Source organism: Xyrauchen texanus, chromosome 50 (genome assembly GCF_025860055.1).
Source record: "Xyrauchen texanus isolate HMW12.3.18 chromosome 50, RBS_HiC_50CHRs, whole genome shotgun sequence".
Lineage (NCBI taxonomy): Eukaryota > Metazoa > Chordata > Actinopteri > Cypriniformes > Catostomidae > Xyrauchen > Xyrauchen texanus.
Genome location: NC_068325.1, coordinates 8,381,470 through 8,445,652, shown reverse-complemented (window position 1 = coordinate 8,445,652; position 64,183 = coordinate 8,381,470). Strand labels below are relative to the sequence as shown.

At 38.7% G+C, this 64,183-nt stretch overlaps 2 protein-coding genes across 4 annotated transcripts; both read left to right on the top strand.

Annotated features, from left to right (window-relative positions):
• The first annotated feature begins 3,547 nt into the window (after positions 1–3,547).
• Positions 3,548–34,404, top strand: LOC127641167 (leucine-rich repeat protein SHOC-2-like). Of its 3 annotated transcripts, none has more exons than XM_052123973.1 (9): positions 3,548–3,633; positions 21,048–22,021; positions 23,166–23,303; positions 23,590–23,720; positions 23,871–24,059; positions 24,465–24,587; positions 24,681–24,818; positions 27,128–27,245; positions 30,203–34,404. In XM_052123973.1, the coding sequence occupies exons 2-9, from the start codon at positions 21,382–21,384 to the stop codon at positions 30,409–30,411; spliced, it is 1,686 nt and encodes a 561-aa protein (XP_051979933.1). In that variant the 5' UTR covers positions 3,548–3,633; positions 21,048–21,381; the 3' UTR covers positions 30,412–34,404. The 3 variants fall into 3 exon arrangements, with proteins under 3 accessions (XP_051979933.1, XP_051979934.1, XP_051979932.1); XM_052123974.1 differs by lacking the exon at positions 3,548–3,633 and adding an exon at positions 4,356–4,501; XM_052123972.1 differs by lacking the exon at positions 3,548–3,633 and adding an exon at positions 4,356–4,526.
• A 6,553-nt stretch (positions 34,405–40,957) lies between these two features.
• On the top strand, positions 40,958–44,913 carry LOC127641348 (alpha-2A adrenergic receptor-like). The gene is made up of 2 exons (XM_052124308.1): positions 40,958–41,095; positions 42,267–44,913. The coding sequence occupies exon 2, from the start codon at positions 42,372–42,374 to the stop codon at positions 43,557–43,559; it is 1,188 nt and encodes a 395-aa protein (XP_051980268.1). The 5' UTR covers positions 40,958–41,095; positions 42,267–42,371; the 3' UTR covers positions 43,560–44,913.
• The last annotated feature ends 19,270 nt before the right edge of the window (positions 44,914–64,183 follow it).

Genomic DNA, 64,183 nt, shown 5'->3' with positions numbered 1-64,183 from the left:
CTGGCCGGGGCAGGCGCGGGCTCTGGCTCGCTGGCCGGGGCAGGCGTGGGCTCTGGCTCGCTGGCCGGGGCAGGCGGAGACTGGGGAGCAGAAGCCTTTCCTCTTCTCCTCCTCCGCCGGGCAGACGAAGTGGACCGTGCAGGCTCACTGACCAAGGCAGGCGTGAAGGTACGAACCACGGGCGAGTGGAGGGTTATTACTGTGGGAGGAGTGGCAGAGTTCTCCTCGATGGCGCCCACAGTTAACGGCGAACCGCAGGCCAGCAGAGTCTCCTCCAAGAACGCGTGGAGCGTCCAGCCGCGCGTTGCCTGTGGCAACCGCTCCTTAAGTGCGGGGTGCAGATTGCGCCTGAAGAAGACCACCAGAGAGGAGTCCGGGAAATCCGAGATACCCGCCAGCTTAAGGAAGTCGCGGATGTGGTCCTCTATAGGGCGGTCCTCTTGCTTCAAGCAGAGCAGGTGGAAGTTTGCTCGTTGAACCGCTGGATCCATAGTGTGGTTCGTTCGTTGTGTTATGAACGAGTAGCGAAGGCAGACGAGGAGATGCGGACCCAGTTGCAGTTCAACTTTATTTCATAAACAAACAGGCAAAACACAAAGGAAAACCCTCAATGTGGAAATAAACATAAAACTAGAAAACACGGGCAGGGAACACACACACCAGGCTAACAACATTCAACGAACGACAAGGAGTGAACAAAAAGCAGGGCTTAAATACACAGTGAGTGATGACAGAATGAGACACAGGTGAAAACAATGAACAAAATGGCAGTGATGATGGCAGGTGGATTCTGGGAAGTGTAGTTCTAAACAATGACAAGTAAGACAGTGGAGCTAAACAAGGGACAAAAGTGAAAACTATGGAATGCAAAGGTGACAAAAATGGCAGACAGAGGGCAACAGTGAAACAAGACAAGTAATTCCTAACAGTAAGCTAATGTGTGATGGTAAAATGTGTTAAATGTGTAAACGATTCTTCTGGACATTAAAAGAAGACATTAAAAGAAGTTATTTATATAAACATAAGATACAAAGATGATACACTGACATCAGTGTATTATTAACATCAACTTTGAGCATTATATTTTATTAGTTTATCTTATGTAGACAAAATAAATTAAACTGTAAACTAAAAACTGAAGTCTACGTTTTTAAATATCCTGTAAGAAATTCTTCAGTTAATTTCCAGGGTGGCGTCGACGAGTTAACAAAGCATGCCTCAAAGTTGTTGCTCTTTGTGTAATATGCCTTTTTCTTCTCCTCAGGAAAATAAGATTCACCAGAACCAAAACCAACAAGACGGAGTACATTTTTGCATCAAGTTTGCCATAGTGAAGTGAAGCGCTTTTACAAAGATTAGCCAATGGTGTCATATATTCCAACTACTGATGTTTGATCCCGGAACATCTCCTGGTGGTGGGGCAGCAGTCAGAGATGTCTCCCTACCACCCCCCAAAGCTGGACACCGGATCCCCTCAAACGCCTTTCATCCTTGCCTTCCCATCCAGACATCCTTCATTCATGAATTACTTGCATCCAGGATTCTATGTCTCGGCCACTTGATTAGCCTCCTTTTTCCTGCTTTCTTCTTATTGTCTTCCCTGTCTTGTCTATGGGTTGAAGGTCATCTCTTCTTGCAGCTCTTGCTGATGGTACTGGTCTTCTTTATGCCCCTCCACAACAGTGGATTCAGTAGCGCTGTGGTGCACAACCGGGCTCTGTATCCTTCTTGTCTGACCGGCATCTGCAGTGCAAGGTTGTGTCTGGCCACTCCCGCCACACTTCATCCTTTCTTGATGAATCCACAGGCCTTTGTAAGTTGTTACCCTCATCCACCCGCAACTGCATCTTCTAAGGATCCTTTGCTTATTATCCATGGCTGTTCCAGTCGTGTCCATATTGTCTGTCCTAATTGATCCATCTTCCATCCCGCCTCTCGGAGGACCACTGGGCTGTTTTCCTTTAATTGTGCTCGTAGTTGGTAAGGGTGTCCCCTGTGTATGGACCTGTGGGTAAGCTAACTAGCCTTCCCACCCCTGTGAAGCCCTTCCTGCTGTCAGACAGTCTTTCCTGAATGTCCTCCAGTCTTCCCTGGACTCCAACTGCCCTATTCACAGTAGTCACTGGTTCCCCAGAGAACTAAACAGATGCACAGGTAGTTGTAATAACCTCTCAGGCATTATTGCCTGCCACACCTCCACCAGTGCCTTCAGCCCAGCTGCTGGGTCATCAATGCTTCACCCCTTAATCCTCCATTAATCCCAGAACATCTCCTGGTAGTGGGGCAGCAGTCAGGGACGTCTCCTGCACCCCCTGCAACTGGACACCAGATCCCCTCCAATGCCTTTCATCCTTGCCTTCCCATCCAGACATCCTTCATTCACTAATTACTTGCAATTGGATTCTCTAAACATATATGTCTCGGCCACTTGATTAGCCTCCTTCTCCCTGGTTTATTCTCATTGTCATGTCTTCCCTGTGGGTTAAAGGTCATCATTTCTTGCAGCTCACCTTGCAGGCTTGACCTGTCCTTCTGGCGATAAAGTATATACTGTATATGTGTGTATATATTTATATATAATATTATATTGAAATAATTTATATATATATAATATATACATACAGGTTTGAAGAGTAACGGAATACATGTAACGAGATCACGTATTTAAAGTACAAAATATAAGTAACTGTATTCCACTAGTTACAATTTAAATAATTGGTAATTTGAATACATTCAAAATGTATTTTGATTTCTGAAGAGATTACTTTGCATTTTATTGTTTTGTTTCATTTCATATTTAGTCCTTTTAGATGGACAACATTTATACATATTGTTCGCTATCCTTTTCTGCATATCGCGGCGCCGTTTTGTGGTCCATTCTGCATAATGCGGCAGTTCATTTTTGCTTATCGTTGCTAAGCAACGTTTGGCGGCGGACCACTGATCTATATATATATATATATATATATATATATATATATATATATATATATATATATATATATATATATATATATATAGATCAGTGCGGCGGACCCATCGGCCCGCTCGGTTCTCCCAATGGCCAGTCCATATATATATTGTATATATGTAATATAATAAAATTATATATATATAATTTGAATATAGCCTAAGAAGGAATTCGATTTTATGTTTTGTATAATTTGTATTTTATATTAAAATAATTTACCACAGAGCAAATAAGATATATCTACAGCCATAAAATTGTGAAGGATTTATTCAGGTCATATTTCATCACAAAATATAAGGAAAAATTACATTAGCATAAAGAAAATGAAGGTCCTATAATTTGAACCATTAATTTGTTTGCAGTGTAGGCTAATGTCGTTTTTAATCCAACTAAACGTTCCTCCTTAATTCTCATTGATTCACTCTGTTTAGATAATTATTACTGAATAATTGCACATTAATTAAAGCAATTGCTTTCTTGCAACCTTCTTTATTGCGATTTTTCCAAAACAATAATAACAGGGAGCTCCAGAAGTCTCGTGACTCGTCTGAAATGCGTGCGTGTGACGCGGTCTGGCGGGCGGCAGGGGAGGGGAGCGCGAGCTGCAGCAGCACTGCTGGAAAGGAGGAGGAAACAGTGATGGCGGTGTCACACCTCTCAAGGTAAAGCACTTTTACGGCTCTGCGCTGCTCGGGATCGCACCTCCCGCGGCGGAGTTGGTATTCGGTCCAACAAAGGTCCGCGTTTGGCGGTCAAGCGTGATCGACGCTGCGCTCTCCGCTATCGGGGGTTTAGAGTGCACTCTTTTGTTCAGTCCCGGAATGGCCGCTGCTCGCTCTCTCTTTCTCTCTGTGTATATGTGTGTGTGCTGTTTTTTTCACATATGTCGTAGGCTTGCAAGAGAGAGGGAGAGAGGTAGAGAAGGAGGTAGAGAGAGAGAGAATGGGGGGGGAGGTAGAGAGATGGGAGGTAGAGAGAGATAGAGGGGGGTAGAGAGAGAGAGAGAGAGAGAGAGAGAAATAGGAGGTAGAGAGAGAGAATTGCGGGATTGAAAATTGAGAGAAAGAGAAAGCGAGGTGCCGCGGCCCGCGGAAGCCAACTATGCTTGCGGAATGCGTCTGAGCCACCCGACAGTAAACAAAAGAGTGATTTGTCCCAAAATGGTCATATAGATTCAGAGTCAACAAAGCTTTGTCGGCATGGTTGCCAAAGCGTTTAAAGTATTTAAAAATATGTATTATGTAAATAAATAAGGCGTAGTTAGCAAAGAAACGAAAAGCATTATACAAAATAAGAAAGGGAAAAGAATATGTGGCAGGCGCGCACACATACACATGCGCGCTCACGCACTCCCTCGCACTCACGCGCTGCGGATTGTGCTCTTCCCGCTTTGAGCTCTAGCAGCAACGATCGACGTTCGGCGGATGACAGTTTGTTTTCAAAGAGGGGCCTGTATGACAACAACGTTTACCCTCCTAAATACGTCAATATAGTGTCTTCTCGAGAAGATGAGGCCGCCTATCCCTAAATGTACGCGTTTGGTGAGAAATACGAGGTGACGTTTGTGTTGTTTTTTTTTATGTGTGTGTGTGTGATCTCCCGCAAGGCTAATGCTGTTAGCCGCAGCTGAAGGGTGGCTAATGTTAGTTTGGAGATTTACTTGGCAAGCTTTCAGACTTGCTCTTTGTGCTGTCGTAAATCGCGACAAAACAAGTTGACTCCTGATATTGATTTTTCTTCATTTTAATGCTTGACATATTGACTGATATTAATGGCCGTTTTGGGGGTTGTGTGGTTTACTCGCGAGGAATTGTTAGCAGGCTAGCCTTATCAAATCAGACGCTTTGCACTCTCACATCAAGTAAGGCTGCTTTACACTTGTGGACGCAGAAGTGATGTTGGTAAATAATCTGGTTTGCTTTGTGATGTTGCAGAATTCCAGCATGCAAACCCCGACCACTCCAGTTCTTTTTGGTCTGTGTAGGGTTACACATGTAGGCCATGCATACATATCTAAATACGTTCACTTGTAATTTATGTAATTTGTTTCGTCTCATACGAAACTGGTTGCTTTGGCCGATTTGTTGTCAGTGTGATTGTGCAGAAAGTTTCTAAAACACTGCTGTATGTCATGAACACTTAAACTAAGGCTTATAAATGTGTGTCAGATGTTACGAATTAAGAATGAGAGATGCTTTTTTTTTCTTTCAGGGACATTTTTTTTATTATAACAATTCATTTGCAGGTTTACCAGTTCAGAATGGCAGAATTCATATGCTTCTAATTAAAAGTGTCAGATACATAATCTCTGAGAGCTGATGTATGGATGTGAAGGAGATTTTTCCTGCAGTCAGATTCAATATTTGGAGAAAGTTGTGCAGGATGACCCCTGCCATTCAATGCTATCGCCCACCACTCACATGCATCTCGCACAGATCCAGATTCACTGCAGTTTTCTGCATATTAACTATTCTGTTTTATTTCCTGTACTTTTTGTGTTTCAATTGATGTAGAAATACAGATAGGATGATTCTCAAGAAATCTGTTAAGAACATGTCGTGGTCATATTAAATCTAGGGCTGGGTGTCGATACCTATTTCCCGATTTGATTATGATATAAGATTTGATTTATTTGGTTATTTAGTTATAGACCAAATACATAGCTAAAATGTTTGCACCAAACACTGTAAAGCTTATTAGATTCACGTTGCTTGGGTGCATAGGCTCAAAAAAATCAAATGCAACAAGAGACAAAATGTTAGCCTATATTTTACTTGTGAAATATTCCAGGTTCAATGCAAGTTAAGCTCAATCGACAGCATTTGTGGCATAGTGTTGACTACCTTTGTGGTAGTCTGTTCGGACTCGTCAGTCCTTTTCTTTAAAAATGGCAAAAATTAAGGTTACAGTTAGGCACTTACAATGGAAGTGAAAGGGGCCAATTTTTGGAGGGTTTAAATTCTATAAAAACACTTGCATAAATTCGTCTGTAAAAAATCATGTATTTGTTGAGCTGCAAAGTTGTTTAAATTGTAATTTTTACAGTAGTTTTAGGATTTAGGGTGTACGCCGTTACATCGTCATGGCAACAAAGTTGTAAAATTGGATATAACTTTATACAGAAAAGGTTAGTAAAATCATGTTATCACACAAATTGTTTACGTCTTGTGACTGTACTTTTGAAACGTGAGTATTTTAACGTTTACGTATTGGCCCCATTCATTTCCATTGTAAGTACCTCACTGAGCTTGTTTACATGCACACAAGAGTGCCGTTTATTGCAAGATAACTGCTTAAGACTCGAAAGCAGGGCCTGGGTAGCAAGTTCGAATCCAGGGCGTGCAGAGTGACTCCAGCCAGGTCTCCTAAGCAACCAAATCGGTCTTTTTGCTAGGGAGTGTAGAGTCACATGGGGTAACCTCCTCGTGGTTACTGTAATGTGTTGTACTCGCTCTCGGTGGGGCATGTGGTGAGTTGTGCATGGATGCTGCAGAGAATAGTGTGAAGCCTCCACACAACTAGGACAGCCTAGTCCTTCAAGAGGAAGGATCGTTCAAGACTTGTCAATTTACCAACAGATGCTTAAGCAAATAATCTAGCAAAAAATCTATTTTATTTTTTCAATTTGTTGACTCAAAGACTAATCTCCTGAGCCTTCTCCTCATGGTAGGGTTGGCAGAGGCTATAACATTAAAGTGAAGAGGAAAAAAAAAAAAAAGAAAGCTAAACTGTTAATTCAGCCAACCCTAAGGATAAGTACGGTAGGTTTAACAAGATTACTAGTTTAATGTATGTTAAACTTGATCAGTTACTGTCAACTTTAAAGCATTTTTAGCATCGATTTAGCTAGCTATCTATAGCCATACATCCAAACAATATCTAACGTTACGTAGGTCCCAGTTTATAGGACTATGTCACCACGCACAGAAACGTTAATTTAACAAGTACACAAGCATGTACCACTACAAGTTAGACGATTTTGTTTGTTAGTTTGTTTGCTAAACGTTAACCTTACCTGTTGGTGTCCCAGTCATAGTGGCATTCATGGAGCATCAGTAGTTTCGAAGGAAGCTCTGTGTCAGGACGCTGAGAGGATGACTGCACCGGCTCGGTCTTCTTGCAGTCAAAGACGGAGCAACTTTCTGCTCTTTAAATTTATTCTGTGCACTGTCAAGTGCTTCATCAGATTTGTCATGTTGCAGTTCTTGGCAGCAATTATCTTGTCGCAAATATTGCATCACGTGCTGTTGTCATCGAGCCTGGTGAAATGCATTCACACCTTTGATCTTTTCCATATATGGGGGTTGGGATGCACACACACTACTGCCTCACATAAGCAACATGTTTTTCCTTGATGCCTTAACACAGCCAATCACCGGGACTTTTAGATTTGGGCACATCTAGCATTCTACATTCTTATCACTGACATGGACTAGATTAACCCCTTAGGTATCGAAATTTGGTTGAACGACAAGACATTTTTCGATACTCGATTTTTTTAGAGGCAATTCGGTCGGTGCCTCAAATGTATCGAATTCGATACCCAGCCCTATTCAACACCATTCACCGCTGCATCCACAGATGCAAGTTAAGATTTTACTATGCAAAGCTGAAGCCATACATCGACACTGTCCCGAAGTGCTGCCGACTTCTCTGGGCTCAGTCTCATCTTAGATGGAAAGTAGAACAGTGGAACCGTGATTTTTGGTCAGATGAGTCAACATTTCAAGTAGTTTTTGAAAAACCCAGACGTCGTGTTCTCTGGGCCAAAGAGGAAAAGGACCATCCAAGCTGTTATTAGCATCGGGTCCAAAAGCCAGAGTCTGTATGGGCCAGGGGTGTGTCAGTGCCCATGGCATTGGTAACTCACAAAATCTGTGAGGGCACCATTAATGCAGACATATGTAAACATTTTGGAGCAGCATATACTGCCATCCAGCACAGTATTTTCAGCAGGACAATTTTAAAGCACATACTGGCCGAGTAAGTAAAGAGTGCGGGCGCTAAATTGGCCTGCCTGCAGTCCTGACCATCTGCAATTGAGAACAAGTGGCACATTATGAAGTGCACAATACGGCAACAAAGACCCTGTACAATTGTGCAGCTGAAGACCTGCATAATGGATGAATAGGGAAAATTCCACTTTTTAAACTTAAACTTGTGTCTTCAGTGCCCAAATGCTGAAGTGTTATTAGAAGAAATGGTGATGTTTCACAGTGTGGATTGTGTTGCAATCATCTGATTTTAAATTACTGTACATTTTCAAAAAACAACAACAATGAAATTCACAAGGTAAAACATCATATAATGTTTAGATGTTGTGCTTTCAATATAGCAAAGGGTGAATATAATTTACAAGTAAACTTTTTCAGAATTGGGGTTGTGCATGTGGCTCGGCCAGTAAGCAGCTTTTCCGTAGTGTTTAATTTACTAATTTAAAGTTTAGTTTTTGACTACAGTGGAATTGCACAGCAATAATGGGGTTATGCTGTAGGGATGTGCCAAGGTGGTCAACTAATTGACATTTTCCAACAACTGACTGGTCGATTAGTGTGTTCAACTACTAGCATTAATATTTTAAGTTGAGGTGGTTTTATTAGGAGACAGTTGTCAAATGAATAGAGAGAAGCAAGTTCTTAGAGAGCATTTTTGCGTGACGACAGCTTGCTGTGCTTAACAGTGAATAGTCAGAACACTAAAATCCTTTGCAAGACGTTTCGTCTGTTTAATGCTTAAAGGGGTCATGACATGAGAAACCAAATTTGCCTTGATCTTTTGGTATATAAGAGGTCTTTGTATCATTAAAACGTCCTGCAAGTTTAATATTTTAAGACGTCCTCCCCATTCTAAACGAATCATTTATTTAATCAAGCTCAAAATACAGCTCGTTCTGGATTCATGGTTAGAAGTGACGTGACGGTTAGAAGTGACGTACCAGCGTTTGCATATGACCGCCTCCAGCACAAGATAACTACGCTTTAAGCGCAAAGACAACTACGCTCATTTCAGATCGCCGCGTGCCTCACAAGTGTTCAGTCGATGGACAGCGTAGCTCTGACAGAGACTACTTGTGCACAGGAAAATTACGATGCCACACAGATGTGCTGTTCCTGGCTGTGGTCAAACAAAACCTCTGAATAAGCTGCCGAAAGATCCAGACGCCAGGGAAAAATGGATGCAGTTTATTTTTTGCGGACGCCCCAGTCACGGCAGTGTTAACTTAAGCGCTTGTTCTGTACATTTTAAGGATGACTGTTTTGAGAACAAATCTCAATATGATGCTGGCTTTGCCAGAAAACTGTTGCTCAAAGATAAGTCCGTGCCGACTATTCTGGGAACAACGACGACGCAAACTGTAAGTAATCTATTTTAAACTTTAAACTACTTTTTAAAGCGCAATTTCATTCATTATGAATAATCACAGTGTTTTTACTTAGTTTACTTGCATATTGTTCTGGCTGGGGCGCCAATAATTGATACATAGGCACTGACGCTAGCCAATCATAACAGTGGGCGTTAACACTGAAGTCTTAAATGGAAAACGCCCCCAAAACAGACTGTTTGAATCAGAGGATGAGAAACAGGGTGGGAAAAGGTCATAAATCACTAGATTTTAAAAGTTTTTCTTAAAAAAAAATATATTAATACTATAATTGCACCTAAGGGAACATAATAATACAATAAAAAAACCCATGTCATGACCCCTTTAAGGTTTAGTCTTTTTATGTGCTGTTGTTACTGCAAAGCGCTGCATCAACAATACATTTCAAGATGGTCACTGTCAGACATTAAATCATCTCTAATGTGGAGATTAAAGTCTTTAGCTGATTCTGTCTGTCAATGTTTAAATAAATAGTTGCAGTAAAAAAGGTTTAAACTGCTGGATGTTGTGAACTAGATGTTTACCCGCAATCTTACAGTTCTGCACTTATTAATGGGTAGCAAAGATTGTCCTGAAACATTTCTGTTACATTAAGGCACGTCATTCTGAATGCACATAGGCTTTTTTTCATACTTTTTACTTTGATAGTTAAAATTGGAAGTCTTGCACATCCCTATTATCCAGTCGGATATGCACTCTTCAGAACAACGCTGATGCATTTACATGGCCATAAAAGCTGCATTCTCTAGGTGTTTTAAATGGCTTTTGCATTTACATGACGTTTTAGAATGCCGCTTAGCACAAAAACCCTGTGGAATGAACTAGGGATGGGCATTTGCAAAAAAAAACATTTGTAATCGAGTACTCTGACCCACAAAAAATTAGTAATCGATTACTCATAAATTAAAATGTAAGTAAAAATAAATATGTCACGTACTTGAAATTTATATTTTGTTTTATTCACAAACGTTACCAAGAATCGTTTCAACTTCAACAAACTGCTTTGCTTTTGGGGAAAAAGTAAATGAACGATATGCAAAAGGCTAATAAAACAACAACAACATTTGCACACACCCAGAGCTTAGAAACAGAGAAACCAATGCTGACGGCAGTAGGGTAATGCACACATACTCTGTATCTACATAAAGGCTATCACATTTTTAGAGTTTCACATGTTATTATTCAGAAAAACAAGTGATGAAAGTTGGCTTTTTATAAAAATGTGCTCTGCCTGTGTTTAGCGATTTTACTTACATACTGGTCTGATAAGCTTCTAAGTTTCACATACCGCTTCGCAGTTTCTTTCTACCATAAAAGAAGATCTTCAATTTGTGATATTCAAGTAGTGTTTTTAATAATCGACAGGCTAATGCAGAATGATTGCTTGATTCCTTGATTACTAGTGCATGTAATGTAAACAGGGTCACTGTAACCCAAATTTTGATTTATTAAATTTTTTAAAACAAAAGGAGGCATAAGTCAAAATGAATATTTGTAGTAATCAACATTATGCTACAAATGCTGATTGAGCTTAATTTATATTGAACCCAGAATATTCATTTAAGCTCATTTTACCCAAACTGCCATTACCGTAATGTGTACAGTAGGGTTGCGCGGTATACTATTACTAACGTAATATCGCAATACCAACAGTTTTTTTTAAAGGAATACACTAATATGGAATTTCTTGGTAGATAACCAATAATTCACAGCTCACTGTGCCAAGATATGTGTGTGTGTGTGTGTGTGTGTGTGTGTGTGTATATATCTATCTATATATATATACATATATATATACACACACTTATACATACAGTTGAAGTCAGAAGTTTACATACACTTAGGTTGAAGTCATTTAAACCAATTTTTTAGCCACTCCACAGATTTAATATTAGCAAACTATAGTTTTGGCAAGTCATTTAGGACATCTACTTTGTGCATGACAAAGTACATTCTCCAACAATTATTTACAGACAGATTGTTTCATGTTTAATTGACTATATCACAATTCCAGCTGGTCAGACGTTTACATACACTAAGATAACATTCCAGAAAATGATGTCAAGCTTTTAGACAATTTGACAATTACTTTCTGAGGTGCACTGAATTGGAGGTGCAGCTGTGGATGTATTTTAAGGTCTATCTTCAAACTCCGTGCCTCTTGCGAAAATCAAAAGAAATCAGCCAAGACCTCAGAAAAAAGATTGTGGACCTCCACAAGTCTGGTTTGTCCTTGGGAGCAATTTCCAAACGGCTGAAGGTACCACGTTCATCTATACAAACTATAGTACGCAAGTATAAACACCATGGGACCACGCAACTATCAAACTGCTCAGGAACGAGATGCTTTCTGTCTCCTAGAGATGAATTTATTTTGGTGTGAAAGTGCAAATCAATCCCAGAACAACAGCAAAGGAGGAAACAGGGATCTATATCCACAGTAAAAGGAGCCCTATATCGACACAACCTGAAAGGCTGTTCGGCAAGGAAGAAGCAACTGCAGTTTGACAACAGTTTGCAAGTGAACTGTTAATGAATTACTTGTGTCTTGACAAGATATTAAAGCAAATACAGCCGTTAATGTATTAGCAGACAGGACATATTCTTCAAACTTTTAGATTTGTGCGATTTCTAAATGTATATATGCTGCATGCTGTCTGTTATAGGATTCTTACTGCATGAAATCAGTATTAATGTAGATCTATCACACAGTAAAGTGTCAAATATGTAAGTACTTTCATTTTCATTAAATTACCTTTTTTAATGGTTTTATATTATAATTTTTTAAAGTGCAAATCAATTCCAGAACAACAGCAAAGGACCTTGTGAAGATGCTGGAGGAAACGGGTATCTATATCCACAGTAAAACGAGTCCTATATCGACATAACCTGAAAGGCTGCTCAGAAAGGAAAAAGCAACTGTTCCAAAACCACCATAAAAAAGCCAGACTTCAGTTTGCAAGTGCACATGGGGACAACAATCTTACTTTTGTGAGAAATGTCCTCTGGTCTGATGAAACAATTTAACTGTTTGGTCATAATGACCATCATTATGTTTGGAGGAAAATGGTGAGGCTTGCAAGCCGAAGAAAACCATCCAAACCGTGAAGCATGGGGGTGGCAGCAGCATGTTGTGTGGGTGCTTTGCTGCAGGAGGGACTGGTGCACTTCACAAAATAGAAGGCATCATGAGGAAGGAAAATTATGTGGACATATTGAAGTAACATCTCAAGACATCAGCCAGGAAGTTAAAGCTTGGTCGCAAATGGGGCTTCCAAATGGACAATGACCCCAAGCATACCTCCAGAGTTGTAGCAAAATGGTTTAAGGACAACAAAGTCAAGGTATTGGAGTGGCCATCATAAAGCCCTGACCTTAATCTAATATAAAATTTGTGGGCAGAACTGAAAAAGCATGCTTGCGATCTCATTTCTAAATGACAACGATTCTGCAATGTATATTTACATTCCAGTGCCATGCCTTTTTAATGCGGGGAAATTTAATTCAAAATGCACTTAGAGATGCATTGTTATATATTGATAACAATATATAACAATGAATAAACAAAAACGCAATGGCACATTTGTCCAGTACAGTGCTTTACAAACTGCAGGGTAGAAACAGAAACCGCATATAAAATTTTGTAATAAACTATAGGAAATATCTGCAAAAATATCTGCGGTAATTCCATTATCTGTGCAATAACTTTATTTTCGCAGTTATTGGCCAATAATATATCGGCCACAGAAATATAGTTTATCTCTAGGTAAAATATCATCTTGATGATTTGGAAAGCATGCAATTTTGGCTTCTAAATTAAGTGTCGGCAGTAAATATATTGATGCATCCAAAACTAGAGATGCACCGATCGACCGGCCAGGGACCAGAATCAGCCGATTTTCCAGACTGGTGACCGGCCGGTCAGCCTCATGTCTTTCCGATTCCAAGCCGGTCCTTTTTGTTGCCAGCGGCGCAGGCAATAACGTCACAGCCGCACGTAAACATGTCATTGGCGTGGAAGATCTTCACTGTGAGTGAAGAATACATAAAGTTCGCAATGTGTAATAATTGTAAGGCTAAAGTAAACCGTGGGGGAACCACCACAGTAACGTTCGGATCAACAAACCTAATTAGACATTTAAAACACCATCACCCAGCTGAAAATGGCCATTTTAAAAAAGAAGCTAAAAAGGGAAAGTGGCTAAAGCTAGCCAAAGCTCAGAGCCAGCCACAAGTGAGCAGCCTCTCCTATCTTTCCTTGATATGAGCAGCGAAAAGACCAAAGCAATTACGAGGAAAATTATGGAATTCATGGCCCTGGATGACCAGCAGTTCTCCATAGTTGAGGACAGAGGGTTCAGAAATCTGATAAATTTCCTCGAAACAGAGTAGGAGGTACTTTCCGACGTCACGTTGCCCGAGTTGTTTAATCTCGTGTCATGTCACATACACAGCCTGTTACCTGTCAACATTTGGGTACACAAATCCGGGAGAGGGAAAGTGCGGTGCTGACTGGCATAGGCAGGCTAAATACATACAAATTGTGCCGTTGTGATTTAATGTGCTGAGTAACGTGAAAATGGGTGTGAAATACAGGAGACTCCTGGGAAAAACGGGAGTGTTGACAGGTATGGTTACAAGCTGATCCCAAAGCTGCAATCAGTTTTACAACTGATATTTGGACATCTAACGTAAGCTTAATGTCAATGTTGAGCGTATTGGACACTTCAGTTTTTCAGATCTTTGGAATTGTTTTGTTAGATGAGTAATAAAGAGAAAAAGGTCAATTTATAAAAAATAGTGGAAAATGACATCTGTTATATAAAGCAACTCATTTGCAGTTAATTGTTATTTCTACCTCTTTCCAGTCACAGAGCACTTTATTTTGAGAGTTGTTTAAGTGAGAGAAGATCCTGTAACTTATATTATGAAAATAACATTTTGCATTGAAGAAAGGTGGATTTTGTTTGTATATGCGGTCAGTAATGGTTCTTAGAAAGAAAATCGGAAAAGATCGGTATTTGCAGGTCACACTTGCAAAGAAATCGGAATCGGCCAAGAAAATTGCAGTCGGTGCATCTCTATTCAAAACATATGCATAAAATAACGTGCCGATCCATAATTGATTTATAAATATTTTATGACATGCCTAGTAGATAGGGTTCTGTGCTTGTTTAGATATTCATCTGATAATGTTTTTTTTTTTTTCTCCTCCCACGGCAGACGTGTTCTGTGGGATCAGCATCTTGCTCAGAAAAGATATGAAGTGGCTTTTCTTCGAAATATGACAGCTTTAGGATTAATGGGGAGTTTATTAGAGGCTGCAGTCTCAGTCTTGCTGGGCTTACCTGTGTCTAATTTCAAAGAGATATAATGGTGTAAGGGTGTCTGCATCTGAAGTTGAAAATCGAAATACACATAGGCCTAGGCCATGATATCCTACCCTGAATAAAAGGCCTCTGGTGAATTGTGGTGATACTGGCAAGTAGCTTTTAGCGCTTGTAAAGTGCCCTGTTTACAATGCAATTGGGTTGCGAATGGTCAGCAGTAACTGCTATGATTCAGTTCACTTCAATCCTATTGACATGGTGTCTTATACCCTTGACTGCTTATCTCAAGATGTAGATGGAAAGTCAGGAAACTTAAGATGATTTTGACTGAGCTTGATTTTATCACCCCACAGGTGACTTTCAGTTAAGGCAAAGGGATAATTCAGTGCCACGACATCTTGCGCATGATGCAAATTTCATCATCAGCACAGTGCATGGACTGTCCACTCGGGTTGGGCGTTTTTTCCAAATTAATTCGAATTTGCATTTTGACACTATTGTTTTTCTGTTTTAAATCCAAATTTTGCAAAAAATATTGCAAACGCTATGTTTAGACTTTTGTAAATCCACCAAAGGCTGAACAAGGAAGAGAAAAATTCATAGCGCTTGTCTTAATGCCACTCCCAATCTTATCAGCTGTACGTGTGTGGGACACTCCAAATGAATGTGACCGGTTAACAACACGGAGACTGATATAAAAGACTGCAGTAATATTCCCATTACGACTGTACACCGTGTGATTGTAGCCCTGGTTCGTTCATACACCGGCTTAAGACCATAACTGATTTCTTCATTCATTTGTTTTCTTTTTACCCCTAAAAAAGCATTAATTACGTGACAGTTATGGGTGCTTCATTTCAAATCATGGAGAGGCTATATATGGGAGAATCAAACATCCACCACTCCTTTTGCAACAATGACTCGGATAAATAGCTAATTATTGCTTTGTTCTGTGACGTGTTTCAAGTGTACTGTATCTATAGCCAACATTTGGCAAGCGATCATTTCAACAAACTTTGCTAGGTTGAATTGTAATGATAAATTATTTAATATTGCTACGTTTCTCAGTGTGAACCGCTAGAGGGCACGTCTCCATCTGCAGGGGTTTATGAATATACACACAAATTGTTTGATATATAATGAGTACTTTCTAGATAAACTTGAGCATATATAGATATTGATTTCTAGATAACTTTCTAGATAGACTTGGTTTAGATCAGATGAATACCTACACATGCTAAGAATTTTTTAGCAGTTTTCTTATTCTATTATTTCTGAACATCTGGATTTATTAGATTTTAATTTATTTTACATTTACACTTCCACTCTGACAACTTCCCCATTTGGTGCATTTGTTCCTTATTCCTTGCACACCTTTATTTCCTATAATGCAAATCTCTAACCAGGTGGCTTGCATTCTAATAAATAACATACAATTTGAATCATGTTGGAGTACATTTTAAAGTTGAAAAATATTTAATAGTGAATCATCCATAAGTTTGATTAAAATTATTATTTTTTTTACATTGTTTTAATTTTCCTTTAGATGTCAAAATATAAAGAAAATTGTATTCCTTATGACATCAAGTTTGAGTGCTCCGCTCATCTACACACTCAGATAGGGCTGAAAAGTTTAGTCAACGTTGTCGACAATAAAAAATAGTCTGTTGTCGAATAGTCGTTTACTCTCATTTAACACATCATGAGATCATTTGAAATGCTAATTATGACGCGGGAGAGCAGCACTTCAGCTCTCTGTGCAGTCAGAGTCCCTTATATGTGATGCGTGAAAAACGGCGTAAGAATTTCAAACTTCTCATGCGCACTTGCTGCAGCTAGATTGTAACGTGATGGCTCATGACATAGTGAATCAATATATGTCACTGTGTGTATCTTATCGTGAAGAAAATCAGCGATTCGAGCTCTAGAGGAGAGCTTTTTTTTTTGACAGTTAAAGATAAATCAAAGTCAAGTGAACAAAAAGAGAGGGTGTAGTCTTAGCCTATTATACAATGCGAAAATTACATACATTTACTTTAGGAGCTAGAATGTAGAAGAAAGAATTGTTATTAAAGAATGTTGAATATAATATTTAAATATTTCAAAATATTTATAATATAATAAAAATACTTAAAACAAGATACATTTACCAGAGAAGCAGCATATAAGATATTTAGACTTGCTTTCAGAGAATGTATCTTGAATATAAGTATATTTTGTCTTTAATGCACTGGCAGAAGTATGAACAAGTGAAATAATACACTTACATAAAAAATACACTTATATTCAAGATAAATTCTCTGAAAGCAAGTTTAAATATCTTCTATGTTGCTTCTGAAGTATATGTATCTTGTTTTAAGGATTCTTAGATAATTTTAAATGGAAAACAATACAAAACACTTGATAACAATATACTTCAAAAAAATTTTTTTGCCATATCGCCCAGCCCTACAGTCTGCGTGCAGACCAGTTTTTCTGGACTGATGCCTGGCAGTTTATAAAATGCTCTACAAAATCCTGTAGACTTAAATTGAAGGTCGGACTTCATATCATGGGTCCAGAGTATTATACGCACTTGGGTGACTTGGGTGGCTTATTTTGACTTGGGCTAGTAACTAACCACCTAGCAACAACCCAGAAGACCATAGCAACCATCCATAACACTTATACATCTTGGTGACCAGTTGTGCAAGTACAAGCAACACTCATTTTCTATAGAAAATGAAAAATCTAGTTATTGTAGTTTTTATTAAGTGCAGTCACCAGTGTACCATTGTGTGTATATCCAAAACCCCTGTAGACTCATTAAGCTAACAGTGCATGTGCTGTCTGTCAGCTTCTTACTGAAAGGCATGAGCACACATTTGTAGGGCCTTTTGAAATCCGTTTTTATTTTTTTATGAGTTCCATGATTTAAATTCTAATTAAATTTGATCATAACTGTCTAATCAAATGAGAACAGAAATATTATCCCACTTTTCTACGTATTTTGAATAAATAAAATGCTTCTATACAGATTTATAAGATTACAGATTTTACACAGATGGAAACCTGATAGATTGGGCCATTATTATGAAAATGTACCATAGTTCTTTCATAGTATCTATAGTTTTAACATTGATATTTGTAATAAGACCATGGTAACCATAGGTAAAACCTATCCATGGCTCCTCACTACCATGGTTAGTAACTGTTAGTAATGCATTTTTTAATGAAACAACAGCAGTCTAAATACATATAGAAAGGTTTTCTGCCACAACCACCTTAGTTAATGCAGTTAGTATTACTACAGTATATCCATGGTACTTTTTTGTAAGCATTGTGATCTGTGAATTGAAAAGCCTTTTAATTAGTTTTCTTTGTCAGTGCTATTATAATGTTAGTGCTGTTTGTTTTAAACTAGGTTCATCACCAATACATAAGAGTTTTGCAACAGAAATTCTGTACCACATTCAAATGTGTTTCGCACATCTCACTTGTTCACAAGCACAAATAAAATAGTCTGTTGTGCGGTTGAGACTAGTCCGCGAATTACCGCACCTGCTCTGCACTCGTGCATCTCTATACTTGATTGAGCCATGTTGATAATTGATCAGTATAGTGCTGTTTCATTACACCTTTGAAGTGAGCAAAATGTGGTCCAAAACATAAAGACAGGGGAAGACTCATTAATATTCATGAGGAAAGCACTAACTGATTGTTCAGTGAAACTTTGCAATCCCCTGCCATCCTACGTTTCAGAAATTAGCTTGAGGGCCACATGAAATGAATCGAGTTTGACACGTGTTATGCGTTGACGTCACTGAGTATATGTGTGTATTTGTGTGTGTGTGTGTGTGTGTGTGTGTGTACCGTTCCGGCCTTCATAGGTGCTCGCTAACAGCACTTGCCCCTACAGTCTGTTAAGGCTAAATGGGGGATCTTTGTCTTTGTGTGTGTGTGTGTGTGTGTGTGTGATGGGGTCCCTTTCGCAGTGAATAAAGTGCACAGTTGACTTGGGCTGGCAAGCATTATGTTGTATCAAGAATATTAAATGAACCAAGTGATATCCCAACAGTGGTGCTAATAATTCAGCAGTGGCGCAGCTGCAAAATGCACATAGGGGAAACGCTGAATATAGTGCTGCACAGCAGAGCATCACAGTATTAATGAAATCATTAAACAAAACTTTTGTTCCATGCAAGAAGTACTCTTGCGTTTGAGATGTTATAGCTCTATTATATGCACAGTACGGCATGCAGCTCTCTCAGCCGGTGGCAGCAATGGAAATGAGCAGAACAGGCACATTTTTAAAAGTTGCGCTTTCTCCACGCTAAAACCGCGGCACACATTGGCAGAAACACATCAAAGTGATCAAAGACTTCAATCAAGTGCATGTACCAACAATTAAAAATAGCACAGAAGGGTGCAAGAACGTGTTCAGGATGCATTTATGATCCAAACAGCAAGACGCAGAGCAGCTGAATGAAAACGAATGAAGGTCTAACTTGACACAGTGTCTTTTAAAAGCAACATGATATGCATGACGATGGTTAAGGATGTCTGTCTAGTTCATGTTAATATACCAAAATAATTCACAATAGTCTAGATGGGCACTAGGTGTGTAAGTCCTTGTTGGTGTTCAGGAAAAGCCCACACTAGGCCTGTCTGTCCTGCTTTCTCACTGACCGAACGGGAATTGGTGAGGCCAAGGGTGAGATGATGTAAAAGTAGATGTTGATATTGTTGCTGTAGAGTCGGTCATGAATTAATGAGCCCCCTTAATGACAAAGGGATGTAGTGAACTAGATGTTTATGAAGCTTGGTTTCAATAAATGCATTTATTGCATTCGGATTAAGTTTTGAGTTCTGTAATTTACATTGTTTTTAGAGTAGAATGATCTTATATTTCAAAATATAAAGGAAAATTGTATTCCTCATGACATAACCCCTTTAAGTTTTATGAGCGCTCTGCTCATCTACACACTCAGATATAGCTGAAACATTTAGACAACGTTATCGACAACGTTGACAATAAAAATTGTCATAGAAAATTTCTGTTGTCAAATAGTCAACCCCCCAGTGAATGTCATTTAGAGGTGTTTTAAAAGATGATTTTGTCCTCTTAATGACTAGTAAGCATGTTTAATTCAACCTTTTTGGGGCACAAGCTGATTAATTATAAAGGTGAACGTGTCTTGTATTATTTTATGATTTAATCACTTCCGTCTTTGTTTCTTTTAATGCAAAGATATATATTACTGAACCTGCAGAGTTGCATTTACAATGTATAGTAACTGTGTGGAAATAAAGTGAACTGAACTCGCAACACCTCCCAAGATGATCAGAGATAATTTGCAGCATTTTCATTGATGACATTATTCTTACAAACAGTTTTCAGATGAATGAAACTGAGAAAAAAAGAGTGAAAACTCTTTACATGTGTTTGTTCCACGAGACCTCTGAAAAAACAGCGAATTAGACACAAGCATTGACTGCTTTTATTTAGTCTGTTCTTAAAAATATAATAAAGTGTGTTTCTTCAAGTGCATCTTTTTGACTAACAGCATGTCATGTTTTGTGTCACTCCGAGACGTCTTACAGGTTGCCCGCCTGTTGCAAGTAGATGAGCAAAATTACCCACGCATTAAAACATTTGGACAAGGAGCTTGTGGACTTGTTTCATCCTTGTCGCATTTTGCGGGTGGTGGGTGCTAGTTTCATGCCCTGGGCTACTGTTTAATATATTTGGTGACTTCTCAGATCCATGGTTTTGCCATTTCCCGATATTGTCGATCATCATCTGTGAGTGAGTGTCTCTCGCAGTTGCCATCAGAATCTTTGTGAGACATTTTTGATATCTGATAAAATTGTTCTGTTGCCCAGCCCTAGTGTGTGTGTGTGTGTGTGTGTGATATATATATATATATATATATATATATATATATATATATATATATATATATATATATATATATATATATATATATATATATATATATATATATATATATATTTTGGTTGAGGTTTGTTGGCAAAGAAGTTCCCACAAACCCATCTGATGCATTGTGAAAGAGATTTTAGATGAATTTTAGTGGCTGATTATCTGAATGACTTGATGTACGGTATCTCCTTTCTGAATTTGCTTGTTGGTTACCAACTCATACATTTCCTTCACAATGGGACGCTCCTAAATGCCTCTTTTCACATCCTACATTTTAATGAAAGTTTTGTCTATAAATCTCCAACCCTTCCCTTTTCCTTCAAAGAATGCTTAGAAATCTGATTATTTCGTTTTGAGAATTATGAGAAGTTTTTAATGAGACTTGTCTTTACATTATACATCTTAACTTTGAAAATAATAAACCATCTTTTTCTTTAACAGCCTAAGGATGTAAATCCCAGTGACCTGTCTGTGTACATCAGCTCTAGCACATCTGAAGGAAGGAATGCAGTTCAAACAATCATGAGGCTGCTGGCCTCCTTGCCACACCGACTACAACAAACACGCATTGCCCTGTTTGAGTTTTAACCCCATCAGGATTACAAGCTGCCTCGGTCCATCAACATACAGGTATGTATGAACACACACGGAAATAACAGCCCGTCCCTTTGGTTCAACACCAGAACGGCCCTTGAATAACGAACAATACAGGAGAGAGAGAGAAAGTGACAGAGACTGAGGGTCCCATGTGCCATTGGGCAGAGGGGCTTTCGCCATGAGCAGTACTCTGGGTAAAGATAAAGACTCTAAGGAGAGGGAACCCAAAGCTGAAGGGAAATCCAAAACCAAAGGGAAAGATGCCAAAGACGGGAAGAAAGACACGAGCGGTGCTTCGCCTGCTGTGGCCTTCACTTTGGATAGTACGATTAAGCGCCCCAATCCGCCACCCAGCACACGCAAAAAATCCAGTAATGCCGAGGTCATCAAGGAACTTAACAAGTGCCGTGAGGAGAACTCGATGCGCTTGGACCTGTCTAAAAGAGCCATCCATCTGTTGCCCTCCTCCATCAAGGAGCTGACCCAGCTGACAGAGCTCTACCTGTACAGCAACAAGCTGCAGTGCCTTCCGCCGGAGGTGGGCTGCCTGTCAAGACTGATGACGCTGGCACTCAGCGAGAACTCTCTCACCAGCCTGCCTGACTCACTGGACAACCTAAAGAAGTTGCGTATGCTTGACTTGCGGCATAACAAACTACGGGAAATCCCTGCTGTGGTCTACCGCGTCAGCTCCCTCACCACGCTCTACCTGCGCTTTAATCGTATCACCACCGTAGAGAAGGACATCAAAAACCTGTCCAAACTCACCATGCTCAGCATCCGAGAGAACAAAATCAAACAGCTGCCCGCAGAGATCGGTGAGTGACCTGGTGCTTAAAATGATTCCTTCTAAAACTATTAAAAGGGATAGTTCATATAAATATATATAGATATCAATTATTAATAATTATGGCATTTTAAATTATAATATAATTGATGTAATATATCATTTAACAATGTTATTTTAGAATAGAAAATATAACAATAATTCATTATAATTAAGTATATTATTTTAACAATAATTATTATAATAATGATAATTTTGCTACATTCAAATGGAGGCTAAAGAGCAGGCACAGCAGATAAACTTTTTGTTCAATAACCTGTTCTGAGGTTGTAATGACACATATCCCAATTCATTTTCACGGCAACTAAATACGGTTGACAGTTCACCTTTTACTATTTAATCCTGTTCTGTACACACACCGTTGAATAAAATATGGAAATGAGAACCACATTCTACATCCGAATTATCTCCCAAAAAATGCAGTTGGTGACAAACACATTCTCATCTATTCTACATAGTGTGTACAGGACTGAACTGAACAACTCGTTAATATTAATGGCATGAGCAATGGCACGTGTGAGATGTGTTCTCCTGGTGCAAATCACACTTACGGGTGAGTAAGTTCAATACTAATTTCCTACCCCAGCTGTAAGCGATGATAGCTGTTCTGGAACTTTCTTCAGACTTAGCCAGAATTTTAGGCACACCCTGCCCTCCAAAGACACTGTTGTACCATCATGACTGCCACTGAGCACCAGTGCGTCTTCTCAGCATTGTGAAAAACAACAATAGAAAAATATGGCCCTCAATTGATAACGGTTATAAATTTGAATGTGTTGTTAAACCTGAATGATCCGCTTCAACTAGTAATCTCTTAGATTTCTGCTATGATAATGACTGACAAAGTCATCAAAGTCTTCTAATTGGCTTATCAAATCATTTGTCAGCTGCCCGCAGCCACATTTTTATGTGTTGTTTACAAAGTCTATTGCTGTCTCAGAGACTGGTGAGATATCGCAGGACATCTGCATGCCATAAATAAAAAATGCACTTAGAGCACCTTTAATTAATGAGAATAATAATGCAGGCATTTGATAGACCTAAATGTGAGAATCGGTGTATTCTGTAATTAATATATAAATAGTAATAATGTAATAATCTGGGTTATATTGTAGGTGAGCTCTGTAACCTGATAACGCTGGATGTAGCCCACAACCAGCTGGAGCACCTTCCTAAAGAGATCGGAAATTGCACTCAGATCACCAACCTCGACCTGCAGCACAACGAACTTCTTGACCTACCTGAGACTATTGGTGAGGATCTAATCAAGATGGCATTTTTGTCCTTGGTTGCGAAGCATTTTCCTTTTACAATTTTTGTAATTATTATTATTTTTAAATCAACATAAATGTTACATTTTTAAGTCCTAATATAGTACAATGGATCAGTGGCCTTACATGCCAAGATATAAGGCTGTTTTGAAATCGGTTATTAAATGAACAGTCTTGCTTTAAGTACTCTTTAAGCATTTGGATCTAGGCCACAAATCGTAAGCTGAAGCATAACAGTGGAGTTGATGTTTATCATGCACTGTTACAGGTAACCTGTCAAGTATAAATCGGTTGGGCCTGAGGTACAACCGTCTATCAGCGATCCCTCGATCTTTAGCGAAGTGCCGAGAGCTGGAAGAGCTCAACCTCGAAAACAACAACATCTCCGTGTTGCCAGAGGTGAGTCTTATGTAGTGTGGCTAGATTTCAGAACTGTTCTGCTCTGTGCTTTTAATAATTGGCACAATTATTGTGTCAACTCTGACAATGTGCTATTGTCCGTTTGCTTCTCTATTCTCTGTCACACATGTATAACATAATTCTCCTCAGGGTCTGCTCTCCAGCCTGGTGAACCTGACGAGTCTGACGCTGGCACGGAACTGCTTCCAGTCTTACCCAGTCGGCGGCCCATCCCAGTTCTCCACCATCTACTCTCTCAACATGGAGCACAACTGTATCAACAAGATCCCTTTCGGCATCTTTTCTAGAGCCAAAGTGCTCAGCAAACTCAATATGAAGGTGAGAACACAATTGCTGGTTCTTGGGAGGTCACTGTTAGTGCTGTTGAACATACGCAGCTCACAAATTTTATTTCAGATTAAGTGAAAGCATACTATTATAGTCAAATAAGCTTTGTATCTTGCCCATAGCACAAATGATGTGGCACATGAATGATCCTCAAATGGTATGGCTTTTTGAGGAGAGGTGTTTATTAGTTTTCTAAGCAATTAGACTTAAGATTTTGGCCTGGTGGACAATTAAACAGGCAAAAATACAATTCCATTAGACTGGCATTGGAGGGATCCAAGGCCTATTTATGGATCAGAATATCATAGAGACTTTGCATATTTTTTTTTCTTTTAAATAAAAATGGAGAAAATTTTATTTACTTATTTTTCTGTTTATTTTAAACTATTTTTACAGGACAACCAGCTAACGTCCCTCCCGCTGGATTTTGGGACATGGACCAGCATGGTGGAGCTAAATCTGGCAACAAACCAGCTCACCAAGATTCCAGAGGATATCTGCGGGCTTGTATCTTTAGAGGTAGCTCACTGTTTCCACATTCTTACATGTTGTTTTAATACAACAGGGTCAGGGACATTAGTTTGGCTCATTATTTTGATTTGTTTACTTTAGGTCCTCATATTGTCCAACAATCTCCTGAAGAAGTTGCCTCATGGGATTGGGAATTTACGGAAATTACGAGAGCTTGACTTGGAGGAGAACAAACTGGAGTCTCTCCCAAATGAGATTGCCTACCTTAAAGATCTACAGGTAGGACAATTGTATCAGTGCATTGCTCTATAGCTGTTTTCCAAAAACTTGCAATACTGTCTACATAGGCAGCTGCTTTCTGAGGAGGCATCCTAACAAAAATGGAACCTTATAAGTGACTGATTTGAAGTGTTCTGCAAAGATAGTAATTCTGTTTACAGTCACTCCCAAACAAGTAGTTTGAAGCACATAAGAGATACCACTTACGCTTTAACCCTCTGGGGTCTGAGGGTGTTTTGGGCCGTGGAGAAGTTTTGACATACCTTGACAATTGTGCTTTTTTCAGTTGCTTAAAAAATGGCTAAAGTCTGATAACACTGTATTCAGCACAACGGGGCTACAATAATATGTGAGCAAGATGTGTGTACATGTTTGTATTTTTGATAAAATAACGTTTATGCATGGTTTTTGAAAAAAAACAAAATGTCTAAGTCATTGAAATAAGGGACTTTTGAGAACTGGATCTTGTAGCTGGAGTTTGTGCTACAAAATGATGTGAAAACCATCCTGAGCACTCATTCATACAAAACAATATAGTACTTTAACTTTTGTAAGACACTTTTAGTGTTAGAAATGTCATATGCGAGGAGGCGGGAACTGTTATGAATATTGAGGTAATTCACACCTGAGGACACAAAAGACCCCTCCCCTAGGCCTATCAATGAGGAATGTGACGGAGAATGAATGTGAGGAGACTTAATGTTCAAAATCAAGTTTTAAGTTAGAAAACTATCACATTACAAATATCGTTACTTTCAAGTTACTTTCCAAAACAATCAGACTACATTTTCTTTACATAAAGACTTTACTTAATTTGAGACCTACGCCTACCATTTAAAAGAAGTCTCTTCTGCTCACCAAGACTGCATTTATTTGATCCAAAATACAGTAAAAACAGTGTGTGAACTCATTTTACAATTTAAAAGAACAGTTTTCTATTTGAATATATTGTAAAATGCAATTTGTGATCAAAGCTGAATTTTCAGCATCATTATTGCAGTCTTCAGTGTCACATGATCCTTCAGAAATCTTTATAATATGCTGATTTTCTAATATGGGCATATTTAAAGTGCATTTTACTCATTTACACCTGAACAGATATTTGCAAGCACAAGCATTGATGATAATGAGGCAGCATAAACCCTAGATAAAATATATTCTAAACATTAATATAATTTTATATCCTATTACATATCATATTTATATCATACAGCATACAATTTAAATAACTGCTTTAGCCGAAACAGCATTTAAATGTAACTAAAACTTGCTTATTAGGACATATTTCAAATGTCAATACTCTGAATCCTGTCTGGCAAGTCTGGAAACAATCCCACTAGTAAAATATTTACGTTTATATAAAATAGCATGTCAACTAATGAAAACTAAATGACTTACTCATCCGAAATTGTATCCTCGGCTGGATCAAGTCTCTCTTCAAAATACAAAGGTTCATCGAGTCCGGCTCTTCTTCTGAGGAAAATGTTAACTCTTCCTTACTATCCAGGAATTTCCTCCTCTGTGTATCCTTACAAATGCACAGTAAAGTGAATGAATTGTTTACATCAAACCTCACAGTCGGGGGCGTGCACCATTTGCATTGATCGTCTCAGCACATTAGTGCATGAATAGCGTGCTCTGCTGGTGGGTGGGATCACATTATCTATAATTTGATGAACCGGTAAAAACTGTACATCGCTTTGTTTCATACAGATTACATTGCAGGAGAATATTTGTTTTCAATTTGAATTGTTTTATTTAAAAGTAGAAATCTTAAGCTTTCTTTAAACATATGTTTCATGTTTGTGTGTTAAGTATTCGCAGAGTTTCAGTTCATTTTTGTGACGTGTTTCAGATATATGCTTGTGAACACAGAGACAGCTGAAAGCTCACCCTTTTTATTTTCTTTATTTTACAAAAGCACAAGGTTATTTTGAGTGTACTCAAATAAAACTAGACCCTTTATAGTCTCTAATGATGTCTTACACTTATCTGTATGCCCCAAAATTATGGAGTATTTTAAGTTGTTTCCGCTGTAATGACGAAAATATCCAGCAGGATGCGCCGTCGACCCAAGAGGGTTAAGTTGGTGCCAGTAGAGTCTTACATTAGCATGTTGCTAAGCTAACAAATTGATACTATAATAAGCAGAGAAAAAAAAGCACACACACATATTGGGTGACATTCTTAATTCGCTAGAATTTAATAAGCAATTTGTTTACAGAATGTGTCACTAGGCTGACATTGGGCTGGGGTTACTGATTGGATGCAGATTGGTCTGAAACTCATTTTTTCATCTTTATTTGCAGAAACTTGTGTTGACCAATAATCAGCTGACCACTTTGCCAAGAGGGATCGGTCATCTGACCAACCTGACGTACCTGGGCTTGGGAGAAAACCTACTGCAGCACCTACCTGAAGAGATTGGTATGTTGTTACTGCTGCCCTCAAATACAAAACTAGGGATGTGCCGATACAATACAATATTAAGATATAATTTTCCCTTTTCTCCTGATATGGATACTTTTGATCGATATTTGTGCGCATCACATCATTATCTTTTTTTCCTACAAATAATGAAGCAGGTCGTCAAATGGGTGCATTTCACGGTCATATTTAAAGGTACTGTAAGCTATTTTAGCCATTCTTAGTTCTATGAGAGAGTGCCATTGATTTAGCCATGCCCCCTTTCCAAAACACCACACTGATACCATTGAGAACATTTCCCCATGGTTTTCAATCACAACAGTAGCGAAATAGCACCCTCAACTGACAAATTGTAAATCCGAATATGACATTAAGCCTCAATAATTAGCTGCAACTACAACGACACTATGAACACACGCAAGAGGATTGACAGGCAGAAAGCGTCAGAGGCCGCGGCCCGCAGTCACATTTTTGTTTGCTGTTTACAGAGTCTAGAGCTGTCACAGAGACCATTGAGATCTTTCATGGTGTATTATTTGCATACCTTCCATTAAAAAATAGCTTGCAGCACCTTTAACCACAAATCAATGCAAAAAATATGAAAAACTATATTAAAATTTACATAAAGAGAATTAAATCTACATTTAGGACCATTAAGATTTCTTGCATTGTGACAATAAAGCACATTTTACCCCCCAGTTCTCATTACTGTAAAGCGTCCATACATTTTACTTTTTTCATTGATGATTCTCATTACCATAACAGTATTGTTTACTGTGTTATAGTTACAAAATGCTGTTGTGTAAAGATTTTTTTAATTAAAATCTGCGAAAATGGAAGGCATTTTTTCACATTGTGCTAGAGTACATCAAAAATAAACATCTTTTTTTCCACATTGTGGTAATGAAAATTGGGGTAAAATACACACAACTGTCAAGAAAGTAATGTCACACTGTAAAGAAATTGCCCTAAAATTATATTTTCGGAAAACTTTATTTTCTATGTTTCTTTTGATATTGTAGAAAAACAGGACCTGGACATTATCTTGACAGGTTTTGTGAGAATCACCCAAATACAGCTCTGTTTCTTTGGATTTACTCTTTATAGTATAGTTTAATTTCTTCCAAATTACGAATAAAAATATTGTCATTTTGAGCATTTATTTGCAGAAAATGACAACTGGTCAAAATAATAATAAAGATGCTGTGTTTTCAGACTTCAAATAATGCAAAGAAAACAAGTTCATATTCATTTATAAACAACACATTACTAATGTTTTAACTTAGGAAGAGTTCAGAAACCAATATTTGGTGGAATAATCCTGATTTTCAATCACTGCTTTCATGCGTCTTGCCATGCTCTCTGCCTGGGTGACTTTATGCCACTCCTGCTGCAAAAATTCAAGCAGCTCGGCTTTTTTTTATGGCTTGTGTCCATTCATCTTCCTCTTGATCACATTCCAGAGGTTTTCAATAGGGTTCAGGTCTGGAGATTGGGCTGGCCATGACAGGGTCTTGATCCGGTGGTCCTCCATCCACACCTTGATTGACCTTTGGGAACAAGTTAAAAAAACATCAGTATTGTTTTGTATGAATATGAACTTGTTTTCTTTGCATTATTCAAGGTCTAAAAACACTGCATCTTTTTATTTTGACATTTGTCATTTTCTGTAAATAAATGCTCAAAATGACAATTTTTATTTGTAATTTGAGAGAAATGTTTCAGTAGTTTATAGAATAAACAAAAATGTTCATTTTACTCCAATGCATACCTATAAATAGTAAATATTTTGTAGATAATTTTGTAGTGGTCTCTTAATTTTTTCAGAGCTGTAAGTGCAAACTAATTAAGTGCTTTTCTCGGTGCGTTCAGAGTTGCTTCTATGAGAAGCCAAATCGACAGAAGTGATCCAGCAGATTCATCTTCTTACCCTTGATGGAGTTTCAGTCATGATTAGGGATGCACTGATGTAGTGGCTACCAATATATATATCGGACAATTATTGACCAAATTAAAGTAATCAAGATATATGTTATAAGCATGGAAATGCTGATATGAAAAACTAAAGGTTTATTTTTAATTACTAACACACTTTGTAAAAACTCTGAATATAAATGCACAGAAATCTAGAAATAATAATAGCCACAATATGTAGAATGGTTTGCAGAACTAAGAACATGTTATATTTGATTGTTGTTCTTATGTTAATGCAGAAAAAATGCTATAAAGTGGCATGACAGTTGGGGGGAAAAAAGGTACTTACTTATAGGCTACAATCTGAGGGAAACAATCCAAAACACTTTAAAACCAGCAGACATTGACTACTGGGATATCTGTATGATATTCATTAATTCTGCATGATTGATTGAATTAAGATTGAATTATTACTACACCTTAAAAGACTGCATTTTCTGCATTCAATGCTTCAGGTATCGCTGTGTGAGCAAGCAGCGCCCGCTAGCGGTCTGGATGGCATTAACCATTTTAACACTATACAGAATATAAAATTGGGGTTTGTTCCTTTTAGTTAAAATTTTTATTTTTCCATGATGTGGTTGACATTTACAGGACATTTTCCAGCATATACATACATATTTTTAGTGTTCTTTCATATACAATGCATGTGTGTAAAATATCATGTCGTGTGTAAAACAGATCAAATCCATGTTCATGCTTTTGTACATTTTGAAAGCATAATTCAAAATGTGATCTGATGACAAATAAGGTAAAAAGTGGCCAAATATCGGTATCGGCCCAATAATTTCATTTTGGTGCAATGAAACGCTTTGTATCGAATCGCATCAAAGTTTGTGTCATAACATGAGATTGATAGTTGGCTAAATTCTATGGCCAGCCTTAAAAGACACCTGCACATCATGGTGGAGTGTTACATTTTTAGAATTAAAATTCAAAGAAGCTAACAATAGCCATTCTCTCTGTCTTTCCTATGACCACAGGTACTCTAGAGAACCTTGAGGACCTGTACCTGAATGACAACCCCAACTTGCACAGTTTACCATTTGAGTTGGCCCTGTGCAGTAAGCTGTCCATCATGAGCATAGAGAACTGCCCTCTCAGCCACCTTCCGCCCCAGATCGTCGCTGGAGGCCCTTCATTCATCATCCAGTTCCTCAAGATGCAGGGGCCTTACCGTGCCATGGTCTGACACCCCCTGTCTGAGGCTCACACACTGTACAAACAAAATCAACGAAGAGTAAAAACAGCATCGCTATTCGATGTTATCTTTGAAGATATCGTCGTCATTACATTATATGTAGGACAGGACTCCACAACTGGGTTCCAAATATAGGAATCATTGTCAGTTAGGTCACCTTTGTCCTCCAGTCAAGTAGAAAACGATGTCTAGACTTCTGTTGCCAAAATTAATGATTATATACGTTAGTGATTCTAAGAAAAGAGGCGCTGCTTAAATGCTGAAATAATTTTGCCAATTTATTGAAAGTCATTATAGGGGGTTTTGATGCCAGGAAACAGTTGTATGCAAAAACAGAATATTTTTTACAACTTAATTTTTTGCTGCTGTTGCCGCCAGACTGTATGTTGGTTGATTTTTTCTTTCTTTTTTTAATCATCCCACAACCAAAATATTTGTATTGTACAGATGACCTGTTTGGAAGCAGTGAACAAATTTTAGTGTTGCTTTTTTTTTTATTATGATGATTATTATTATAGAAATGGTGCCTATCCAGTGCAGTTGGGTGGTTTTTGTCTGAACATAATTATCTTTAAGGTTTTTAGTACAAAAGGATGAATTTACAGATGTATAACTTATACAGTAATTCATTTTGTAATTATTGATCATTACTTTGTCAGTCCCCCTTTTTTTAATATCCATTCCTCTTCACTGTTGGGCTTCGCTTGACTTTTTTAAAAGATAAATCTGCGATTCCCAGTGATTAAGTTTTCTACGTAATCGATAGTATTTGTGAAAAAGTGACGTGGCTAAATAAATAAAGAATATTAATTGACAGCAATCATATAATGGTTTGAGTAATTAGAAAGTTAGTTCTTTCACACTATAGGCGTGATTGTAATGAGACCTTTAGAAAATATCCTGCTCCTATTTTACTCCTAAATTAAGAGAAACAAATAAGAAATGTATTTTGCATATAGAAAATTAAGCCTATTTTAGGGCCATTAAGATTGGTTTAGATATTTTTTTTATTGTGATATTTACACACAAACCCCAAATTCTCACAACCACAATGCAAAAAAATAACATTTAAATTGCAAAATATTTATACATCAAGGTGTAGTACTCCCTTGGTGTTTTTACTCTTTCTCCATTTTCACTGATTTTAATTTAAAACATTGTATAACCCTATTGTTGTTTCACTCTTAATACAGTAAAAAACAAAATGATCTTCCTCCGCAGGCAGCATTTTAGACATCACAGTCATGCTCCAGATGTGAAGGCTATTCCAAAACATAGGTATCTTAGTTATGCTGCCTCAGAAGATTCCTCGTTTTGGACAAATTTAAAGGTAGAATCGAATATGTAGGCAATCCCAGAATGCACTGTGATGAGCTTGGTGAAAAAATAAACCCAAGATGGCAAGACAGCGTGAGATTTGTATTATAATAGAAAACTGACTATTGTACCCAAAATGTGTTTACTATCCGTATATATGCTCGGAGTATTGCGTTGTTCCTATCATGTCACCTCTATTGAAATCAGTTGCGAGCCGTTGTCAACGAGTGCCATTTCAATGACGCGCGGAGCTGCGTCTATGTAGAGCGTTCCAAATCACTCTCTTATGAGGCATTGAATACAACTGCCTATGTTGGCAAGAGACAGCAAGACAGTTCACTAAGTTTTGAAACTGACCCAATGTCTGTGTTGCGGTAATGAGAATTGTAATTGAACAGATAATAGTAAAACGTCCGTACACAGTGCGGTAATGAGAATTGGGGGAAAATGGGCCTAAGTGTCCTGAAAACAATGCAAACAAATTGTTAATGGTTAATGCAAAATAAAACATTTTTTTTTTGTAACTATTTGAGGTTAAATATGACCAGGAAATTTTCTTTTGACAGGTTTCATGAGGATCACATATAGGGCAACGTTATTCAAAGCAGCCATTCTGAATCTGTTTGGCTGGAGTTTTGGTTGGGTCTGTGATGTTTACTTATCTGCCATATCAACAGTGTTGTGCTCCGCTTAAGTCCTATTGGTGAGAGTTTGCTTCTACATATCAGGTGCCGAACAATGCTAGCAGTTAACGTCAGATCTGAAGGCCCACATTTACTGAGGAATGCCAAAAACACCCATTTATGTCAGTTCTCTTCATTATTTCTTGACAGAATCTCCAGTAACGCTATCATGTAATGTAGGACCAGTCTTAAACTATACAATTCGTTTTTTGCTCTTTTCATTTACTTTCACAGGATCTTTATTTTGTTTGCACCGTTTGTCTCATACACCGCCCCTCTAATGCTGCTGCTTTTAATGCACTTTGTATTGATATTTGGCACCCTCCTAGAGTAAAAGGGTCAAAAGATTTCATGTTACCAGTTCAACATATGGATGGGGCATTTTTTATTATTATTTCTGAAGTATTTTATCGTTTATTTTAATTATCTATCATGTATATTTTATAACAACGAATGAGTAATGTTTGCCTCGGTAAAATAAAAAGTTAACACATTCTATTAAGAGCCTTATTTCTTGATTTTTTTAGGCTTTGATGCCATCTCTTTATTAAATATTTTGATTTAAACTTTTCTGTCTGGCTAGTTTGTGTGTTTCAAATGGTGCAAATCATCAAATTATTAAAATGAAAGCCCGTTATTTTTGGATTATACAAACTTGGAATTTCTTTTGGTTTTAGTATTATATCAAGCAACTGTAAATTTACAACTCCACTTTAGTTTATCAAGCCAAATGTATTTTGTTAGTGTTTGTTTGTCACTTTCCCTTTTCATTTATTAAGACATTGGCAGCAGTGTAAAGATTTGCAGCAACTAAGAGGAACTTCATGGTCGTGGGGCCACATTTGGTGTAACGAAAGGACACAAATCGCTGCTTTTATCAACCAGCAGAACCGGTTGCTGCTTTATGGACCTCCTAAAAACGTATTGCTGTAAAAGAACCGACCGAGGCGAGACGTTACTGACTTGAGTTCTCGGCCGGTTCTACCAGCACAGACGTTCTATTACAGATGAAATCCCTCTGGACCCTTTTGGCCAATACGGTGCATGTCCTGCGCCTAGCGCAGACGCTGAATAAAACGGAAAAATATAAACATTGTAAAAAGGGCTTTCTCTGTTAATGCTTAACTATACACCAGAGGCATTGCATTCCTGGTTTTGTATAAAAGCTTAGAACTGTACATTTGATTTTTCTTTTTGTGTGTCTGTATGCGTGAGTGTGTGAGGAAATAGATGTTAAAATTGAATTCTTATGTGACAATAAATGCCTTTGATGAGTGCTTCAAGTGAGACTTGCATTAGGGACACGCCATTGTGACGCGTTCCATTTCAGTTTTCGTTTAGCATTTATGTGCCATATATGCAGGGCTTATTTTTTTAAGTCTGCTAACAGTTATAATGTTCGATTTTGGATGAGAGAGCATTGATCACAAACCAGGAATGTAGTCAAATAAAAAAAGACAAATAAAAAATAAGTTGTAATCAGCTGGGGTGACCGTTTTGATTTTATATTGTTTTGGTGAATTCATATTTTTCTATTGTCTGTGCTTTTAGGTCATAGAAACTGTATAAATGAAGTTCATTTTCCATGTTTGATTTTCTTTTTTTATTAATAATATTATTAGTGTAGGAATGTGTTATGTCCTGCTTTTTTCTTGCCTTGCTATGTATAGGAAACAAGCATGTAATTTTTTTTTTAAGATTACTTATTGTCTGGTTGGACAGGGATGTAAAAAAAAAAAACAGTTCTAAAGATAAAAATCTTGCTCTTTCATCACTGCAAAATGTTTGTTTTTCTTACTTCATTAGGGTTTCAGAAGTGTTGTGCAGACTTTCTCTAGAAAAACTAACAAGCCTTAAAGGGATAGATCACCCTAAAATGACATTTCTCATCAATTACTCACCCTCATGCCATCCCAGATGTGTATGACTTTCTATCTTCTGCTGAACACACAGATTTTTAGTAGAATATTTCAGCTCTGTTAGTCCTTTCAATGCAAGTGAATAGTGGCTAGAACTTTGAAGGTCCAAAAATCACATAAAGGCAGCATGAAAGTAATCCAAATACTCCAGTGGTTTAATCCATGTCTTTAGAAGAGATTTGATCGGTGTGAGTGAGAAACAGATAAATATTTAAGTCCTTTAATATTTATAGTACAAAAGGATTGAAATATTGAGCTGTTTCTTACCCAATGTGATTGCATCGCTTCAGAAGACACAGATTAAGCCACTGGAATTTTATGGATAACTTTGATGCTACCTTTATGTGCTTTTTGGAGCTTTAAAGTTCACTTGCATTGTATGAACCTACAAGGCTGAAATGTTCTTCTAAAAATCTTCGTTTGTGATCTGCAGGAGAAAGAAAGTCCTACATGTCTGGCATGGCATGAAGGTGAGTAAATGAGAGAATTTTCATTTTTGGTTGAACTGTCCCTTTAACTGTGAATCTCTTGTTTCTCTTTTCTTCTAACTCAGTCTACACCGGTAATATGACCCTCAGATCAGAGTAATTCTTCAAATAAATGTTCATTTGACTGCCTTACGAATGTCGCTTCTACTCATCTCTCATCCGTCACTTAATAGTCTGCAGACAGACACAACATTATTAAACTGTGTTTCCGTTAGGTGTCGCTGTTTCATCGCTCCTCGCTCTCCTACTGTTTTCATTGAGCGCGCTCCCGTCGTGAAAAGTCACTTTATGGGTAAACGCGTTTCCTCTTCATCATCATTTATCTCTTTCTAAGACTGCCACTAGAAAACGATGTTGCTGTGATATTTTTGGATGCAGTATGAGGGTTTCCCACGGTCATGTTAAACTTGGAAAAATAAGGGAATTTCGAAACTGTGGCCTGGAAGCGTCATGGAAATGAGTATGATCTGTAATGGAAATTACTGTAGCGAGTGTAAATCTGTCTAGTTTTGCTCTGCTCTAAAGGTTTAATTGGTTAGATATTGCGCTTGTGTAGAGTAAAACGTGCCTGTAATCCAGTATAATGACCTCTCTCAGCTCATTGAGGGTTTTATTGGAGACATTTGTACAATATTACTATATTATTTGCTATATTATTATATTACTAATTTTATTTGCATCAGGACACATTTGCCCCTTAATTTTTATTATCGCAACACATTTGGACGTTTTACGTTACAGTTGCCATTGTTTCCATTGATGATTCTGATTACTGTAACAGTCATTTCTTTAACTGAAAGAGGCTGTTGTACAATGCGTTTCTATATTAACCCTTAAATGCACAGGTGTTTCGTCAAACATTATTACATACTCAGGCCTTTAGAAACCCAGCACATACATTTATCACGAATGGATCAACAAAATGCCCAGATATTGTCAAATTCTTAAAACATTTTCAAGACAATTAGAAAATAATAGAATATAATACATTCTGATATATTTTGGTGTTTTATTTTTCATATATAAAAGAGAAGATGCAAGAAATCTAGAACAGGATTCATTACTTCCACAGAAATTTCTTAAGACGCAAATGGTATTGAGCTAAACATAACACACTAATCTATGTATTTTCTCAGGCACTTATTGAGTCTAAATAGATGCACAACTTACATAAGTTAAGTAGTACACCCAAATGACAAAAGTCATATAATATTGTTCATGTGTTACACTTGCTATAGTTTACTTCCACCTTACCTCTTCAAATAGCAATGTCAAATGTACATCAAGTCAATTACTGGCACAACAGCACCACCTTGAGTCAGAAATAGGATGTACACTAATGAGACACAACATTATGACCACCTGCATTATATGCTGTTGTTCCTCTGTGTGCCAACAAAACTGCACCGACCCAAAGAGGCATGGACTCTACAAGACCCCTGAAGGTGTCCTGTGGTATCTGGCACCAAGACATTAGCAGCAGATCCTTCCAAGGACCCAAGTCCTGTAAGTTGCAAAGCAGTGCCGCAGTGGATCGGACTTGTTGGTCCAGCATATCACACAGATGCTCAATCGGATAGAGATCTGTGGAATTTGGAGGCCAATCAACACCTTGAACTCTTTATCATGTTCCTCAAACCATTCCTAAATAATGTGTGCAGTGTGGCAGGGCGCATTATCCTTCTGAAAGAGTCCACTGCCATCCTGGAATACCATTGCCATGAAGGGGCGTACAATGTTTAGGTTGGTGGCACGTCTCAAACTGACGTCCACATGAATGGCGGGACCCCTGGAGAACATTGCCCAGAGCATCACACTCCCTCCACTGGCTTGTCAACCACAGTGCATCCTGGTGCCATCACTTTCCCAGTTAAATTGCACACATGTACATGGCCGTCCACATGATGTAAACGAAAATGGTACACATTGGACCGGGTGATCATCTTCCACTGCTCCAAGGGTCAGTTCCAATGCTTGCGTGCCCATTCGGTAGTGGACAGGGGTCATCGTGGGCACTCTGTCTGCGGCTATGCAGCCCCAAAGACAGCAGGGTGTGATGCACTGTGTGTTGTTACACATTCCTCCCATAACCATAATTAACATTTTTGTGACTTGTGCCACTGTAGACCTTCTATCGTTTCGGACCAGATGGCATCAATGAGCCTTTGGCGCCCAACACAGAGTCGCCAGCTTGTGGTTTGTCCCTCCTCGGACCACTGTCGGTAATACTCACAACTGCTGACCAGGAGCACCCCACAAGTCTTGCCATTTCAAAGATGCACTGACCCAGTCAACTGGCCATAATCATTTGGCCCTTGTTAAAGTCGCTCAGGTCTTTTCCTCCTGCCCATTTCTCTGCATTCAACACATTGACAACAAGAACTGATTGTTCGCTTACCATCTAATCTACCCAGACCTTGACATGTGGCCTTATTTGGAGATGTTTGGAAATGTTTGGATTATTCATCTGGGAGTCCTCATAATGTTTTGGCTCATCAGTGTTTATTATGTTTGTGTACTTGCATATGAGGTACTGATAATTCATCATTGTTGATAATTCACTGTTACACAGAAAATCAATGTGATATATTAGTAATTTGTATTAATATAGTACTCATTTATATTGTAATAAACAAAGAAATATACAATGCATATTAACATAAGTATTCAGACCCTTCGTTTGGAGTCCACCAGTGGCAAATTCAATTGATTGGACATGATTTGGAAAGGCACACACCGGTCTATATAAGGTCTCACAGCTGAAAATGCATATCAGAGCAAAAAACAATTCATGAGGTCAAAGGAACTGCTCATAGACAGGATTGTGTCGAGGTACAGATATGGGGAAGGCTACAAAAATGTCTTGGCTGCATTGAAGGTTCCCAAGAGCACAGTGGCCTCCATAATTCTTAAATGGAAGTTTGGAACAACCAGGACTCTTCTTAGAGCTTCCAAGATTCTCTGGTCTGATGAAATGAAGATTGAACTGTTTGGCCTCAATTCCAAGCATCTTGTCTGGAGGAAACCAGGAACCACTCATCACCTGTGCAATACCATCCCAACGGTGAAGCATGGTGGTGGTAGCATAATGCTGTGGAGGTGTTGTTCAGCGACAGGAACTGGAAGACTAGTCAGGGTTGAAGGAATACGGAATGCAGCTAAATACAGAGATATCCATAATGAAAACCTGGTCCAGAGTGCTCTGGATCTCAGACTGGGGTGAAGGTTCACCTTCCAACAGGACAACGACCCTAAGCACACAGCCAAGACAATGCAAGAGGGGCTTAGGGACAACTCTGTGAATGCGCTTCAGTGTCCCAGCCAGAACCCGGACTTGAACCCGATCGAACATCTCTGGAGAGACCTGAAAATGGCTGTGCACTGATGGTCTCCAGCCAACCTGACATAGATTGAGAGGATCTGCAGAGAAGAATGGCAGAAAAGCAGGAGTGCAAAGCTGTGTCGCATCATTTCCAAAAAAGACTCGAGTCTGTAATTGCTGCCACATGAACGGAGTACTGAGTTAAGGGTCTGAATACTTATTTCAATGTGATAAATCAGTTTTTTCTTTTTAATACATTTGCAAATTTATCAAAAATCTGGGTTTTGCTTTGTCATTATGGGGTATGGAGTGTAGATTGATGTGATATAAATAAATAATTTTAAGCATTTTAGCATAAGACTGCAACATAAAATGTGAAAAAAAATGAATGCAATGTATCCTGTGATAGTAAACTTATATAGATATGAAATAATCATAAAAAACATGATTTATGGAAGCAAGAAGAAAAAAAGTGACACTATTACACATCTTGGGTCTTTAAAAGGTAACTAAACCCTAAACCAACTTTTTTTAGGTAATGATCTGTAAGCATGGGGCTTTATTAGTACTGGTCATTGATTCAAGTAATTTTTTTGACATTTGTGTATAAAGTGTTTTAATTCTACAATAGATGGTGTAAAAACGTCTGAGTGCTGCCCTCTTCAGGTTGAACGGTGGCTACTGCAGTTGAATTTTCCTATTGGCTGTTTGCGGTACTTCGTGACGTAAGCGGTGACAGCTGACGTAAGCAGGTTCCAACTCACCACGCCCTTGGTACGAGCTACCACGCCCATGGCAGTATAAAAACCATCTCGTTTAGTCAAAACCACTGTAGCGAGTCAGGAGTTGGAATTGCGAGTATTGAAAACGATCAGGATAGAGTATTTTAGCATCTATTTAGCATAGCATTTATATAGTTATTTAGATTATTTCGTGTAGCCTAGGTAGTTAATTAGCATATTTGTTAGTGTAGTATTGTTAGAAGCATAGTTAGTTAGTAGCATAGTATTAGGTCAGTTAGGATAGCTTCAAGTTAGCGTAGATTATCTGTATTTAGTACAGTGGTCAGGATGGTACGTAGGTGTAATGTTGCTGGTTGCAACAGCACTGCTGGACTGTATTGCTTTCCATATAGACTTGGAAATTAGAGCCAGGGGTTGCACGTCCTTGTTCTGGAAGACCATGAGTTCCCGCCTAGAGCTGGAGAAGTGTGCAAACTGCATTTTACGCGGGATTGCTTCTCCAATGCAATGGAGGTGGAAATGGGCTTCTCCAAACAGCTCAGCTGAAAAGCCACGCAGTGCCAAATGCTGCTCCTCCTGCATGGACTCCACCACCTCAGCGGCGTCTTGAGGTGAGTGATCATATATATTTGAATCACAATTTATGGTTAGGCTAAAGTTAATCCTCTGGGGTCGACAAATGCTGGCGTTAGCGATCGCGGGAGTGTTAAACGTATTGCACCCTTATACATTGTATTACGATATTGACTACCTGTATAGTTTTATTTGGAGGTATATGGTTTTGTACATGATGACGTTACGCTTTACGTCACATTCTTCTAAGTTGAGAGAACAGCTAACTGATGTTATGTTCAAGTGAAGCTTGCTAAATAAAAATCCTGCTAAAAGGATAAACATCACTGAACAGCGTTTCGTTTGTTTTTCCTGTTCGCGAGTGAAGGTGAATGCGCACTCGGATGCTCAACAGGGAGTTAAAACCGCAGTTTGAGCCAGCGGCTTGAATTGATATAGCTCCGGCCCTGTGTCCACAGACAATTCACCCTTCACTTCAGGTGAAGGTGGGGGAGAAAGGTCCTCGACTTCAAAAGACCGCTCCGTGGCAAAGCTACTTGCGTCACTCCAGTCACTCTCCATTTTAGAGTCTGACAGCAGCTGTCAATTAATCTGTCACTACGGGTCTCAGGTGCACGCCCCCCCCACTCAACCCCGCCCTCGGTTCGTCCCCTCTATCCCCGCTGGGGTCTGCCCACTTTTCGAGCATTTTTCAAATATTGCTAGTTGGTGGAGTCAGACTCTGAGCAGGGGTTTAGTTACCCTTTAATGACCCTATACACTTTTTGTAACAAAGCAGATATAACTAATTTGTTTACTTGTTTGTTTGAGACACTATTCAGAAGAGAAAAATTGAGGAATACTTAAGAGGTACAGTGGGTGGAATGAGGTCCCAGGTCACAAAATACCAGATGTATGCTTTTAAGGGTTAATGACCCTACAACAGGCTTTATTTTCTATTAGTAAAATATGCTTTCTCGTTTGTTTCTTTTGAATTTGGAGTAAAATATGACCTTGACACTACGAATGACTGGAAAAGTCATGGAAGTTACTTTAAAAAAATGTATTCATTCATTCATTCGAACTGGTCGGAACCCTTGTGTGAGTTTTTTTTTTTTTTACCCCTCACATCAACTAAACCATTATTAACCACTGAGAAACAATCACTTTTTGCTTATTCTTTTGTATTTAAATCAGCTGGTCACTGTAAAAAAAAAATGAAAAAAAAAAAAACGAGTTTCAAAGGCGCTTTTGGCGTTTCCACTGCGCCTCGCCCGCCGGCTGCTAAGCAACGACAACTCGGAGGCTGGTGCTATGAGAAAGAGGGCGTGTCGCTTATTCAGCTTAATAAGTCATTTAGAACGCGAGTGCGCGCACAATCACGCTCTGTCACACACACACACACACACACACACGACAGGATAATACGGTTTCGCCTCTATTGTGTTATTGTGTGTTAGTTCTGCGCGCGAGACGGAGTCATAACCTGCGCGCGCACTGCTGAGTTGAGAGCTGATGATGTAGCGCTGTCTTTACATGCGAGAAATTAATGATGCAGTTCGTCTCATACAGACCGACTTAGAGAAGTAATGCTTATATGATGTTTTGAATGGCTTAAGTTTGTGCGTCGTTTTAGTTCCCCCCCACCAAGGTAAGGTTCATTCCGATTACTTTTTGTTGCTAGTATACCATTGTATGTTTAAACAAATCATTAGAAACAGAAGAAAAAGCATTTTAGTTAATTATTTTTGTATTATCCGTTATATTTATAATTTAGTTCTCATTGCATTATTTCTATAATGTACTAGTTGTTTAAATAATTTATATATTTTTATAAATTGTCTGCGTATTTCTTCCTTGTTTTGCATTATTTTGCTAATTGATTATTGTTTGTATATTCCATTCATTATTAAAGTTAGTTAATATTGAACATTTTTATATTGTTTCTTACTTGTTTTTAAATTTAATATTATTATATATACTTTTTTCATTTATTGCTAGATATTTTGTTTTGCATTTTTGCCAATTGATTATTTGTGTTATCAATTATATTTATTATTTGAATTCATTAAAATATTTACATTATTATTTATCTATTAGTTGTTTTAAAATGATTCAAATATATTTATTTTGTTTAATTATTCCTTTTATTAATTATTGCTAGAATTCTTCTTTGTTTTGCATTTTTGCTAATTGGTTATTTTTGTATTATCCATTATATTTCATATTTAAATATTTACATTATTTTGTATTTTGTTAAATTATTATTTAAAAATATTTTTTGCTAAATTTATCCTTGTATTGAATTTTTTGCAAATGTATTTTATTGTTATCCATTAAATGTCTTATTTGACGTTAATATTAAAATATGTATTATTATATTTTATTTATTAGTTGTTTAAAAATATATTTGATTTGTTTATTGTTAATGTTTTCATTTATTGCTATTATCCTTCTTTGATTTGCATTTTTGGGTTATTTTTGTATCTTCCATTATATTTATGATTTTAAATTATTATTAAAACATTTAAATTATTTGTATTGTTTATTAGTTGTGTTAACAATTTAATATTTATTTAAAATAATAATAATTTAATTGCTACATTTCCTTGTTTTGCCTTTTTTGCTATTTGATTATAGTCAAATGATATAGTATCCATTATATCATTTTAAGTTATTACTAAAATATTAAAAAATAATAATAATTATGATGAATTAGTTGTTTTAACAGTTTACTGTATTATAAAAAAAAAATTTTTTTTTAAAATACATTTTATTATTCCTTTTCCTTTATTATTACATTTCTCTTTCTTTATTTTTAGATGTCTAATGACCAAATCTGGGCATCAATTTTGCTCAATGCGAAAATGCTCTCAGTAATATGGAAAACATAAAGTGTCATAAAGCCCATGTGAGAAGAAGTGACAATGGTGTGTGAAAATGTGACTAATGGGACGGAGAATAGCAGGCCGCCTTACACCCTCTTGGTGGCCCTTCCTCTGAGTGTTCTGGTTGGGCTCCTCATTCTCATCATAATTTTTGGCAATGTGCTGGTTATCATCGCAGTTTTCACAAGCCGAGCTCTCAGGGCTCCCCAGAACCTGTTTCTGGTCTCATTGGCATCAGCCGACATTTTGGTGGCCACTTTGGTGATGCCATTCTCTTTGGCCAATGAGCTGATGGGCTACTGGGCCTTCGGGCAGGTGTGGTGTGAAATCTATCTTGCTCTGGATGTTCTCTTTTGCACGGCCTCCATCACCCACCTGTGCGCCATCAGTTTGGACAGGTACTGGTCAATCACACAAGCCATAGAGTACAACCTCAAGCGCACGCCACTACGGATCAAGCGCATAATTTTTGTGGTTTGGGTCATGGCTGCTGTAATCTCCTGCCCGCCACTCATCACCATGGAGAAGAACAAAGAGAAGTCCATCTGCAGTATTAATACAGAAAAATGGTACATTATCTCCTCTTCCATTGGCTCATTTTTCCTTCCTTGCATCATCATGGTGCTCGTCTACATTCGAATCTATCAGATCGCCAAAAAGAGGACCAGAGCGCCCCCTGGAGACCAGAGGACAAAGGAAGTGCACCTGAAGGAGAACGATCAGGGCGAGGAGGGCCCTCAAGAGAGACTCAGTGGGGATCCCAATGCTAAGCCGGATGGCGCCAATGACAAGGGTGAAATAAACGGAGTGGACATGGAGGACTCGTCCTCCTCCGACCATAAAGTCACCAACCCCTGCTCCCTCAAGAAGAAGAGCTCTAAAGGAAAGACCAGGTTGAGCCAAATCAAACCAGATGACAAGCCAGAGGTCTGCCAGACCACCAAGACCAGCAGGTGGAAAGGGCGACAGAATCGTGAGAAGCGCTTCACCTTTGTCCTAGCAGTAGTTATTGGCGTATTTGTCATCTGTTGGTTCCCCTTTTTCTTCACGTACACACTGACGGCATTTTGCGACTGCTGTGTGCCTGCAACGCTTTTCAAGTTCTTCTTCTGGTTCGGCTACTGCAACAGCTCCCTCAATCCCATTATATACACCATCTTCAATAATGACTTCAGAAGGTCCTTTAAAAGGATCCTCTGCCGGAGAGATAACAGGCGAGTGGTGTGAATGGGCTACTGGGCCTTTTCTCTCTGTTTTTTGATGTCGTAACATACTGACCAGGACGATCCTACCTAGATCATGTCACTGTAATACAATCACCCGGAGTGTAAGGGAAGTACTTGTGTACAGTAAATCAACGTGTCATGTGTCATTTTACAACAAGAGACTCATGCTTTGTATAAATGTCACAATGCAACCGTGCATGGTTATGCAATTACAGCACAATATGAGACAGATTCGTCCATTTCAGAAATGTATTGTTGTGTTGAAGTTCTTAATATGCTGTCTGTGTTATATAGTTTTGTAACTGTGGTATTTTATGATCTAAAAATGTGGGGAGCATCAGTAAGCACATATACAACAACAACGCCCTTGATGTTGCACAAAATGTGAAAAACAATTCAAACTGTGCCAAAGGAATAAGGACTATTGTGACTTTATCTGCCTTTTTGTGCTGTGCTGCAATACTCATATACAGAGTGTTAAACTACTTGCTGCAATGCCAATCGTCTTCTCACGGTGCCTCTTTACTTCCCTGACATATTGTGTAATTCATTGTGAACATATTGAGATTGTTCGGCAGTCGAATCTTCTATTATCCCTGCCAGTAACGGTTCATTTAAAATCTTGATATGCGCTCTTGGGCAAAAAGATGTTGAGCAAGTCTGACTGGAACCTGACGTGCAGGTGTCACAACAAATTTCATTAGCTTTCAATGTAAATTATATCCGTCATTCCAGATCTAATGGAAGGTTCTTTGGTCTTAAGGGCCATTTACAGAGATTATTACAGTGACTGCTGGAACTAATAAACCATGTGACAAAAAGGCCAACATTTAAGCCCTCAAAGCTAGGTTACTAAATGAATTTGCACCTGTTCTTCGAACATATGGAGTGTGATCTTTGGGTCTGAATGCACAACAACACAGAGGAATATTCAGCAAGATATCAAATGACTGACAACATGACAACAGAGTGTCTTCAGGTCAAGGCGAGGTCAAGGCGAGGCCAAACCTTGTGCGGTTAACCTTCCCTGGGGACAGAAGGAGAGATCATCCTAGTGTTGATAGATGTCATGTAGAGTGAGATGGAGCGAGTGTCAAGTCCATTTCCTGTTTGACCTGGTAACGCTGTTAAAACAAAGGCCTCAAATGACATATATAAACGACCTGTTGCTGTGCATATTGTCATATCTGAAAAAACACAATTGTGGCATATGACTCAGTTTGATATTGGCTGTTTGTTGTCCTGGTTGTGCTTTCAAAGTGTTTTGCCATTGAGATTTAAGACAAACTGTGTTTGCACTCACACTCTGACAGAGAAAAGCACTCAAAATAAATAAAAAAATAAAAGAAATTCAATCCAGAGACTTTTTTGTCTGTTATTATTCTAAGGATTTTTTCATCTGTTTGGAAAAAAAAATCAATCCACAGGAATAACATCAGTAATGCATAACCAGCAGCTCTACTGCGATTTAGACTTTACAGCTCAAATAAGCATTCACTTGCATCGTGACATACAGAGCTGAAATATTTAAAAAAAAAAAAAAATCTTTAGTTTGTGTTCACGAAGTAAGTCAAACACGTCTGCGACTGCATAAATGATGAGAGAATTTTCACCTATCCTTTTACATTTAAAAACTTCATCCATTTGGAGAATATTTCACTCGTTTTTAGCGCCCCCCAGTGGACATTTCACCTCGGAACTGCAGCAATATATGTAAGGAACCACGTAATCTCATTTAGCAAAAATATCGTCATATTCATGCAATTTTCAAATGATTAGGCTGAGAAATGTGCATTCTTGTTTAAGAGCTTTTATTGATTCTTTTGTAAAATGTGTGTGGCCAGAACTTCGAAGGTCTGACTCCAGCGGTTAAATCCAAATCTTCAAAAGATCGATATTCAAGTCCTTTTTAACTAAAATCTCCACTTTCACATTCTTCTTTTGTTTTTGGTAATTTACATTTTTTCTTGCATATCGCCACCTACTGGGCAGGGAGGAGAATTTATAGTGAAAAAGGACATACATTGAACTGTTTCTCACCCACACCTATCATATCACTTCTAAAGACATGGATTTAACCACTGGAGTCTTAGGGATTACTTTTATGCCTTCCTTATATGCTTTATAGTATCAACAGCATGTCACAGAAGCTGCCCATAGAGTTAAACTTGAACTAAACCAGGAACTTTCCCTCTTATCGTTCCTTAGTTCCCTATAGACTAAAATGATCATTTTCTGAAAAGCACATGCAAATGCCCTTCCACTTTCTGAAAGGTAACAAGTAAACAGAGAGACGTTTCTGGTATCTGCCAGTGATTATCTCATCAAGTTAAATTTGACTTTGGTGTAGCATTTGACTTTGAGGTTCACCACAGAAATCCAGTGATTATTTTCCAGCGATTTTTTGTCTTTCTCCTTGTTCCCAGCACAAATATGGGAAAAGCACTTTACAAGTTGTGTAAAACATTGCATGCAGTTAAAGCTCCCTAGTGCCGGCAATATATTTATGTGCTTGAGAGTGTGTTTAAAATAAGGTCTTCATTACATGGACCTGTAGCAATTTCATAACCCTTTAACAAACTTACATAAAGGCATAAAATGGTGACTTGAAAGGTATGGCAGAGCATTGCCACCCACAGAGGCAGAGATATGACATGATATGTGCTGGCGGCGGGTGGGAAGGGTATTGGGACTGTGATGTGATGTGAGTGTGGAGATTGGCCATTCTGAAGTGTGAGTGGGAGATGGCAGAGATGGGCATGTGGTGATGGACGTTCAGTAGGTGTGAAGAAGATTGTGTTGATGCTCTTCTGTTTGTGTAGAGCGTTAGTTATGTAGTGAAGTGTGAATTAGATGGAGGGGGAACAAAGCCCTTAAAGTTCATTTATTACGTCACTGCAGGTGAGCACTGAGAGAACAATGCTGCCAATTTTCATCTTCACTCCTGTTGTTTGTTAATGATTCTAAAAGATTTGAGTCTTATTCATTCTAGAGAAGTGACGAAGCATTTAAAGCAACATGAAATCAAAAATGATCCTATTTACTTTCTTAAAATGTTTTTCAGGTCTTTTTCTGCACAACTCATTAACAATAGATGAATTTTATCTACCACAACATACTTTCAATTACCGCAGAAAACATTGTTGACTCATCCTTAAGGTGTTAAAACAAACAACATTTCTGTTTACAATAATGCACTCAACTGTTCAATAGAAGTCTATAGAATTATTGTACATTTACTTTTTTCCCAAATAAAGGAGTCAAAATTATTTCCAATGATATTCGACAGCATTTCACAGATGATTTTATTTTTGTTCACATTCTGCAAGTAAAAAAATAAATAAAAATTGCATTTTATTTTAGTGGCCTTGTTACAGTGTAATTACACATGTAAGTACTGAGTAATATTAATTAAAAACATGCACTTCCAATAGCTTTATGGGTAGGGTTTAGTTTAGGGTTAGTTGCTTGTAATTATGCATAATTAACTGTTATTACTCTAATCATTACATGAATAGCAACATCATTAAGGATCCCACCCACCCGGGACACAAGATGTTTGTCCCTCTACCATCGGGAAAGAGGTACAGAGCCATCAAGTCCCATAAAAACAGACTAAAGCACAGTTTCTTCCCCAGAGCTGTAGCTGTATATATATATATATATATATATATATATATATATATATATATATATATATATATATAATTTTGTCTTTTCATTTACATTAAAATTATATTTTTAAGTATATTAACACTTTAATATTTTATATTAATATTAACACTAATAATAATAATAATAATATGTAATAATTTTTTAATAAAATGAAATGCTTCAATTCAGAACCTCACAGAAAAATCCAAAAAACAACGAGTTATTTAAATTAAGCTTTTATATTGATGGAAGCTTTTATTTTGAAGTCCTTTCTGTTTCTGTGTGTTTTTGAGAGTAACTACTCACTTCGGGAAAAGCTGGTCGCTACTGTACATTACCCAATGTTATTATTAAACCGCAAAAGCTGTGAAAGTGATTATTAAACCGCTATTTAATTAAATATGTAGTCTGTATGTGCTGCGCGCTACAAAGTGAATTATCACTCTGCTCACTGTCATCTGCTACAGAGTGTGATACACATGATGGTGTTTTCTGTATATGCCAAGGAGCTATAAAAGGTATGAGCACTTTGTATATTTATTTCAGCACAACAACAGCTACACACATTCACTGGGATGCGTGAAGCACATGCAAACTAGGGTTGCAACAGTATGAGATTTTCACGGTATGATAACAGTCTCATAAAATATCACGGTATACGGTATTAAACAATTACTATTATCAGTGAAAACAGAAGGGTTATTTTATTTATCTATTTTTGAGCAAACACTTTATTATAATTGAAACCATTTATTTTATTGATGTATAAAAAAAGTCTCCCTTTTGAAAATAAAAATAAATAGAAAAAATAAGAAAGCTAACGGAATTATAGTAAACAGAATTATAAACGTGATAAAAAATATCATGTAAATATAACATGTCATATAAATAAAGCATGTTAGTTTATATGTTAAATGAACTACTAAATGAAAAATAACTTCAGCTGTGTGAGCTTTTAAAGTAATGTCCTCTGATTATTAACAGTTAATATTAAGATTATTAACAGACTGCTCCTGTCTGTACCTTTAACTCAGCGCTTCTCAACTGGTTTTGCTTCAGCACAGATTTTACATTGGAAATCAAGTGTCGACCTGCCATAGATTAAACATAACCTGTATTTAATGTATCCTGGGTTGCATTTCCTTTTATGTTGCATAGTTTTTTAATGGTTTTCCAGTACAAGGACATGTATCAAGTGACAGTTTTGTTGATGATGTCAACAACAAAATCTACAGGAAGTTGTCTCTCCCCCTTTTAAAAATGTAAGAGCATATTTACTTATATGGGCCCATTATTATCCCATTTGTTACCTAATATTAAATATTTATACACATATTACACAGAAGGAAAGGCTCCTCATTACCATGGTTAGGTCAGTGTGCTAGTCTTAAATAATAGTAATACATTTATATATTTATGAAAAATAAATACTAGCTGAAACACATCTTGAAACTACAACTGCCACTGTTGATATAAAATGAGGTCTAATAGATTCTACCTTTAGATTATTTCATATGAAACTATAACATTTTGTCAAAACATAAGTTACTTTTACTCATGTAAAATCCTGAAACAAATTTGTAAAGGTGATGTGTGTGTAATAATACATATTTTTAACTATTTTGGTAAAGCGGCCACATCGGGCTGTAAGTAGTGCATGTTTTTAAAATGTATTAGACTAATGAGACTATTCTGCAATTACCTAAAGTATTATATTGTTCTACAAAGATATAAACATTTCCATCAGGCATTAAAAAACTCAATAAAGGTGGAGATTATAAATTTATTTTACCATCTCTACTTCCCTGTTAGTTTACTTGTTTTTTTTCTAAAACTTTACCCGTTTACATGCTAAAAGTGTCATGATGCGGGTCTCCAGGATGATTTCGCATGTCAATGAGTAACCCTCCATATGTCAATTATGCCGAGATTTTATATTTAATTTAATTAATGAAAAGGTTTACCTGCGAAATTAGTAGCACCAAACATCACAAGCAGCCTCAAGAATGGACACGGAGTAGCCGTATAACACTTTTTCCTTGAGCAGAATATTGCACTACAGATCGCTAAATTTGTTCAAAGGGGAAAGCGAGAGACAGAAATAGCGCACTCGCCTGCATGCTTGCCAGATTGCACAAAATAATTATTACATTAGGCGGAATGTTTATAAGAGTTTGAGTATAAATCTCAAACTGGGGGTGTTTTGTCTCTTATCTGGCAACCCTGAGCATGTGGAGATGCGTGTGGAGATGCGTTCCAATGCAAGTTAACTGAAATATCCAAAAAAAAAAAAAAAAAAATGCTTTTACGATAAATGAGCCGCGGGCCACATTATACCATGTGGAGGGCCTGATCCGGACCGCGGGCCATATGTTGCCCATGTCTGCTTTAGCTGTTTGCAAGACTATCATTAAATCTGCCTCGGCAGTCTTAAATAGTAGATCACTTGGGGGGCCGCCGAAATATCTTCAATGGGAGAACCATCGCATTGTTCTTTCCCTGCTGTCGGACCCAGTCCGAATAGACCAGTAGAGAAACACTGCTTTAACTCTCACACACACTCATGTCAGTCCCCCTAGCCTCTCTTCTCTCTGACATTTTCTCCACTGTATATGTGTGTGTGTGTGTGTGTGTGTGTGTGTGCGTGCGTTGCAAGTTGACGAGCATAAAGGGGCTCCTTCAAAATCACCAGAAGAATTTTTTTTCAGCGCCTTGAATTAGTCTCATTAAAGCAAAAACTGTGATTTTCCACTGCTTGCATTGCCTTCCCTCACTGTTTACCTTAATTTCCAGTTTGTTCTGTTTCAGTATTGACAAGTACGTACTCACACACACTCGTACGTAACGTACTGTACAAACACAAACATGAGTTCTCTCTCTGGCGCGTCTTAAAATTTCAGCATCAAATTTCCACTTATCAAAACAAAACCACAAGGGAAAAGGGCAACAGATGCGAAGAGGAAACAATCCGAAACACTGACCACTGATTCCCAGAGGACGCTGTGTGAACGGACTAGCCTGCTTTCACTCCACACTGATACACTCGCTGCAGGAGCCACTCGCTGTTTAAGTGTCTCATGACATCCGTGGCCCTCCCCATCTTCACAGACCCCAACAGTTTCATAACGGCATGAAGCTCTGACCTACAGGCCATTTTCAGGTCCTATGACAGAATATAGACATTCACCAGGGAATAAAACTATATCATGCTGATTTATTGGAACATTGAGGTCAAATGGTGTTTTGGCATCTCAATTTGCAAACTTTCCTAATTTTAAATATACAAATAACGTTTCATGAAACCATGTTACTATACTTACATTTTTGCTAAATTATTTTTATGTTGCCCGTTGTACATATTGCAGCAGTTTCCTGGTGAAACAAACACTAGAAATGCTTAAACAGCAATGATTTTTAGTTCCTTTCATACAAATCACAAGTACAGTAATTGTAAAACGGCAGATTATCAGTTCATAAACACTTTTCGACCTATTCCTTAAGGTTTAGGGTAAGGTGGTAGGGAATTAACCTTAAAACCTTCATTTTATGTAATTTGATTCCAGTATATATATACACTCACCTAAAGGATTATTAGGAACACCATACTAATACTGTGTTTGACCCCCTTTCGCCTTCACAACTGCCTTAATTCTACGTGGCATTGATTCAACAAGGTGCTGAAAGCATTCTTTAGAAATGTTGGCCCATATTGATAGGATAGCATCTTGCAGTTGATGGAGATTTGTGGGATGCACATCCAGGGCACGAAGCTCCCGTTCCACCACATTCCAAAGATGCTCTATTGGGTTGAGATCTGGTGACTGTGGGGGCCATTTTAGTACAGTGAACTCATTGTCATGTTCAAGAAACCAATTTGAAATGATTCGAGCTTTGTGACATGGTGCATTATCCTGCTGGAAGTAGCCATCAGAGGATGGGTACATGGTGGCCATAAAGGGATGGACATGGTCAGAAACGATGCTCAGGTAGGCCGTGGCATTTAAACGATGCCCAATTGGCACTAAGGGGCCTAAAGTGTGCCAAGAAAACATCCCCCACGCCATTACACCACCACCACCAGCCTGCACAGTGGTAACAAGGCATGATGGATCCATGTTCTCATTCTGTTTACGCCAAATTCTGACTCTACCATCTGAATGTCTCAACAGAAATCGAGACTCATCAGACCAGGCAACATTTTTCCAGTCTTCAACTGTCCAATTTTGGTGAGCTCTTGCAAATTGTAGCCTCTTTTTCCTATTTGTAGTGGAGATGAGTGGTACCCGGTGGGGCCTTCTGCTGTTGTAGCCCATCCGCCTCAAGGTTGTGCATGTTGTGGCTTCACAAATGCTTTGCTGCATACCTCGGTTGTAACGAGTGCTTATTTCAGGCAAAGTTGCTCTTCTATCAGCTTGAATCAGTCAGCCCATTCACCTCTGACCTCTAGCATCAACAAGGCATTTTCGCCCACAGGACTGCCGCATACTGGATGTTTTTCCCTTTTCACACCATTCTTTGTAAACCCTAGAAATGGTTGTGCGTGAAAATCCCAGTAACTGAGCAGATTGTGAAATACTCAGACCGGCCCGTCTGGCACAAACAACCATGCCACGCTCAAAATTGCTTAAATCACCTTTCTTTCCCATTCTGACATTCAGTTTGGAGTTCAGCAGATTGTCTTGACCAGGACCACACCCCTAAATGCATTGAAGCAACTGCCATGTGATTGATTGATTAGATAATTGCATTAATGAGAAATTGAACAGGTGTTTCTAATAATCCTTTAGGTGAGTGTGTGTATATATATATATATATATATATATATATATATATATATATATATATATATATATATATATATATATATTTGTTGAAGGGAATCAATAAAAATTGTTAATAAAATAAAAAATAAATATGCTGAATTTAAATAAAGACCCCATCAGTATTCATCTCATCACCTCAGCCCTGTGTCTCCACGGACTAATTTTATAAACTACATTCTGCAATTTACCACTCCATCTCCCTTCCATCCTCTCACTCTCAATGCATTTCGTCTCTTGTTTTTCTCAAATTGCCTGTCCATTTGCTTCGAGAATGCGGTGTTTAAAACCGATACACGCTGACTATCTGGTGCACAGCTGCATTTAAGTGTATTGCTCATTTAACATACACAAATTGATTTCCCACAGGGTGGATTGTTAAGGGAAAGTTCGGCCCAGGCAAACACGCTGGATGGGGCAAGCAAATTCCTCCATTTCGCACCCTCCCACTTCACATCGCTCTCTCTAATAAGAATTTGCGTATTTGTTTGGCTGCTGTAAAAAAAGAAACTGCTATAGATTAACGTCAAAGAAAAGACAGCGAAGAACACTCAGCGGGGTCTCTGCAGAAAGCACTCTGCCTCTCTTTAAGCTTGACTGTTGAGATTTTGCAACTTTCTGAATTAATTGGCGCCATTTAAAAACAGTACAAACATGGATCTATTGTTCATGCGCACACACAGATAGCCACAAGCCAAGTTTTACTGAAAGTTTCAAATGAGACAGCATCTGTAGACTAAGCATGAGGCTTTTGGATTTACCATTCAGCTGTTTGAATGTTTGCAATTAACCATGCAGATAAGGTAGCAAAAACAGTTTATTTGCTATGCAATGCAACATATGTTCTCCCACAAACCTTGATGTAACACTAATCTTCGAATTTTTGTGATCATTTTGTCTGTACTGACAACTCTGGGAATAAAGTATGGAATATGGTCTTTGAGTCCCTTTACAATAAGTTTTGCATTTCCTTTCAATAGTTTGCATCCCCTCACAATAAGTTTTGCATTCCCTTGCAATAGTTTGCATCCCTTCACAATAGGTTTAGTGTTCCATTGCAAGACGTGTTCCATACCTTCACAATAAGCTTTGCAATAGTTTGCATCCCCTCATAATATGTTTTGCATTCCCTCGCAATAGTTTGCTTTGTCTCACAATAAGTTATTTAAATTTGTCTGTTCTGACATCCTTGATTTGGTGGCTTATTTTAAATCTAGGAGTCAGAAAACTAGAACACAGCCATGGATGAAGAGTACTTCTCAGTTCCCTTTTGATTACGGTTCACTTGACATTGTGGTAAATGCTTTTGGGGCATTCTTTCTCCGACGACCTATTTGAAGCCCTTGTATAATAACGTCAATCCTATGATTGGCAATGGTGTTTGAGCCCCGCATTTTTAGGCACCATTTCATTCGTATTTTCTTCCTTCAAGACTGACATTGTCTTGTCTAGACTACGACTGTGACTACAACCACATCGTGTCTTGAATTCTCTCTTTACCGTCGACATACACCCTTTAGTGGACAGGACTTCCCTGCAGACGCACCAGGAAGATTCCTCGCCTGACTCTCTGCACCTGCAGCATAATAATCACCAACCCCCTGCAGTGTTCCGGCGAAGATTCTCTCCACCTCACCGCCAGCACAGGGTCTTCTCTTCTGACACTCGAAACCTTGACAAAAGCAACTAACCGAGTCTCCTGCCCGCTTCACACTTCCCGCCAGGAGCTGTATCCTTTATTAATAAAATCTGACCATGGAACATTAGAAGGAATTTTGCGTGTATACATCTTTCTCGTTCCGTAAGTGTTCTGCATGCGATTGACACATTGCTCCACCAGATCAGCATGAGAGCTGTGTTCGCTGTCTGGGTAGCACTCACACGAAGCAGCTCTCATAGGGACAGATTGCCCTCAGTGTGAGAGCTTGAGTCTCCGGACGCTCCACTCGAGGGTCGCCCTCGATCTGAGGGACAATTCTGCCTCCCACATCCTCCTCTGTGTTAAGTTCTGAGGGACCACCAGTAGCGGTTTTAACCACCATGCAATTGCGTGAGGTCCCCGGACGTCGGGGGGCCCACCTGCCCCAGGTAGGAAAGCTCCACAAAAACTGCTTGAGTGGTCAAATATTGTTCTGAGTACATGCGCAGATATGCTGTTGTCGGGTTGCCACTGGGTTCAGATCAGTAGGTCTTTGGGTTTGGGTTTGTAATTTATGAAAAACTATGCAGGCCTTCCGAACTTCTTTCGCCCACGCACTTTCACACAAAGATACGGGTGAATGGATAAGTTAGGGGCCGTTCACACTGAAAATGTTTTTGCGTGCTTCTGCTCTGTTTTTTCATTGTTTTTCTATATAAATGTGCTGGACGAACGTCCTTGCATCTTAATGTTTCTTCATTGTCTTCAATGTCAAGTTACAAAAATATTCAGGTTACAAAAATGCATGTCAAGACACCTGTGTTCTGTTTCAGTCCTTGCGCTGTGTCTAGATGTAACAAATATTTAATGTTCTGAACAAGTTCAGGTTGCAAAGAGTTGACTGTTACAATGTTTTTTTCCTTTCTGCTATAGTGTGCTGAGGGGCCGCTGTGCCTTGTATGTTTACCGTTACTGTTACGAATGTTGTCTACAATGCTTACATAAAATACAGCCTTTCGCAACATAGTGAACAATACACTGCAGGGTCAGAATATAAGCTATGGCTGGATGAGCTTATATGGCGGCAGGCCAGGTCGGCTCTTCACTCCATAGCATGGTGGTGCTTCAGGTATTCCAGGCCAAGCTTCTCAAAGATATAGATGAAACCCTTAAGTGTTAAAGTATTTCCGCACTGCCACACACTTGGCACTGCATGCTACAAAAATCATCTGAAAAGCGATGAGTAATCTGGTAGTTTTGGACCGGCACATCTGGTTAACGCTTACTGAGATGCATGATGCAGTAAAAACTGCCCTCCAGTGTCGCTTGATGGCCTTTTCAGTAACAATGTGGAAGGCTTCTCCGAGCGCTTCATCGTGGCGCAAAAGCAGTCACAAGCCATGAAGCACGTTTTGCTGAAAAGAAGTGCTTCTTCTCAACTGACCCGCTCCTGCTCTGCTTCGAGTTAGTGGCCGGCAAAGAACCCAACTCCCGCCACCTCAGTGCCGTCAAGAGCATTCGCCGCCACTGAGCCATCGGTGAGACCATATAAACCGTAGCCCAAGTGAAAGCCTTGCCCGCATCAGCATAAATCCCACGCTGAAGGAAAAAACCCTCCCAGCAGCAGTTCCTGACTGGCTCAACACCTTGAAGAGGAATCAGGAGCCCAGATCCAAAGAAAGTCTGGTTGGACACACGCTTTTTCACTCCCATTCCCTGCCGAAGATTGTCGAGACAGGGATGTTATGCAAAATATTTTTCTGTGTGCTGTGTAAAAATAAACAATGCTTTCAAAAAGAAAAGAGAAAAGTGCTCGTTGAGGCTGCACGAGACAACATACTTGTATGTTTGCATGCCGGCCACCTCGCTTCAAATGGCATTCTACCATGCACGGTTCCGTCACGAGGCGTGCCACTGTTACAGGCAGAAATGAGTAATCTCAAAAAAAAAAAAATGTGCACACATTCTGAATTACATAGATGATTGGCTATTAATATCCCAATCAGGGGCTCTGTTATGCGAGCACAGAGACTTGATACTTCACGATTTGAACAGCCTAGGTATCAATGTCAACTGGTCAAAAAGCATATTTTCTCCCAGCCAACAAATCTCATTTTTGGGAATTCGACTGAACACTGTGAGCATGTGCATGCACCTCACGAGCGAGCACTTTCGGACCATTCAGCAGTGTCTTTCTTAGTTAAAACTGGGGATAGCATTTCCACTGAGTTTTATGACGGCAGCATCTGCTGTCATACTGTTAGGTCTTTCCAGTGCTGGCTCAGTGCTGCATGCCTGGTGGCAAGTGACTGTGACTATGCACTGTCTGGCTGCTCTAGCACCATGGACAGCTTCAATCTTTTATCAGCAGGGTATTATGCTGGGTCAGGTTTTCAGGCGAAAAGTGGTGACCATGGATATGTCCAACACAGGCAGGGGCACGCTGTGAAACAGACTTCCGGCTTTCAAAACCTGGACAGGTGCGAAACGTTCGTGACTGCCTGGAACTGCTGGCTGTCTTCTTAAGCTTTTTATTCCAACATAGCGAATCATCACGTTCTGTTCTGGTTGCACAACATGTCAGTTATGGCATGCATAAATCACCAGGTTGGAACTCAATCTCTACCAATGATGAGCCTGGCGCAACACGTCCTCATGTGGAGTGAGCGCCATCTCCTTTCCCTCCAAGAGACATATGTCATGGGCCACTTGATCTGTGGAGCAGCCATGCTGTGGCACCAGGGACTGATACATGTGTAACCTTAGACAGAAGATGACCCTATTTTGAAAGGTGGAGGTAGAAAGATAAATGACAGGTTTCTTACGATATTTTGAAAGAGTGTTTATTTAAATATCAAGAGCTGTAAAGGCCTCCAGATCTAAAAATGTTTGTACAGGTTATCTCATGAAATAGCAATAATCCTAGAGTTTTGTTTGACACTATAAATAAAGTAATTTTTCTGGTTACTGCAACTTTTTCTAATCCTTCCATAGATTTTATTTTAAAAGTCTTTTATTGATAAGGTTGCTGGCATTAGGTCAAGTATTTTACCATCAGTGACTGTTTCATCTGAATCACATTGTTTTAGTCAGTTTGAGCCCTCTTCCTCTCCCTGTGATGTGGGTTAATATTATTGGTCCTAGCATTTATACATTTGATCTATTTTAAACAGTAGTCTGATGCATGGCATTGTTCCAGTTAGCTTTAAGCAAGGAGAAAGTTTTTGTTTCTTTTTTTCCACAAAGCACAATGTCTTCAGTCAGTTTTTAGAGCAGGGCACAGTACAGAGTCAGCTAATCTTTGAATTACATATGATGTCTTGCTAGGTGTTGAAATAGTGTTGCACTAATGTTATTAGATCTTAGTGCAGCCTTTAAAGTCACTGATCGTACTATATTAATTGAACATCTCTGCATTTATGTGACTGGTTCTCTTATTACTTGCAGGATAGAATGTGCTCTGTTAGGTTTGGGAATTGTTCTTCATCATCAGCCCCAATTACTTGTGGGGTTCCACAAGGTTCAATTCTAGGTCCCTGTGGCATGGGGGCGTGGTCGTGTGTCGGTCTGCGGGAGAGAGAGAGAGCGGTAAGGCTTGTCATCTGGTTTGTAATTACCTCTAACACCTGTGTCTTGTTATAGTGATACGGAGAGAGACATTTAAGGGACGCCAAGTGTCGAGAGCGAGAGAGAGTGTGTCCAGAGAGCACGACACAGGTGTTAGAGGTAATTACAAACCAGGTGACAAGCCTTACCGCTCTCTCTCTCCCGCAGACCGACACACGACCACGCCCCCTATGCCACAGTCCCATTTTATTTTCCTTGTATATGTTCTCCTTAGGGTACATAAAAAAAATATGGAATCTGTTATAATTTTTATACTGATGACTTACAAATGTACCTGCCTTTGAAGAATCACCTTTCTGTTAAATCTCTTTGTGATTGTGTGGTAAATGTTAAATGTTGGTAGGCAAATAGCTTTCTCCATCTGAATGAGGATAAGACAGAGTTTATCCTGTTTGGTAATAATAGATGTGTTAAGGATATCATTGATAGATTTCTGCATGGGAATAATCACTTCCATGTTAAAAATCTAGGAGTCGTTTTTAACTAAAATTTGATAAATAAATGCTGTTGTGAAAAACTGCTTTTTCTGTCGTAACCCTTAGATTGTGGAATGATCTGCCTCTATTTATAAAATCCTCAACAACTATTTGTTAGGACTATTTTATTTGGCTTTTGAACAAGTTTTTTTTAATACTTATAATTGTGGTTTATTGTGGTAACTATGTAATGTTTGTTTTATCTCTGTACAGCACTTTGGTCCACTCTGTGGTTTTGAGTTGAGCTGAGAATTCCATTGCAATAGTTTTCATCCTCACACAATAAGTTTTGTGTTCTCTAGCAATAGTTCACATCCCCTGACAATACGTTTTGCATTCATCGCAAAAGTTTGGGTTCTCTCACAATAAGTATTGCATTCTTGCTAAGTGATTTTTTGTTCCTAATCAATGCCTTGCAGAAATTAACCAGGTTTTTACTACAGTAACTATAGTTAAATTATGGTATTAGTAACCATAACCGCAAAAGATATCATAGTTTACTACAGTAACCCGATTTTAACCATGGTAAAATAATACAGGAAAACCAAAACATGTAATAAAAGGGATAAAGCTATTGCAAGGGAGCTCAACTATTTCAGAAAATAAATTCCCTCCCATACTTTTAAGGGGCTCCGTAGCCCTGCACCCATTATGCAGGCTCCAATATATTTCCATTGTAAGCAGTTTTCTTTAATGCTTTAAATGTAACCAAATCAGAAACAGTGATCAGAAATTCATATTTTTTTTTAAACCAAATCCCATTCTTAAACCTTACCGCCAGTGGAGTAAAAAATTCAGAGCAAAAATGCTACCTCCAAATCGCACACACCATTGTTTGTGATTACGATTACATCCTGGTTCAATTGGGACCAGAATCAATGTCTCTGAGGTTGGTTGTGAAATGCACAATCAGTAGTTCTAGAGAGAAATGTGATCACACTTGATGCAAAAATCAATGTCTGATGGAGATGGCGATTGTCAGTTATTTGGCAGTATGGGGTTGATTTCAGGATACATGAACTTTCGGAAGCAACATGCTGATTTCCGGTGCGATCATGCAGAATTGACTAAAATAAAGGACCAAATTCTGAGAAGGAACATATGAGAAGTTCTAGGAAATTCTACAATCCTGGCTGGTCTGAATCATTAAGTAAAGCTTTGATGGAAAAAAAAGGATACACTTCCTATGCAAATCATGCCACAGTCCATTAAAAACCATGTTATTTTTAATTTTATGCTTTTGTTCATAATGCAATAAAACTTGGTCTCTTTGCGATGTCAGTTAATTTAATGCTTTGTTCCCAGCCTAACAGATGAATCATATAGGACATTATTGCAAAATACCTCAAATGAATCTAGGTGCACAAGGTCTTAAATAACAAAATATACCATTATATAAATTCTGGACATGATTCATTCAACAGATTTTCATTTAAAAATAAAAATAGAAAAATAATGGATGGGGAGGGGCACTTCAGTGGCAGCATCAATTTCCCTCCATTCTTACCCGCCCCCTCTCCTGCGCGCTTACTCATAAATGATGAGCAGGTAATTTGTAGGGCCCTTAGGAGTCCCTAGGGGCAGACAGATTGAGAGGGAGAGAGAGAGAGAGAGGGAGAAATTGAGTGAAAGAAATGGAGTAGATAAGGAGAGGTTGTTGTAATCTAAAGAGGAACAGTTGTATTTTTTTTTGTTAAACACTAAAGCCAGCTGTATGGACAAAAATATGTAGAAAGGGACATTTCCCCTGTGCACCAAGGGTCCATAAAAAATGATTTACGGAGTCTGGTGTGGATGAACTTGACTGGTCTGCACAAAGCCCACTGAAAACATTTGGGATAAATTGGAACGCAGACTGTGAGCCAGGCTCCATCGCCCAACATCAGTGCTTTCTTATATGAATATGTCACTGGTCATATTCGACCCGTTCCGAACAAGTTCGAACCAGAAATTGGAGTCTTTTGTAAGTGTTGTCAGTTGTTGAATAGATAGAATTCCAAACATCAGACAAATGGCAATTTTAGCGATTTTAAGTTTGCGCTTATGAAAACCTGAATGGAAATGGGCATAAAATCTAAAAATTAGCTTAAAATGTTATGCACTAAGCAGAAGTGGATTATCTAGAGTCAAAATGCACAATACCCTGATGGAAACAGTGATTTGGAGACGTAATTTGAACATTTGTGCACATGTTTTAGGTGTGTGATGTTAGTGGCTCAACTAAAGGTCTGACCTTGACACACAATTCTTTGAACATAATCCTTGACGTTCAGAAGTGTTCAACCCACAGCTTTTTGTTAAATTGGGTCCTCACAATCTGCCAGAACAGGTTTAGTGGAGAAGCTCCAAGATATATGGAAACTAGTGGCATATGGGCATAGCAGCCATTTCAGCCCTCATTATATGATATAGTACTCTCATGACATAACTTGCATGACAAAATGATTCAATAAAGTGAAGTTGACGCTGCAGATGGCCGCCTTGGTGTGGAGCTCTCCAATTCTTTTGTTGTTTTTGTTTGTTTATCCTGCGTTTAGTAATTTGTTCCAATCAGTTTTACCAGGGACAAACTGCTGAACATTCGGCAGCACATACCAGACAATTTTTTCCCAGTTTTTGATCATTTGGATGTTTTGCTGGACATTTTAGTCAGAGGCAAAGCGGTGTTGTTTAAGTGGACTATTACAAGCAGGCGAGAGAAGCAAGCCAGCGAGCTGGTCAAGCTCCATCTGCGTGGCTTTCGAACATCACTGTCGAGTATTCATCTAGCAAATCTCTGCTCTATTCCTAACAAAATGGACGAACTACATCTCCTCACCCGTACAAACAAGGACTTTTCAAACTCTGCTGCATTGTGCTTCACAGAAACCTGGCTGAGTGAAGCCATTCCGGACAGCCTGTTACATCTGCCGGGCTTTCAGCTGTTCAGAGTGCATTGTGGAGTTAACGGGGAAAACAAGAGTTGGTGGAATATGTTTTTACATCAATGAAGGTTGGTGTACAGATGTAACAACATTAAAGATGTGCTGTCCAAAATTGGAAGCACTCTTTATCAACTGTAAGCCTTTCTACTCGGCGTGGGAGTTTTTCTTCATTTATTCTGGAGAGTGTTTATATTCCTTATACAGACAAAGAAAAACAATACCTGGGATCAGTTATTACTATTCTCTGCAATTTTAACAGAGCCAATTTCACATGTGAACTGACAAAATACAGACAGCACATTACATGCCCCACGATTGACAGACATATACTGGACCACTGCTACACAACATTAAAGGATGCATCTCTCTCTGTCCCTAGAGAAGCTTTGGGACTCTCTGATCACTGTCTTGTTTATCTTATTCTGACCTACAGGCAGAAATGAATTCAGCCAAACCTCTAGTAAAGACAAAAGGCAAGGAAAGCACAGAGCCCATCCTGTATTTCACCCACTTGTCTAAAATCCTGTGCCCAATCTTCACAAAGATATTCAACAGATCACTGGAGCAGTGTGAAGTTCCCAGCTGCTTCAAACACTCCACTATCATTCCTGTCCCAAAGAAACCCAAGATCAAAGGACTTAATGACTAAAGGTCTGTCACTCTGAAGTAATTTGAGAGACTGATGTTGGCCCATCTGAATTACATCACTGAACCCTTTCTAGATCCCCTTCAATTTGCTTAGAGCAAACAGGTCTGTGGATGATGCAGTCATCACATGGGATTGCATCATATCCTCCAACATCTGGACAGATCAGGGACATATGCAAGGTTCCTGTTTGTGGACTCCAGTTTGTCTTTCAACACCATTATCCCAGATCTCCTATGGAATAAATTAACCCAGCTCTCTGGTCCCACATCTATCAGTCAGTGGATCACCAGCTTTCTGGTGGACAGGCAGCAGCTAGTGAGACTGGGGAAATTTACCTCCAGCACATAGGAACACATGTGTGTGCTCTCCCCACTACTCTTCTCTCTGTATACCAACGACTGCACTGTTAAGCTCCTTAAGTTTGCAGATAACACTACTGTCATTGGCCTCATCCAAGATGACGATGAGTCTGCATATAGAATGGAGGTTGAACGGCTGGCTCACTGGTGCAGTCATAACAACCTGGAGCTGAACACGCTCAAAACAGCGGAGATGAAAGTGGACTTTAGGAGGAAAACCCCAACATTGACCCCGCTCTCCATTCTGACCAGCACTGAGGCGGCAATGGAGTCATTCAGGTTCCTGGGCACTACCATCTCACAGGACCTGAAGTGGGAGACCCACATTAAAGGCTCAGCAGAGTTTGTACTTCCTTTACCAGTTGAGGAAGTTCAACATGCCAGAGGTGCTGCTAATCCAGTTATACTCAGCAGTCATCGAGTCTGTCCTCTGCACTTCAATAACTGTCTGGTTTGGTTCAGCTACGAAATTGTACATCAGAAGACTAAAAAAGGATTTTGCCCTTGCCCTCCCTTAGAGAAATGTATACTTCCAGAGTGAGGAAAAGGGCTTGTAAAATCACTCTGGACCCCACTCACCCAGCGCACTACCTTTTTGAACTGTTGCCTTCTGGCCGACGCTACAGAGCACTTAGTACCAGAACCGTCAGGCACAAGAACAGTTTTTTCCCTCAGGCTGTCCCCTCATGAACAGTTAAAACTATACTATAATTATGTGCATGCCACGGATCCACCGGACTCCCTCTCTCACGCCACACTCTGCTCTCTCCCCCTGACTCTGTTAGTCACCCGCTCTCACTCACCTGAGTGTTAATCATGCTTAACTCCAGCTCATCACATTAAACATCACACTCACACTCAGTCAGTGTCTGGCCTTGATGGATGTTCCTAGGACACAACTTTTGCTCTGCTTCAGAGGAAAATAACTTACCTGTGTGTTAACTTACCAGTTTATCAACGATCGGCCCTGGATGTGCAAGCGAAGTGATTTTGAGAACCCTGAGTATGCAGTATACCTACTTATCGGTGTATAACTTAGCAGTGTATCAACTATCTGCTTTATACAATATGTGCAATATAAGTGACTTGAAAACCCTGAATGGGCATTATGCCTTTAAATACTGACCTGCTCCTCAGTTTATGGATGCCGAGTCTGAAACCCAATTATAGTTTGTTTCCTGTTTTTTTTTTTTGTTTCTACAGATCTGTGGATCCTAGATCAGTTCTATGTTCTCTGGTTTTACGAAAGGCTGTGTTAATAAGACTATTTACTTGCATGAATACTCACCTCAAGCTACTTACCAGTTTCTGTTTTCGTGTTGATATGTAGTGCCCTTTTTACACCAAACATAGTGCTGTGTATTCTTCCCAAACAATTCAAACTTGGTTTCATCAGTCTGCAAAATTTTTTTCCCAGTAGCGTTGTGGAGTGTCAAGGTGATCTTTGGCAAACATCAGGCATGCAGTAATGTTTTTGTTGAAAAGCAGCAGCCTCCTTCATCGTGTCCTGCCATAGACACCATGCCTGTTCAGTGTTATATATATATATATATATATATATATATATATATATATATATATATATATATATATATATATAAATAATAGACTCATAAACAGAGATGTTAACCAGTTCCAATGACTCTCACTCTAGGGTTCTTTTTTATCTCATTTAGCATTCTGTTTTGTGCCCTTTGAGCCATCTTGGCTGGATGAGTCACTTCTAGGGAGAGTATCCACAATACTAAATTGTCTCCTTTTACAGACAATTTGTCTAACTGCGGACAGATGAATATCTAAGCTCTTTGAGAATTTTGTAGTACTTTCCATCTATTTACAAGGCAACAGTTCTTGACTGAATGTCTTCTGAGATCTTTTTTTTGCTACTGTATGTCAGGGTTTTTGTGCAGATTGTTCTGTGAATCTTTCAAAACCAAAATGCAGGTTTTGCAAAGAGGCTGTTATTGAAATATGGAACAGTGGCAACTATATTGGACCTGATAGCAAACCTGCAGCCTATGTGTGAGCATTGTTACTTAATTCACACACAAAGAGGTTAGCCAATCATAACAGACACAATTTACATATAAAAGCCTTAATGGTACTGTAGCAAAAACAGCCTGTTTAATTGTAAGGGTCAGACAGAGAGTGGAAAATGGTCATGAAAAACGAAATTAGTGTCTTAAGAGTGTTTTAAGACATTCCATCACACCGTTACGGTAGAAGTATATTATTGACTTATGGTTCATACAAAGATTTACGGTATAATGCGCATTTCATTAGCAGAGTACAAGGTGTCCAGCACTATTCAATCACATCAGTTTACATAGTGCTGGCATATATACCTTCTCTATATGTTTGCCTCATCACTCAATGTGAGACACTAATTCACATGCTGACCCTAATGTTCTCTCAGTCTGAAACTCAGACCTCAATCTTTCCTCTGTATTTACCAAAACACACACACACACACACAC

Bases quoted from the DNA above. Each gene is read 5' to 3' on its own strand.
- LOC127641348 (XM_052124308.1), top strand. From the start codon at position 42,372: ATGGTGTGTGAAAATGTGACTAATGGGACGGAGAATAGCAGGCCGCCT.
- LOC127641167 (XM_052123973.1), top strand. From the start codon at position 21,382: ATGAGCAGTACTCTGGGTAAAGATAAAGACTCTAAGGAGAGGGAACCC. The intron at 23,304-23,589 runs GTGAGGATCTAA...GCACTGTTACAG, and splicing joins TGACCTACCTGAGACTATTG to GTAACCTGTCAAGTATAAAT. The intron at 27,246-30,202 runs GTATGTTGTTAC...CTATGACCACAG, and splicing joins GCACCTACCTGAAGAGATTG to GTACTCTAGAGAACCTTGAG.